Source organism: Argentina anserina, chromosome 3, assembly GCF_933775445.1.
Source record: "Argentina anserina chromosome 3, drPotAnse1.1, whole genome shotgun sequence".
NCBI classification, from domain to species: Eukaryota; Viridiplantae; Streptophyta; class Magnoliopsida; order Rosales; family Rosaceae; genus Argentina; species Argentina anserina.
Genome location: NC_065874.1, coordinates 30,401,883 through 30,472,292, shown reverse-complemented (window position 1 = coordinate 30,472,292; position 70,410 = coordinate 30,401,883). Strand labels below are relative to the sequence as shown.

At 37.5% G+C, this 70,410-nt stretch overlaps 9 protein-coding genes across 11 annotated transcripts; 3 read left to right on the top strand and 6 right to left on the bottom strand.

Annotated features, from left to right (window-relative positions):
- Positions 1-1,297: 1,297 nt before the first annotated feature.
- LOC126788025 (uncharacterized) lies at positions 1,298-3,027 on the top strand. The gene is made up of 3 exons (XM_050513977.1): positions 1,298-1,869; positions 2,199-2,468; positions 2,612-3,027. Exons 1-3 carry the CDS (start codon positions 1,546-1,548, stop codon positions 2,864-2,866), a joined length of 849 nt encoding a protein of 282 aa, XP_050369934.1. The 5' UTR covers positions 1,298-1,545; the 3' UTR covers positions 2,867-3,027.
- A 192-nt stretch (positions 3,028-3,219) lies between these two features.
- On the bottom strand, positions 3,220-5,563 carry LOC126788021 (uncharacterized). Of its 2 annotated transcripts, none has more exons than XM_050513973.1 (2): positions 5,400-5,563; positions 3,220-4,899 (listed from the first exon to the last, which is right to left on the bottom strand). In XM_050513973.1, the coding sequence occupies exon 2, from the start codon at positions 4,836-4,838 to the stop codon at positions 3,417-3,419; it is 1,422 nt and encodes a 473-aa protein (XP_050369930.1). In that variant the 5' UTR covers positions 4,839-4,899; positions 5,400-5,563; the 3' UTR covers positions 3,220-3,416. The 2 variants fall into 2 exon arrangements, with proteins under 2 accessions (XP_050369930.1, XP_050369928.1); XM_050513971.1 differs by having other exon boundaries at positions 3,220-4,844.
- A 10,252-nt stretch (positions 5,564-15,815) lies between these two features.
- LOC126788027 (probable NAD(P)H dehydrogenase (quinone) FQR1-like 3) lies at positions 15,816-17,933 on the top strand. Of its 2 annotated transcripts, XM_050513980.1 has the most exons (5): positions 15,816-15,940; positions 16,629-16,746; positions 16,891-16,984; positions 17,104-17,369; positions 17,600-17,927. In XM_050513980.1, the coding sequence occupies exons 2-5, from the start codon at positions 16,721-16,723 to the stop codon at positions 17,823-17,825; spliced, it is 612 nt and encodes a 203-aa protein (XP_050369937.1). In that variant the 5' UTR covers positions 15,816-15,940; positions 16,629-16,720; the 3' UTR covers positions 17,826-17,927. The 2 variants fall into 2 exon arrangements, with proteins under 2 accessions (XP_050369937.1, XP_050369938.1); XM_050513981.1 differs by lacking the exon at positions 15,816-15,940 and having other exon boundaries at positions 16,694-16,746; positions 17,094-17,369; positions 17,600-17,933.
- Positions 17,934-18,922: 989 nt separating this feature from the next.
- LOC126788015 (anthranilate synthase alpha subunit 2, chloroplastic) lies at positions 18,923-24,009 on the bottom strand. Its single transcript, XM_050513965.1, has 11 exons — positions 23,772-24,009; positions 23,361-23,545; positions 23,059-23,248; positions 22,594-22,745; positions 21,992-22,107; positions 21,100-21,346; positions 20,948-21,004; positions 20,618-20,770; positions 19,928-20,008; positions 19,630-19,716; positions 18,923-19,344 (listed from the first exon to the last, which is right to left on the bottom strand). Exons 1-11 carry the CDS (start codon positions 23,935-23,937, stop codon positions 19,021-19,023), a joined length of 1,758 nt encoding a protein of 585 aa, XP_050369922.1. The 5' UTR covers positions 23,938-24,009; the 3' UTR covers positions 18,923-19,020.
- A 268-nt stretch (positions 24,010-24,277) lies between these two features.
- Positions 24,278-28,543, bottom strand: LOC126788014 (cell division control protein 6 homolog B). The gene is given in 16 exon segments (XM_050513964.1): positions 24,278-24,524; positions 24,627-24,719; positions 24,819-24,914; positions 25,003-25,065; positions 25,348-25,437; positions 25,657-25,792; positions 26,141-26,190; positions 26,287-26,337; positions 26,658-26,731; positions 26,841-26,935; positions 26,937-27,092; positions 27,226-27,332; positions 27,407-27,481; positions 27,672-27,892; positions 27,983-28,067; positions 28,162-28,543. Coding segments are annotated over 16 exon segments (1,764 nt in total). The 5' UTR covers positions 28,501-28,543; the 3' UTR covers positions 24,278-24,491.
- A 22,427-nt stretch (positions 28,544-50,970) lies between these two features.
- Positions 50,971-54,074, top strand: LOC126788016 (uncharacterized). The gene is made up of 3 exons (XM_050513966.1): positions 50,971-51,145; positions 51,368-52,970; positions 53,387-54,074. Exons 2-3 carry the CDS (start codon positions 51,505-51,507, stop codon positions 53,628-53,630), a joined length of 1,710 nt encoding a protein of 569 aa, XP_050369923.1. The 5' UTR covers positions 50,971-51,145; positions 51,368-51,504; the 3' UTR covers positions 53,631-54,074.
- Positions 54,075-57,620: 3,546 nt separating this feature from the next.
- On the bottom strand, positions 57,621-59,759 carry LOC126787462 (transcription factor MYB64-like). The gene is made up of 3 exons (XM_050513345.1): positions 59,296-59,759; positions 59,060-59,186; positions 57,621-58,565 (listed from the first exon to the last, which is right to left on the bottom strand). Exons 1-3 carry the CDS (start codon positions 59,757-59,759, stop codon positions 57,621-57,623), a joined length of 1,536 nt encoding a protein of 511 aa, XP_050369302.1.
- A 2,043-nt stretch (positions 59,760-61,802) lies between these two features.
- On the bottom strand, positions 61,803-64,377 carry LOC126788022 (GDP-mannose transporter GONST2-like). The gene is made up of 9 exons (XM_050513974.1): positions 64,256-64,377; positions 63,585-63,798; positions 63,216-63,355; positions 62,856-62,985; positions 62,649-62,747; positions 62,409-62,563; positions 62,206-62,322; positions 62,010-62,107; positions 61,803-61,927 (listed from the first exon to the last, which is right to left on the bottom strand). The coding sequence occupies exons 1-9, from the start codon at positions 64,375-64,377 to the stop codon at positions 61,884-61,886; spliced, it is 1,119 nt and encodes a 372-aa protein (XP_050369931.1). The 3' UTR covers positions 61,803-61,883.
- Positions 64,378-66,110: 1,733 nt separating this feature from the next.
- On the bottom strand, positions 66,111-67,851 carry LOC126788023 (uncharacterized). Its single transcript, XM_050513975.1, has 3 exons — positions 66,575-67,851; positions 66,358-66,468; positions 66,111-66,197 (listed from the first exon to the last, which is right to left on the bottom strand). Exon 1 carries the CDS (start codon positions 67,687-67,689, stop codon positions 66,589-66,591), a length of 1,101 nt encoding a protein of 366 aa, XP_050369932.1. The 5' UTR covers positions 67,690-67,851; the 3' UTR covers positions 66,111-66,197; positions 66,358-66,468; positions 66,575-66,588.
- Positions 67,852-70,410: the final 2,559 nt, after the last annotated feature.

The window sequence follows — 70,410 nt, the reverse complement described above, 5'->3', positions numbered from 1 at the left end:
TTCGCAAGAAAGGAAGTTTGCAACAGAGCAGGCCCAATTGGCCCACACAACAAAACAATCTCGAGAAATAAGAATCTGCTCTCCCGCCCATCACACAACCCAATACTATTTTCTCGTCTTCTTCATTTCTTGTTCTCGATTCTCGAGCGACCTCACCTCTCCCATTCATTGATTCTTCATCTGCAACTCTCCTTGAAATGGTCGATTGAAAAGGTAAATCTAATGTTACTGTACCTGCTCTTTCTTTTTACTACTCGTTGTTGATGTTACATTGTCACTACTATTCTTTTTACTGTTCTTCCTGTTGATGTTATATCTTGAGCTTTGAAATCATCCCCAGATTGGGTCGTGATTAGTTCTTGAATTAGTCACTTAAAGATAATGACTTTTAGACTATTTTTTACAAGAACTTGGCTAAAATTTGTAAAGTGTTCTTCTTTGATTGTTTTTTTTATACAATTAATCAGCAATACTGCAATACACATTCATGTAATTAGTAAAGCAGTGAACTTTCCTAGCCTATACTGGATTTATTGAAATATTTGTTGGCTGCGATTATCGATGCATTTGTTCATTTTTTTTCTAAATTTGTGGTTCACAGTAGAAAGTTTAAAGAAAGACATTTAAGGCTTTTGGTATCTTCCCTGCATAATTGTGGTATCATCATGTCCTTCATCTTTGTAGAAGGATGATTCAGTTTCTTGGGTCGAATCGGCTTGACATTTCTTGTAAGTATACTTCATTGTCCGATTCCCTTTTATGATCCAGGAGAATGATTCTTGTGGCTCAGTTGTCCAACCAGGTGCTCTTAGTAATGATAAGAAACACATAATCATGGAGCCCGAGTGTGATTTACAAGCAATAAAAAGCTGTCCTGATCAAGGAGATTCTAGGGAGAGTATAATCATTGACAGATTTAGTGATCTCCCAGATGAAATTGCTCATCGTATTATTTCCTTCTTCTGTAGCTCTTTAGTGAAACTCATCCGAGTGGGCACAGTGTCCAAGAGATGCAGACAACTTTATCTATCACTTCCATGCTTGATCATTGCCCCAGGTCATGTTTCAAACTGCATCAGGTTGCGAGTAAGTTTCATGAACTATTGGGATAGGTACTTGCTTCATCGTGGTGATAGTAAGATACAGAACTTTGGGATTATCTGGTCTTTTAATCCCACCATCAATGCACAGACGAGTGATGAGTTTTTCCGAATTGTCACATGGATCCAAAATGCAGTAAGGTGTAATGTTGAAATGCTTCACCTTCAATTCACTCAGTTCTACTGTAATGCATCTTGCATCTTTCATTGTCAGTCTTTGACGGATCTCACTTTGGACTTGAGTGGGGGTGGTATTCAAACACCCTCCTTGTCTTTTTCAAGTAATCTCCAGCACTTGAAGTTGAAGGATGCTACAGTTAAAGATGACCAGTTTTTCAAATGGATCTCATCGTCCTGCAAACGCATCAAGGACTTATTTCTTGAAAACGTTAGTGGAATAAAAAATATCACAATTGAGAGCTCTTCTTTGGAGAGATTTATTTATATGTTTTCTTTGGACAATTATGAGCTCTTGAACATTGACATCTTGGGGGAGAAACTTGAAGAGATACATATACTCTGGCAATTTGATGCAAGTAATGATTCAAGACCTTGCATCAGATCACTAAATATTTTTGCCCCTAAGCTTAAAAAGATCAAGTGGTGTGGAACCTTTCTGGATCATCAGCATCTTGGGAACTCAATGTGCTTAGAAGAAGCTAGAATATATCTGTTTCCCGACTTTAATGAACTCATTGAGAACCCATTAGAGGTTCTATGCAGTATTCAGATGGTTAAAGCTCTTGAGCTAAACGAAGAGACTACAAAGGTAAAGAGACAATCCCCTAAGAGTATTAATCATTGTCACTGCATTTACTGTACGATGATGTTAGGCTTAATGTAGGCTTGTTTCCAGCATAGATGAGAAGTTCAATTTGAAACTTGAAAGTCTTATAGAGGTAGAAATCACTGGTTAGAATATTAAGCAGTAGCTTTGACAAATAAAAGGGAGATTACACATAGTATGGGCATGACTATCTCTCTAAATTCTGAAGAGTATGTAGTGCAAATGCTATATTACTATCTAATGTTTATTGTTTGACCAAAAAAAATATCTAATGTTTATTGAGCAGTAGCTTTGACCTTACACCACTGCAGGCTTTATTTTTGGAAGGTGCAACACCATTACCGTTCGATAATGTTCATGATTTGACTTTGCATGTTAGAAGTGTAACTGATGACTTCATCCCAGCAATGGTCAATCTTTTGAGAGGAATCACTACTTTGAATACTTTACGTATAACATCTGTCGTATATAATGAAGCAATTGAGGAAGCATATGATGGATTTGAGGAAGAGGACAATGAAACAGAGCAGGAAAATAGTGAGACTACAGAAGAGGATTGTACAAATGAGGAAGGGGATAATGTAAGTGATATTGCATATGATGCCCCTTGCATATCACATTGAATGTTCTTCCAGATAAATTTTTTAAATCATTGCTTATTACAATAACCTCTTGTTCTTGATAACCTCTTATTGTCAACTGACTTGCCCTGTGGCTTTTTCAGGCTCCCATATTTGATGTGGAATACTGGAAGTCCCAAAACCTTAATTTTACTTGTGAGCTTAAGGAGGTGAAACTGGACATCATGGAGAGTAATAGTAATGAACTGGATTTGGCAAAATACATTCTGGAGCGCGCTCAAAAGTTGGGGAAAATGGTGATTCTTCATTCACCTCAACATCCGGACTTTCTTGAACTGGTAAGAACAAGCAAGATGATTTCCGGTGCAACAGTGGTTCTAGAAGAAGTTATATTGTAATATTGAAATACTGTAACATTTGATGTCATGTGTGACACTTTATTTGGATGAAGAAATTCTATATTTACCGTCTAATGTAAGTACTTCCTAATGTTCCTATGCTGAATCGAGCAATATGCTTTTGAACCTTCAGCCTTCAGTTTATACCCAAGTACATCAAAACGTTTGTTTCCTTTGCGTGATCTCTTTAAGTTTCATCTTCTTCAAGTTTGGAAAGGTAAGATAATGGGAATCAGGAGAGAAATGCCCGTATAAGCACTTGTTGATCCCAAATATCTAAATTTATAAACACTGACACTACCCTAACATTCATTGGGAAAAACAACTTGCACATAAGTCTGGAATTCAAATCCTGAACTGAAATAGTATTTAGGCTCGCATTTATAAGATCATTGACTTGAAAATACAACCTAAAATACTTCAAATTAGGATAAAACAACATACACATAAGTCTGGCTGGCAACTAAAATGATATCAGGAAAAATCCATCGCACCAGAATAGCAAATTCCAGCCTTGTTTGTGAAAACAGCAAAAGCTAAAAATAAAATTCTACACATTTGCACCCCTAGTCGGCCGGCATACATGATTCCTTTTACGAGCATGATCTTCATTATGGTGCTGTGTTCGACATGCATATCCATACCAGCAATTCGCCCTTTGTGACGCATCTGGTGGAAGATGAGATGCAGAGACCGAAACCCGAAACCAGTACAAGAGGAATGAGATCAACTTCTCATAACAATCACTGCACGTATATGTCCCAGAAGTTATCAGCTCGGCATGCTTCAGTGGCATCCTGTTAGTTCGATCAATTGTCCTGTTATTGAACATTGTCATCCATTCTGCAATAACATCCTGCAACGTTCTCCCCATTTGTACAATACACCTCCTAGTGATTTCTTGTTCATGTCGATTGTTTTCATGTGCAGAAGTAGGAATTCTAGACATGGTGCGTTCAGAGATTGGTTTGAAAGTATCGGGACTGCATACGTGGTGAGAGGCACTTTGTGCAACTCCCTGAGCATGCCAATATGCACCACAAAATGACCTGTCACACCCTATACAGTGTTGAGGTACACTTATATTGGTTCGTGAAGGCATCATTCCTCCACATGCTTGACATTGCAGATGGGTAGTGCTTCGATCGCAGAGAAACCCACCAAATTGAGTACTGCATTGAGGGCATGGAAGCTCAACAGTTTCAGCTTCATCTCGCACTGCCGAACGAACCCTTTTCCCAAGCAGCCCCTTTCCCAACTTTATGACAAGATTTGACCGTACTGTTGCATAGGAATCTAAAACTGCAATGTCTTCGTTAGAGCGTCTCAGTGAAGAATCTGCATTAAGTATTTCATCAGCAATGTTATGCAGGAAATGGTTTCTTCCAACAAATTGCACAACTGCTCGACACTGGGGACAGAGAACACTTGCACGTTTCTCCTGCGATCTCTTTAACCACTCTGAGAAGCATCCGTTGCAGAAGTTATGGAAGCAAGGAGCGATGGTAACAGCATCATGCCATATATTTAAACAAATGCAGCACTTTGCGTGCTCGGCATCCACACTAATTTTCAGCATCTTCTGACAAGTTTCAGGACCAGGCAACACATTAAATCTGTAGCTTAAACACTCTTCTCCCTCGGGACCTGAAATTATTTCACTTCCAGATCTGATAACAGTACTCTCTTCAGATTGGATCACAGCTCCATCAACAAGTATTGCATTTGAACTCTTATTCTGCATGGTGGCAGAAGACTGATCAGGGTTCCTCGTAATTCTGCACCACTCGCATTTGTCAATAGGAGAGCAAATTAGACTCTCGTCCAAACCAATATCTTGACTCTGAAAGGTATCTTGAGTGAGAACAAAATCTCTGATCTCAACATCCGGAAATCTCGAATCTGAAGGAACAAGCTTCGCCCAGATTTCACCAGACAGCTTCGCACCAGAGCTTTCTCCAAGTTCTGCCATTCCCACCTTTATTCACAAAGGAATTAAATTTCACAATCATGAATCAATAATCCTCATCTACCTGTATAACATATCAAATTTCAATTTAACCAAACCAATCAATCCGATAATCACATAATGCTCCACAGCGGAGTTCTTAACTTATAACAAATTCGATACTCCACAAGTCCACATAGACAAACACTTTGTTCCACTCCAACAAATTGAAGCTGATCATTCACAAATTTTGAGCGATTAACCATAAAACTTCTTCACAAGAGTAATCTTCAAAGTACATCTAAACCCATCTCAGTATGAACTATTTCCATGAACAGGACTCCATTACAATCCTAAAAGTTCTAAACTTTTGCATGCTTCCCATTACCCAATTTCACTTCAATCTTTGAACTCTCTCCCTGCTGTAAAGAATCAACCCCTAATCAAACATCATTCTCCTAACACTCTAACAGATACCAAAACAATAAAGATTGCAACTTTCCCCAAATTCTGACACTTGGATCAGAAATTACTGATGATCCCAGTGATTACAATGAATTGGGTAGAAAGGAGAAAAGAAAATACCTTTATGACGGTTTTTCGGGATGAAAATGTTGAATTGGGTGAGAAAGTGGGAAGCAGGCTGTGACAGACTGAAGAGATGATCAAACTGACGGTGGGGGGGTTGAACTCCGTTGAAGGGTTTAAGTCTGTTACGGGGAGGCTTCTGTTGTAATCTTTATGTTCTTTTCCTGTTTGGGCCTAAAAGCTTCTCTTGTACTCCGTCTTCATAACTCAATTTTTTAACCCTTTTCTTTTATCTTGACTCTTCAGAATAATATTTCTATTTTTCTGACCCAGCATATGTCACAACTCACAAGGTGTGCTTGGCACGGCTGTGGTTTTGAGGGAAAAATAAATAAATCAAAATATACATTTTGCTTATGTGAGAACAATTGACTGAAAAATAAGGGCAGCTGAGTTTTTAATACTACATTATATTCTTCAGCTAGACACAACTTATTATTTGAGTCTAGGGTTCAAAATTTTTCTTCTCATCTAGCTGCGCTTGGGATCAGTATTGGATTTGCCTCACCGGTGAGGGGTTGATGTTGGCCGGGTGATGCGCTATTGCTCTTTGTTTTATAGATTTATTTTCGCTTGAGGTGTTGTCATTTTTAACGGCATCGTTTCTTCCGGAACATATTATCAAGTTTTTTATCTCTTCAATGAGATGGCAATACAGGTCGGATTGGATCGGATTGGATTGTGATCCTCTTCTTCCAAGATCCAACATGGCATCGAGTTTTGGGGCAACTAGGCAATAGAAGAATTGACAACTCTCTATCTCAAGTGAGCCTTAAGTTCAAAGTCGGCATATTCCCATGGTATAGTCTGGTGTACCACGAATTGATGGATCGTCGTAAGAGGAAGCGAAAAGATATATAATACCTTCATGACATGCTAGTTTATATCTTCTCTTAAAAAAGAGTCAAGGTACATTAATAAAAAAAAATCACCGGTGCATGTTAATTAAGAGATATTTTTATATACTACCATAATACGACGTGACAATGTTTAGTGGTCCTCTTTACCTGTTATATTTCGCCACGTAGATTTATTACACCAAAATTATAATTTAACATAATTTTATTATTTGTGAAATGACATTCATAGGTATTAATGATTTTTAACTAAGATTTCGGGTTTAGAGTTTAGAGTTTGGGGTTTAGGGTTTAGAGTTTAGGGTTTAGGGTGTAGGGTGTAGGGTTTTAAGATTTAAGGTTTAATGTATTAGAGTGTAGGATGTAGAGTTTTAGAAAGAAACTCAAAATAGTCTTGGCAAAATAGCTTAAATATAATTTTTTTAATTAAATCTTGAATGTCAAATTATGATTGAAATGGTAGACTACTATGTATTGTCACGTGGTGCTACGGTAGTATTGAAAAATTTCTCGTTAATTAATGCTAAATGAACCACCATTTAGTCAACCACTTAGAGACCACCTTAGATGGCAGCTGACATGGCATATCCACATCATCATAAACTAATCTATGAGATTTTTGTTTCTCTTATATTTCAGTTTTATTTTCCTTAATTTCAATATTTAAGCCATATCTTTTATATTTCTAAACTGATGCACAATTTCTCCATCTATTTTTCATCTTTTTGATCTTCTATCATGTTCACCATCTCCAAATTTTTCTCATCAATTTACAATGAAGATTCAAGGGCCTTTCCGGGAAGATAAATGGGGGGGGGGGGGGTGCTTAAGGATCCTAAGTTTTCTTTTAATTTAGAATTTTTATTATTTACAGTCTATTTGAGCCCTAAAATAACTTAAATGAAAAACACAATCATATGTACTGTTTAATCCTTGTAACTTGTCAAATGGGTAGCTCTCTTGTGAGGACCACTAGCTAGCTCTCTATATGAAGTGTACTCTTTTCCATTTTGGAGCATCAATGAAAACCCAACATCAGTATACTTCATTCTCTTTCCATTTATGCTATTTACAATTCCTGCAATCCTTTTGCTAAATTCCTACAATTCAAGTTTACTCCTATCAATTTGGTACTCAGAGCCTTCAAGATGACCATACGTGGGTTACAAAATCCCACTGCATCCCTCCCTCTTTCCAGTTCCTCCTTTCCTCCGCTGCCTCAAACCACCACCACCATAACTGATCCCCTACCACCACAGTTATTGATGGATATGCTTCAGGCCCAGCATGAAAATCTCATCCAGTCCCAGAGTGATTTCCAGATGCACATGAGTGCGAACTTCAAGGCACTGAAGAATATGGTCATCCAATGTTGGCTTACAAGCCCTCCTCCTCTGCAACACCCACGCCAGAGGTTGGTACACAGTCCATCCAACTCAGATCTCCTACACCCACCCTACCATCTTCTTCACTGGAAATGGATGAGCCCTCTTCATCCTACTCTCTTGTGTCTTGTTCTCCACCTGGATTTGGCTCCGGCCCCCTATACCACCACAACTCTGCTCGTTGCTCCCCTATGTCGCTCCCATCCTTCCCCACCGCTCTCCTTCCACATCTCTCCATTCATTCAACCCACAACCCTCAAATGGGTTACACCACCTTCCCATACATTTCAACCACACAACATCAGTTTTTCACCATCGGGCTTCTCTACTCAACCCATACAACACTTCCATCCATTTCTGACCCGGGCCAGTGCTCTTCTCTTATCCTCCACACTACATCCTCATCAAACAAAACTCATTCGCACCTCTACCTCAAGAACCATTATATCCCCCAAAGGTTGACATCCCTCGCTTCAATGGTGATGTCCTTATTGGATGGTTGGCCATGGCGGAGAGATAAATTCGCTCACATCGCACTCCATTTACTGAACGGATTGCAATTGTCGGATCTCATTTCGGCCCAGACGCATCGATTTAGAGAACTACTTTGAAAGCAAGAATCCATATGCCACATGGGATCAGTTTGTCACTGTGTTTCTTCAGCATTTTGGCGGTGGCAACACCATGGACTTCAAGGCAGCCTTATATCCCACCTGCAACAGACCGAAACAGTCAATGAATTCATTACTGAATTCACAAAACTATCTTGCATGACACTAGATTGGCCACATAGTGAGATATTACCCATGTTTATCGGCAGATTACACTCAGATATCTAGTTTGACGTTGATGCCCTCTGCCCACAAACTTTGTCTCTTGCTCAGCGTCTGGCACAATGTATAGAGGCAAAGATATTAAACATCAGGGTGACGCGTCAAAAACCCTCAACCTAGTCTACGACTACACGCTCCTCTGATGGTCCCTCGACAACCACTACCAGCCAGCCCACCCGCTCCATAATTCAAAACCAGCCACCAACCCGAACAACCCCTGCCAACAATCCCAGACCTCCATTTCGTCAATGGGCCCACCAAGAGCAACACGAGCATCCTGACAAAGGGTTGTGTTTTCACTACAATGCCACATGGCATGATAAGCATATATGCAGGAATCCGCTCCTAGCGGTTTTAGAGGGACCGAAACCCAAGCCCACAGTTGAGCCCACACCTGAGCCCAACACCTCTGAATCTACAGACCTTGAGCCCACTAAGGAAGAGTCATGTCTTTTGAACTCTATTACCACTACACAGTTGGGTGACATAATGAGATTTAAAGGACACATCAACGGCAAAGAAATCGCAGTGTTTGTGGACTATGGATCGGCAACAAATTTCTGGAACCCTGCAATAGCCCGAGAGCTAAAATTGTCTGTCACTTATGGCACTTCCTTGCGTTTCAAGTCCATTTCCAATCATCCTATTACACCGGCAGGTGAATCTGAGACTATCACGGTCCATATTCAAGATTATTGCTTCACCTCTTCATTCCTTCTAGTCCCAGTTGATGATTGTGACCTCTTATTGGGAGTACCATGGTTAGAATCGTTGGGATTTATCAGCGGGCACTTTGCCGATAAGGTTATGATGTTTCAGGATGTAACCAAGTTACAAATTCTATATGGGCTTTGCACAACCCCAGCCCACTACTCTTAAAGTGGACATACTGGGCCTTTTCTCCACTCAAATCTGGGACCCTTCCTCTAAACCCACCCAAACCCACAACACCCCAAACACATCAACATCGGTGCAACAATTGTTGACAGAATTTGCAACTTTGTTTGAACCCAGATTCGGCCTACCTCCGCAATGACCCACTGACCACCGTATCACATTGTTAGCTGGTACAAACCCTATCAATGTCCGCCCTTATCGCTATGCTCATTCCCAAAAGATATAGATTGAGGTCCAAGTCCAAGAAATGCTTAAGCAAGGCATAATTCGCCATAGTACTAGTCATTTCTCTTCACTGGTATTGTTGGCGTGTAAGAAAGAAGAGACTTGGCGCTTCTGTGTCGATTACCACGAGCTTAATTCCACAACGGTCAAGGACTTAAGGTCGGGGTATCATCAAATATGTATGCACCCAAGTGATGTGGCCAAGACCGCCTTCTAAACTTATGAAGGTCACTACGTGTTTCTCGTAATGCATTCGGTTTGTCTAATGCCCTTTCTACTTTTCAAGCATTGATGAACAATGTTTTTAAGCCATTGTTGAGGATATGTGTCTTGGTATTCTTTGATGATTTTAATCTATAATGCTGATATGGAGTCACATATTTCACATGTGCGGGAAGTGATTCACATTTTGTAGACCAACCAACTAAAGCTCAAGCATTCAAAGTGTGTTTTGATTCAAAACTCAATAAGTTACTTGGGCCATACTATTTCAGGTCAAGGTGTGGAAATGGACAAATCCAAAAGTGCAATGCCTATTGGATTGACCCAAACCAAAGAACCTCAAAGCTCTACAGGGATTCTTGGGATTTGCATGATACTACCGTCGGTTCATTCAACACTTCAACATTATCGCAAGGCCACTCAATGATATGCTTAAGAAGGAGAGTTTTTTATGGACTCCTCAGTCAAAGGATGCCTTTTGTGACTTAAAACACGCTATGACAATTGCCCCAGTCTTAGCCTAATTTCAACATGTCTTTCAATATTGCTGTTTATGCAAGTGGATTAGATATAGGTGCAGTCTTGTCTCAACTCAACTATCCCATTGCATACCTCAATAAGACGTTGTCACAGAGAAATCAATTGCTAGCCATATATGAGAAGGAAATGCTTGTCATTTTATATGTTATGGAGAAATGGCGCACTTATGTGCTTGGCGGACACTTTACCATGTAAAGCTATGTAGCACGGACACGGACACGAGTGTCCGTATTGGACACAATACGATACGCAAACACGGCAAATTAAAAAAAAATTGGACACGAATACGTGATGGACACGTTAATTAAATATTATTTTTAATATATATTTATTTTAAAAAATAATTTATAAATTTGAAAGTATTTGGATGTATATATATATATGACAAAGTGTGCATTAAAATGATGAAATAACTTGTTGGAATTGCTAAGGACTTGATAAGTACCTTGGATAACCAAGGTTTAAATCCCACCACAAGCATTCTTACTTTTATCACGAGTTTCTCTCCTTATATATATATATATATTAAAATGTGCGAAAATATAACAAAAACTAAATCTGTTGGAATGGTTGAGGAGTTGTTGGGTGCCTTAGATGACCAAGGTTCGAATCTCACCATAAGCACTTTCACTTTTATCATGAGTTGGTGCGTGTCCGCGTGTTCGATGCGGATACTCGAGATACAGAGGCCTCAACCATCAAGTTTGCCATTAAACAAGGTCAACCAACAAGGCGGAATTTCACTATGGTTGATAACAAATTGTATCACAAAGGCAAGACATTTGTCCCGGTAAGTTTGAAATGGAGAACCAAACTGTTGATAGAGTTTCACTCTTCTCTAACCGCATGCCACTCTGGCTTCATGCGCACATGTTGACAAGAAATATTGACTAACTGGAAATATCGTAGGTGATACTCGAAATCACTGATTGTGTATCTACGTCTCTCCTGCAATTTCTCTTGGTCAAGCATGAGAAAGGATGTAAAGAACTTTGTGGCATAGTGTGATTAATGTCAGCGGTAGACATAGGAAACAATTAGCCCACCAAGTCTATTGGACCCTCTGCCAATACCACATGACGTTTGGTTGGATATCGCACTTAATTTTGTAGATGGCCTACTTGATTCTAATGGGAAGAATTCCATAATGGTAGTGGTTGACCGCCTTACCAAATACAGTCACTTCATCGGAGTCACACATCCCTACACCGCCGCTTCCATTGCTGAGATTTTTTGCAAGGAGATCTTCAAACTCCATGGAATGCCGCGGACTATGGTGTCGAACTGAGACCCAATCTTTCTCAATAACTTTTGGAAAGCCTTCTTCAAGCTTCAAGGCACAACTCTTTGTCACTCCTCTGCATACCATCCCCAATCCAATGGCCAAACAGAAGTGGTAAACCGTTCCCTTGAGCACTACTTGCGATGCTTCGTCGCCTATAAATTAGATTCTTGGTCGGAATTGTTACATTGGGCTGACTGGTGGTTCAAGACAACCCATCACTCTACCATTTAAATGACCCCATTTGAGGCACTCTATAGGTACCCACCACCTACTGTGACTTCCTATTTGCCAGACTCAACCTCTGTTCAAGTTGTCGACTCTAAACTCCGGTCTCGAGATGAATTACTGAGTCATCTGAAAGCAAACATGAAATTGGCACAAAACAGGATGAGGCAACAGCCAACCTGCACATAGATGAACGCACTTTTGAAATTGGTGATTGGGTTTACCTTAAACTCCACCCATACATGCAGCAATTGATGGTGAAACGCCCGACTTATAAACTTGCACCAAGATATTATGGTCTATTCCAGGTGATAGCTTGCATTGGTATTGTTGCTTATCACCATGACCTTCCTCCCCAATCACGCATCCACCCTCTGTTCCACGTCTCTCTTGAAGAAACGTGTTGGCGATGCCACCAACATCTCACAAACTCTGCCACCATTTTCAACCAGTGGTGTGCTTTAGTTGGAACCAAAAGAGGTGTTTGATATGCGCGTGCTACGCGTCAAGAAAAAATCTCAGACTCAATGGCTCATTAAATGGATTGGGCTTCCAACTGAAGATGCTACATGGGAAACGACCCAACACATTGTGTCGACTTTTCCAAGATTTGGCAACTGAGGCCAGTTGCTAGTCAAGGGGGGAGGACTGATAGACACAATCTTATATATTGTTTAATCCTAGTAACTTGTCAAGTCGGTAGCTCTCTTGTGAGGACCACTAGCTAACTCTCTATATGAAGTGTACTCTTTTTCATTTTGGAGCATTAATGAAAAACCAATTCTGCATTCTCTTTTCATTTATGCTATTTACAATTCCTACAATCCTTTTGCTAAATTCCTGCAATTCAAGTTTACTCCTATCATTAATAAGAGAGAGATCGATAGGGTTGGGGTTTAAGACCTTGTGTTGGTTATAAACCATTATATTCAATACGACCTTTCTTTTGCATCAAATTGAAAAATCTCATCGATTATTGTGAGGTAGCTAGACAAGATCTAGAACTGAAAATTATTATTGTTCGTATTAATCATATGTTATGACATTAATTTACCACACCAATTCAGCAATTCTTTTGTGTATATGGATGATGAGATTCCATCTTAAATGCTAGATTATTTGGTATGAATATTGGCTATAGCTATATATTTTGAAAACATATCAATAAATCAGGAAGAAAAAAATTTAGGGTTTAACGCAATTTGTAATTAGCAAAACAATATAAAACAAAAATATAAAAGAGTCAAAAACCATGTTATGGTGATGTGCATATGTCATGTTATGCTTAGTTATCTCTCGTATCCTTTGTTTATATGTTTAGTTATTTATGATTGATACATGTTATTTTAGTGTGTTTATAGGTTTGTGCCAAAGAAAATGAGCTAACAAAGATCAAATGGTGATTATAAACTTCATTGTCAAAATCTGCCAGTGCAAAAGGTCCAACTTTGCCGAGCTACATGTGAGAGTTGCAAATCAAATCATACCATGATTCATATATCATTGAAAAGATACGAAAGTTTATTTTATGTAGGATTTTACGGATCTTGATTTAGATACTCTGAGAGGAAGTTATGATCATTTGAGTGACAAGATGTCAGACCTGAAATCTGCTCGGGTTTGTTAACATTCATGGAGAACTTAAGTTGTCTTGCCAAGTGCATTCAATTTCAATACATCAAGGTCAATGATTCAAATGAAGATGCAAAGAGTACATGGATTCCTACTTTTACAAAAGAAATTTCAAGGTTTTCTCATTTCATATCAAGTTATGAGTCTGAAACCAAGTCTTGCAAGGAAACTGAAGTCAAAGATGAGCAAGAATATTCCCTATATAAGGGAGCACGAATTTCATATGAAATGATGTCTCTGGAGCGCAATGTCGACGCCAAAGGAGCAAAGACCATTCATCCATCTTCATTATTTCATTCTCTTATGTTTTTGTTATGTTTTTCATAGTTGTAGTTTATTAAACCTTTTTTTAGGGTTAGGATGATGTCCTATCATGATTGTTTATGTAGTTTAATGTTTTATTAATTGATTTCTAGTTTATTTATGATGAATTCTTAGTCAATATTTGAATTGATGTTTTATGTTTAAGTTCTTTAATTGATCACCTTAGGGCTTGCATCTAGTAATTAGAAAATAAATTTGAGGTGTACCTGTAATATAATTCAACTTAGCTTCTTGTGATTAAGAGTTGTGAATTACATTATTGGCGTACCTGAAGTAATAGTTTGCATGATTCTCTTGTTTTTAAGAACGTAATGAGTCTTTCATGTTAAATTTATGTCGAACCTGGATAGACTGCATACTAGGATATACGACATTTTCCGTACCTGGAAAGTATCATGCACTTAAGGAAAACTATGGTCTAAGTGTCAAACTTGAACTTAGATATGAAAATTATCATCTAGAGAGACAAAATTATCCATTAGTTGCATCGATACATAAATAAGAATGTTAGTAGTTAATTCTGATACCCTACGTTTCATCTTTTTTATTTGTTATCTTATCTCAGTTATTATTTGAAAATCTTAAAACTATATTCTGATTGCTTTGTGTTTTTAGTTTAGATTAATTAAATTAAAATTTAGACCATTCTATATCCCTAGTTGGAACGACCTCATACTTACACATTATACTAACAACAATTTGTGTGCTTACGAGTTTTATTAAAATTTTACGATAGTCCGCTGTCACCTAAGGTGGTTTACTAAATAGTGGTCCATTTAGCATTACTCCTACTAAAATAGGTGGGACTATGTGACTAATTCTATAAAAAAGTTTCAACTTCCACCGGTTTGTGTCCAGCTGGTACGAGAGGCATCTGGGATTATGTGCATGTGCTAATTTTTTCAGTTTTATTTCAAGGATGTTTAGTGCACTATTTTCTCATGGAGATTTACGGTTTAAACTAATAAAAATAGTTGTGATTATAGAATCATAATATTTTCAACTTCCAACCGTTTATGGCCAGCAGGTACTAGAGACATTTGGGTTTACGTGATATGCTATTAGGCTCTTTATTTTAAGAGCTAACATTCATTTAGTCCATGTACTTTTGATCGATCGTCTATTTAGTTTTTATAGTTACATTTTTATTTATATAGTCCTCGAATTTATAATTTTTAGTCTAAAAGGTCCAATCCGTTAATTTAAATGTTAACATGATGAGGTGACAATTAAAGATCCTTCAAAAAAGTGTAAAATGGAAAAATACTCTTATATCAATATTTTCTTCAATTATCTAATAAATTTGTATTTTCATCTTAAGTTAAATTTATATGAAGACACAACAAATAATGAAAATGACTTTATCAAGTAAAGACATTCATATTATTGAAAACAATAAAAAAGAAATACTAAAGAAAATAAAAGAAAACATTGATATAAAGGTAATTACACATTGTTTTGGAGGATATCTAATGGTCATCTCATCTTGTTAACCGAGTAAACTTTCTAGATTAAAAGTTGTAAGTTCGAGAACTATATAGATAATATTGAAACTTTAAGGACGAAATGAATAACTAACCAAAAATACAAGGACTAAACACATGTTTGCCCTTATTTTAATTTTTTTGTTTCAGTGATATTTAGTTCATCATTTTCTCATGGAGATATGTGGTTTTCTGTTTATTTTGTTCAATTGTGAAAATGCAATGTAGTATATATAATACAAGCAAATAAGAGACGAACACAAATTCTCACCTGCTCAGAGTTTTTGTGCGTATTCAGCAATGTTGACATCATTGTCAGTTTGTCACTAATTAAATTCTAACTATTAGTGACATCCAACCGTCATCGTATTATGAACATGTCCGAATAGTGATACTATGAGCATGTAGAACGTTGCCAACAGTATTGAAGCAAAAGATAAAAAATCAGGATAAGACTTTGTCATGTTATAGTGATGATGGTAGTTGGGCAACACGTTTCTTTATTCTTCGCTCTCCATGTACAATTTGGCTCGTAACTAAAACTGGATCATCATCTTTATCATCGTTGGCTTTTCTTCTTCTTCTACCAACCTCAAGTGACTCTGAGTCTCTGACTCTGCGTTTTCAAGGTTATAATAACATCCTCTTAGCTCCTTTTCTTGTCCCTTAAATTGATCAAATTGCAGTTGTGTTTCTCTGTCTGACAGTTTGATGATCTGCGTTATGCTCTCAGCAGCTCTCATGTGGAAGCAATAGGCATTTTTATTGTTCTTGAGCTTTTCATATGATTTGGTCTTGTGGACTTAAGTTTTGATCTTGATATTTGCTAACTTTTGGGTATGTCATTGCATAATTGAATATTTGATCTCATATTAGCAGCAATCTTGCATTTTCTTAGTAATTTCCATATTCTAATGATCACTTGCGCACCTGCCTTGACTGCCTTTTAGTTTCCATATACTTCTTGTAATGTGGAGTCATGAGATGAGACTGGGATATTCTTGAATTTTGTAATCATACCGGTTATGAGAGAATTCACCAAACATTTGTATTTGTTGTATGTTTGTATTGTGCTGTTCTGGAATTCTTTCCCTCTCATAAACTTGAAGCGACCGAGTGTCCCCTGATCGAGAGCCTTCTCTAAGTAGTATTCCCCATTAGACCTTTATCGGCAAATTTTGTGCTGTGATGTTCCTTTGTTGTACCAATAAGCTTTATTGTTGGTTTTGAATCAGATCAGTATAGTTGATACACTTGCCAGATACCTCGTTCCTCATCGTTCTTCTTTATCTTCTTTGCTATTTGTCTGTGTATTAGCTTGTACAAATGTGCATAAGGGAAGAGATTGTACATGCATAAATAGTTGGATCCCAGAAACCAGGATCAAACTCTTACCTCGGTCTACAGCTATGGCTACTACCAAGATATACATAGTGTAAGTATTTCCATCTCCCTTTATTTATTGCAGAAATGCATCATTGTGAGTTTATGGTCCATTTCTACTTGTTTTCTTAAAATTTGAAAACTTGTAACTTGTACCAGCTGAACCGGCTTTGGATGTTGAATTTACTTTTTGCAGGTACTACTCTTTACATGGACATGTAGAGACTATGGCGCGTGAAGTACAGCGAGGAGTTAATACAGTTGAAGGTGTTGAAGGAACACTTTGGCAGGTAGTAACACTAAGCTCTTTGATTCTGATCACAATTAACAGCATAGTTGAATTTTTGGTCTGGTAGTCTCTTTTGATATTCTGAATTAAGCTTTGTTTGACTTGATTAGAATGGAGCAGGTCCCTGAGACACTTCCAGATGTAATATTGCAAAAGATGAAGGCCCTTCCTAAGCCAGATGATGTGCCAGTGATAAGGCCGGAACAACTTTTGGAAGCAGATGGTTTTCTCTTTGGATTTCCATCGCGTTTTGGTGTAATGTCAGCGCAATGCAAGGCCTTCTTTGACTCCACACATGAAATATGGGAAACACAAGCACTTGCCGGCAAACCTGCTGGAATTTTTTGGAGTACTGGATTTCACGGGGGAGGTCAGGAGCTTACTGCGTGAGTTTGCACTTCCCCTCAAACCGTTTCATTTCTACACCGATTCACTTGATTGGTCTTGGATGCTTGTTCATGTTGTTGACTCCATGAACTGTTATGCAAGAAACTTCTTCGATGATTATCAGCCTCTTTTCTACCTCAAAGGAGGAGATTTTCTACTTACACTTCTATAGTACAATTTGATTTCTTGTACATTCATTCATTTTCCATTCCATGGTATTCATCTACAGATTAACAGCAGTAACACAGTTGGCGCATCATGGCATGATATTTGTCCCTCTCGGTTATACATTTGGAAAGGACATGTATGAGATGAACGAGGTGAAGGGTGGCTCTTCTTACGGTGCCGGAACATTTGCAGCAGATGGATCTCGTGAACCAACAGAGTTGGAACTACAACAAGCCTTTTACCAGGGCAAATACTTGGCTGGATTTGCAAAGAAGCTTAAAAACTAACTTTCGGGTTTGGTTTCACCACAACATAAACATCTTCAACCTGGTGTATACAATTGTGCTCAAAGTATACTACGGCCCAATTTGGGATTGATGTGTTGTGAGAAGAATTGTTTTTGAGTTTGTTGTCGGGTGTAATTGCTTTTGGATTGCTGTGAAAGGAAACAATTAAGGTATTTAGTAAATTATTTTCAAATGTGCTGTGAATACTTAAAACAATTTTTAATATATAGTAAGTTGTAAGAAAAGTGTTATATATATATATATATATATATATATATATATTTGTTTTACATAAAGTTTAAACACGAACCAAAATAGCAAATTAAAAATGGAAAGTTGATCTCATTCATCCTTGAGTCACCACCGAGTTTTTTTTTTAATTTATATTTCGCTTTCTTTTTCTTCACTCCCAGAAATTATTAATATATGTTTTCTTTCGCTTATGATTATAAAACGCATTCAACACGTATCTACATATTTTAGACACTCATACAACTAGAGCATTAGCGGTCATCTAGTCATGCAAGATTTTTTTTCTTTTTATGGGAATTTTGAGACGGCTTTCAGGTTTCCAAATTGATGTTGATGAGCTTTAGAGGTGAGGGATATGGGTTTGAGTCTACTTTGCTGATCGACCTTGAAAGAGTGGGATTGTGGGTCAGTTGTTTTAACTCCTCAAAAAATCGGGGAATTTGCTCTCTGGAGAATTAATGGAGGTTGAATGACGCTCATCTCATGTATATTCTCAGACCCATCTGGGAATCGATGGTGAAAAGAAAAGATTGGGTTCAAGGTTCAGTGGAATTATTAGAAACAACTAAGGATAAATTAGGTACTAGAGCATGTTTGATTAAAACCTCAGAGTTTCTTACTCCTGAAAGCTAGGAATAGCTGCTTCTCAAAAACAACCGGTTGGGACAAGCGCTTCGGCCAAAATCAGTTTTATGGCGTTTCACCAAACACTTTAATTTAGACTCAAAAGCAAGAAGTCCAGTTCTTCGCATTATTTCTTTATCGCAAAGTTTTTCAGCTTTTTCCATGTAGTCAACATCAAGTGCATTCACAACATCTGAGACAATCCTAGCATCATATTTTTTCCCTCCAAACTTGCATTATAAATCCAGAATCCACTCAATTATTGTGAAAACTTGAAATTGCTTAAAATAACAGATTCTGTAAGCGAACATGAATACATTCAGTTATCAACAAACGATGACTCTGCAAGATCGATAGCCCGGGCAAGACCAGCAGCTTTGTTCTCACACTCTCTCTGCTCCTCAGCAGGAACACTGTCTGCCACAATTCCAGCTCCAGCTTGGAGGTGAGCTACCCACTCTCGCCGCTTACTTGCATCCTTGTATGAGTACATTGTATCAAATCGGAAGCTAGAAGGGAAAACAATAGTTCTCAGGGCAAGGGCGATGTCCATGTTTCCAGAAAATGAAATTCCTCCAAAACCACCGCTGTATGGACCACGTCTGGTCACTTCCAGCTCATCAATCAGCTCCATGGCTTTTACCTGCAGGAGCATAGTTGAGAATAAGGTCATATATATATATATATATATATATATATATATATATATATATCAGAACAAATCATAAGCAAGTCCATCTAAGATAGATCAGGAATCTTAACATCATGTTACAAAATATCTCATCCGCCAATATGAGCCCAAAATCTGTGACAATTCCACTGCTTCATTTATAGTGACAAGTCCAAGGTTCTGACTTCTCACAACATGGATGGCAAGCTAGAAACTCTGAAACATAATCAAAAGGTGGAAAAGGGCTCATGATCAAACCTTTGGTGCTCCACTGACAGTCCCAACTGGCAATGCAGTCCGTAGAACATCCCAGCAACTTAAATGATCAAGCAACTCTCCAGTGACCTGACACGCAATGTATAGGTTATTGTCCCCTTTATTCATTTCATTGCTGGGTTCAGTTGTGATATCAAACTGATGAAATACACTAGGAGTACATTTTTGATATCTCCAAGGATAACTTGAGCAAAACTACCGCATAAAGTCAGTCAATTATTTTAAATAGAATAAAGGCTACTGTTGATAATTATGTGTGTAACAAAGGAAGACTACTTACAGTAGAACTTATGTGCATCACATGGGAATAACGCTCAATGTTCATGAGCTTCTCAACCTTTACAGAACCAGGTTTCGAGACCTACAAGAAGTATTAAGCATATGATAATGGCTACAAAATACTCGATAGAGTAGCAAAATTCAAAAAAAAAATATATATATATATTTGAAAAGATACATCAGACTGAGAAATGAATTATATGCAAATCGAAAGGCACTCAATCTATGGTGCGTCTCTTTCTTACTATGGTTGGCCTAAAGTCAACAAAGAACTCCACCAAATGATCAATCTCCGATTTGATGCAAGATAATTACATTCTGAATCAGAAAATTGAAACCTAATATAATTGGGCAAAAAAAGTTGGCAATTACCGTACTCCTATCAAATCTTATTATAAAGTCAGTCTGTTGTTTTATATCCATGGAAAGGGGATACAAAAAGGACGTGGGTTTGTTTTTGTTACTTTATCAGCTTCAAGAACCAAAAACAGAGAAACAAAATCAACAGCATGCTTAACAGGAGCTCTAGAGCAAATGCAATTGTAAGCTAGAATCAATTATGCCATATAAAAAAGGATACACTACAACAACGCAATAGATGTTGTCTGATATAGAATTTCTATGAAACTGAAACCAACACGCCAATTTTACAGTCTGGAGAATAAATTAGGCAAAAGAGAAGAGTGGTAACCTTCCCAACATCATTCCTCCCCAAATCTACAAGCATAATGTGCTCCGCGCATTGCTTTTCATCATTCAAAAGCTGATTTTCCATACTTTTATCATCTTCGGGAGTTTTTCCTCTTCTAACAGTACCAGCAAGTGGTCGATTGGTGATTGTTCTCTATAAACCAAGAAAACAACCAAAGATAATGAGACTGAGAACAGAATACAAGAAAACAGAAGGAAAAGAAACATGACAATATGACTACACCATAAAAACCCACCTAGTAACAGCTCGCATAATAAGTTAAAAGACCAAAATTCAGATGACATAGGTTTAAGTATTTCAATGACTTACATCCTTAACACGTGTAAGAATTTCTGGACTTGAAGCAACCAAAATACAGCCTCTAGCCTGATCACGGGTAGTATTCAAATAACCTTAGAATTACACAGTAAACAAGAATTCTGCAAATAGTGGTTTAATTAAACCAAAAAAAAAAGGCAAACCTGTAAATAAGTCATGTACGGACTTGGATTAACTATTCTTAATGCTCGGTAAATTTCAAACGGGTCTGCAAATGTCCGCCTTTCAAAACGCTGACTTAATACTATCTGAAATATATCCCCAGCTAAGATGTGTTCTTTAGACTTCAAAACTGCTTGCTCATATTCCTCATTTGTCATGCTTGAGTTCTCCAATTTAGCACCAAAGAGACGAGTGTGTAACTCTATTGAACCTGCAGGCAGCCTCGGGCTGAAATTGAATTTTTAAATCTACCTCAAGATAGAAACAATCAAACAAACATGTAATGAAATGCATAAAATGGTAATCTTTCCCCCAGCCCTCAGGCAGCCTTGAGCCGAAAAGGACAATTAAAAATTATGCAACCTTAAAACAAGCTAAAACAAATTACTTGGTGAACGTAGTCTCTCAAGGCAGTTTGGGCTTTTCCTTTTATTTAATTCTTTTTATTTTTAAGCAATTAATTGTTTTCCCCATGTTTACATATGGTTTTACAGTTGAAATATTTTAATAAGGCAAGGGCCAAAACTGGGTTTAGAAAAGTGGTTTAATAAAAATAGATTAATTTACCCTTTATTATTAAAAAGTACCTCCAAACTTTTATGATCCAAACTTCTTTATTTTCTGATGACATGTCAACCACAAAATGCTGTCATGTCCTCAATTATGACCTTTAAACACATGCTGTGGCATAACTCTAATGCTGTCCAGCCATCCAGGCCACCATAGTGACATACTTTTTTAAGTCTATTTTTTATTAATTTATTTTATGCTACATAGTTGTCCTTTATACGGAGAGGCTGGCTCGAATAAATTGTAAAACAGAAGCAGAAACACCCAAAAATAGAAAGAAACAGGAAGAATTTGATTACTCGCCTGACAATGTCATGCACTCTAGATAGCAGTGTTTCCAATCTATTTATCCCATCATTGAAGGCATCCTCAACAGAAGAATACTGATCTAATTGCACCCAGTGAATTACATGTGCTTTCTATAGTCACAAGGTTAACAAATAAAATGGTTACACTCACAGAAGATAGCAGCCAATATATTCAAATCCAAATACAATCAAAGAATGGAATCAAAAAATTGGTTTCAACATGGAGTTTATACTTCTTCTTTTTCAACGGAAAAGAATAAATAAAAAGGATCTTAAAATACAAAGAATATACGGATAAGAGTAACGGAAAAAAAAGCTCATTTTAATGGGCACATAAGTTACTGAATGCATTTAAAATTTTAAATTCAGGTATGGTTATCAAATTATTCAGTCTTCATTTCACTATGTTTCAGTGAGTTGATTGGAAGAAGGTATTGAACTTTAGCATGAAAAACCCAGGTACACAGAAAACAAGGCAGCTAGTACCACTAATGTAGCAATTTATTTTTCATGACGAGAAACAAAAAAAGTATAACTATAAACAGAGTGAAAACTTGTGTTTGAAGGAAAAATAATAATAGTTATAGATCAAAGTACCTTTTCAACATGATCAAATACTATCACATTATCATACAAGCCAAGATGAAGATCAGGAAGATTTCTATCATCTGGCGGTGCACCACTGAATGACAGCTTTTTCTTCTCCACATAACGCACTGTATCGTAAGAGAAGTAGCCCACCCATCCACCTGATCAAAGAGTTTAACACAATAGTCATTTCAAAAGCCACTTTGTTTTATAATTGAACTAAACAACGGAAATAATTGACTTCTGTAAGAATTCACGACATCAAATACTATTTAAAACTAGACAAAAGAAAAAAGACTAAGCAGAACTTTTATCTGCGTATTTTCGAACCTAGACTCAAACTTAGAGGAAACGGGCAAGCAACAATATGTGTTCTTCTAAGATATTCATCACCATGTTTAAAAGCAGTAGTTATGATGGGGGCATGAGTACAACGAGTAAAATCAAACTTTGTTATCTGTACACTTCTCTTACCGCAAAATGCTTCTGGCAGCTCATCAAGACGTTGCGGTATCCATCCCTCTGTGATTTTCTGAGGAACAGTCATTGGATCCTCCACAATCTCCTCAGTCCTACGCCCTTCTCTATGGTCCATAATCGTAACCATGTTCTCTTTCGCTACAATCTCAATAGACGGTTGTGCTCCAATAACACTGTACCTCCCCTAACAAATATTCACAGGTTTTTAAACACATGATCCAGGTAACTCTTTAAGCTGAGAGCCAGGCCACTTCGGAAAAAAAAACACAAATGTGCAAAAGACTGGAGAATCTTACAACATTAGAGTCCTTGGAACCCGGCTCAACAGACTCAAAAAGAAAACTCGGCGCGTCTCTATCATCCTCCTTAACCAGACACCGGTAAGCAAGCACCGGAGTTAAGTGATCGGAGAACACACTCCGGTATAGAGGAATCAAATTCCCATTCTTCGAAGCCTCAAAAAACTTCTCTGATTGCTCAGCTGGAGCACCATTCCAAAGAAAAACCTCACATTACTATCGTGACAAACATATATGTCAACTTTAACAAAGCTATAACCAAATATCACACAAGAACTCCATACATTTTTTCTTACAATTCTCAATTCTGAACTATGCTTAATATTTCAATAACAATTTTCGGTAGCGAAACGTGCATTTCTAGTGTGAATCAAAACGTGAGTGGAGAAATTGGAGAGAGCATTGTACCTAATGAGGGAGAAGAGAGGACGGAGCATCTGAGAGTACGGACACGCGCGGTGGATCGAAGCAGAGGTAGAGAGCTGGATACTCGGCCGTTGAAATTAACGGCGACGGTGGACGGAAATGCGAGAGCTGACGTCAGCTGACGGGAGCTGACGGCTAGGGTTTCCATGGCGGGGCGGCGGAGGAGGTGGAGGCAGCTCGACTGATTTGAAATTTCAGTTTTTAGTCGGTTGAGTGGGGTGTCGACTTGTCTGCTGGCTCTGAGAAGAGATACGGTCTAGTGGGCTATATATTTGGGCCCACTGTTGTGGATAAATTCTTAAATTACTAACATAGAAATGTTTCCTGAAATTTTATTAGAAAAATAAAAAGGAAAAGCATCTTGAATAACATAAAAATAAGTTAAATAACTAAAAATAATATGATGATTTCCAAGCCATTCTTTCTACCAACCCAATTAGCAATGAAATGTTGGATATCAATTGCCATAAATAAATAGTCCATAAACTGATATGATTCTATTGGCACAATTATTCTGCTTCATTTGGTACAAATGTATAAATAATCAGGAATGTACTACAACAACAGCTAGTACAAACAATCACAAAGATACATCTCCTGTGTATAACCTATACTACATTTTTTTTCTTTGTTATTCTTCTCTCATCTCTTCTAAATGCTTAATCTCAAAATTGGGAGTACTTGGCTCTAAACGGGAGATAATTACTGAAGACACATTCGAAAAAATCGGATTCCCTGTCAAGAAAGGAAGGTAAATGTCAACAAGCAAACATAGAGTATGAAAAATGCCACAAATGAAATGCGGACGATCTTAGAGGCTGAGAGGTGTGTCCTCACCTGCAATGCAAATGTGATGTCCCCTTCATCCACATTCAATGTCACCCTCTTGGATTTTATATCTCGAGACTGACCACTGAGTTTGAGAAGCCCCTGCAAATAGATAATGCCTCAGTAACCAACATGTTTCCCATATTGTGAGTTTGTATGTACTATCAAGAGGAGTTGTGTTAACGAAACATCTGTTCGTACCTGGTCATTAAGCACCTTACACATGCTTGAAAATTCAAAACTTCCGACTGGTGGAATTGCTGTCGATTTACAGATGTCCAAGTAAGATTTATTTAACTGCATAAGTTGAAAAGTTAAAAGATCAGTAACACATTTTATACATCTTTCCATTACATTTATGGTCAATATTATCCAGAAAACACACCTCTCCTATAGTTGTGTCTTTCTTCACACCACGAAAATGTTTTGCAGCAGAGCACATTATAATCTGTGGTCAAAGCAGATGAGGAAACATATTAACACTAGTTGAACACAAGTATAAGATCTTCTATAATTTATGAAAACAAACCTAGCTTGACAAAAAGCCAAGGAATGTTAGCTAGCAGTTAATATAGCGGCAACTTGCTGCCTGGGCTTAATCAATGACCAATAGTTTATATCTTGCTAATATGTTCCATTGGTGGCTTGAAACTAGTGTTACTAGCAAAAGGGGTTGAAATACTCCTGTCATACAATAGTAAATTGAATGATATACTCGCAAGAGGATTACCTGTTGATGTTGAGGAAGACATTGTATGGTGTCTACTACTGGTGACCTGAATGTCTTTGACAAGGCAACAGCCATGTGATCAAGTCTCACCTGCAACCAGTCCCAAAACTCATTAGCAATCTAAGATTCATGATGACAAGGGTGTATGCATTATCCAACTTCTGACACTTTAAGTCTCTTAGTACTAATAATAGCCTGGAGTTAGAGTGAAGCAAATATAGCCCTATAGGTATGAGATTTTGCAAACCAATCTCAAAACTTATCGGAATTTTACAATGGATAAGCATAGTGACAATAGTGAGTACTTACAACATCAGTCTCCTGTTTTTTCACCAGAGCAAGAGCTGGAACTGTCTGTTGCTCAGATAATGGATTTTCTACTGTTGATGAGTTTATGTTGTCAGTAGATTCTGTCAACTCTGCTTCAAGCATCTCAATTGCGCTCCTGGAAAAAAGATATTTAGGTTAGGCTTCTGCCCAACAGAGAGCTTAAAGATAGCAGTAAGTGTTTTTTTATTTTTGTCAACATTATGAAAAATGCTACCCCATGCTATTCAGTAAATGAGATAGGAGTGGTCATTTCAACTATACCGGAGGTTTCAAGGACTAATCAGAACTATGTTACAACAACCCTAAACCGCCTTCAAGTAATCTTGTTTTGCATATTACACTTTTTTAGCAAAAGACAAGCTATATTTTCTAAGTTGCTTTTGATAACACAAGTAAGAGTTTCATATTAGTTAAATGAATGATGTTGAGTGTGAAGCTTTTGAATGACTAGGCTTTCACTAACCTGGATATACAAAGAGCTTTCCTCATATCTCCAGATGCAGCAGCAACTTTCTGCCATTTTCATACAGTTAGTACACCTCATTTGAAAATGACATTGATAAATCCAAAGAAAGGTCTCTAAAATATAATAAATCATGGTAAACTCACTCTGGCACAAAGTTCCAATGCATGTGGTTGAAAAATAGTGTACGGTAGTGCCTGTGGAAACACATTTAGACACACAGTTAATGCTAAGTAATACTAGTAAGCTACAACTATAAGTACCTTCTACTCATTTACAGCTATGACAGATTATTAATCTAATTAGATTAAACTACTCTTTTCCTTTGGCAGAATTGCTGAATCCACATTTATCCAGATGTTCCACTCGAAGGGAAAAGCAGACAATCTTTTAATCAAGTTCTGTATGAGAACTATTTGAAGATTTTTGCATACACTAATGAAGTAATGAGTTGAACAAATAAAGAAACTCTACATGTTTAGCAGGAACTAGGAAGTCAAAAGTAGCACAAACTCACCAAAAGTCTCTCTTGGAGAATCTTGAGAATCTGATCCTTAGAGTATGCCCGAAATGTTATAACCATAGGCTTACCTATAAGAATATATAAGAACAAGCGCCAGTAAATACCACTTAGAGATTACAGGTCTGCCAAACTTGTATGCAGAGAAGTCGGAAAACATAATTAGGTAAATGAACTCACAATTTAATGACTGTAGTTTGGGGACAAAACGATCAGCTAGGTCAATTGCATTTGCTACTCCTGCAATTGAAATATAACATGAGCACTTCACATAGAAATGTGCCAGACAAATTGAAATGGATTTGGTTATCACTACAGTTTGTACCTAAAAGTATACATCTCGAGAATGGGTATGTTGTGAGCATGAAAAGGTCATGGAGCACTGCCCGGTCTTTAGTAATCAAGTAATCCAACTCATCGGCTATTATCAACCTGATAAAACAAAAACCACTTGCAATCAGACTCTTGGTCGCATAAAAATTGTAAAGAAAAGAAAAGAAGCATCATGAGTTCATTTTTGAAATGCAATAGAGTAAAGCTTTGCAGATGGACATAATTTGCTTACATCATCTTAGTACTATCTGACTGAGGCTTCTGAGAATATAGTTTCTGAAGGAGTTGCAGGGAGGTAGCGCCTTTAGCTTTCTTTTGAGGTTGGTGTTTAGCAAGTATCTGCCAGGTAAAATTGGATAAGCACATCTGCCACATTAATTAACAATGTAGTCTTTACTCTAGAATTGAAGTACCTTGGTGAAAATATCAGAAGTTTTTGTTAACGATGTGCAGTTAAGTTCCAACACATCCGGTTCCTGAAATCCACCCTGGTAATCAAAACAATCCAATGTCAAACACTTCTTACTTGACGCAATGAAGCCATCTAGAAGTGATTTATGATATTACATCAACATAAACATAATGACAGTGATAACACATTTTAGGTAAAATAAATCAAACATATCCTAGGCAACTGTACAAAATGAGCACATAAACTATAGAAGGCAATTATCTCACCTCTCCTGCCCAATTCACCAAAAGCTGTTTCACTTTCTCCATGGACAAGGATTTTCCAGTCCCCGGACACCCGCACACATATAAACTCCCAGCCTTCCCTTGCTCTATACATGACTTGCAGAACTCCAAAACCCTCTTCTGCTCGACATCGCGGCACGCAACTGTAGAGGGAACCGTAGACAAGTGCAATGCCTCCTTCACTATCCTCATTTGCTCCTTATCTACAAATTCAACACAATTCGCTAATTTAAAACCAATGTAATCACATATTCACCAAAAATTTAATCTAACTTTGCTTAAACAACTCTTGCCTCTAGGATTCCAGATCGGCTTAGCAACGACCGGCGGTTTGCAAAAGGCCTGAGGCTTTTTCTGACTGAAATAGTTCTCAATTCCCTGCAAATAACCAGAAATGAAGCTAAAGTTAAGTACTCTCCATTTGCCCAATCGTTAATTGAACTCAAACCTGACTATCTAATCCAAATCTCACATTTACAGTAGTGGTGGTGCAAGAACTGAGTCGCCGGCGGGCCGATTTGCACTTCATCGGAGACGATACCGGCCTCGGCTTCATCGGCGACGACGAATCCGACCTCAACTTTCTTTTCTGAGGAGTCAAATCACCGCTGCTTCCTCCGACCTCCTCCTCGACGCTTCTCTCCGATTCGTCTTCAGAGTCGCGCAACGGAGCAATCACGGCGCGCTTGCACTTCATCGGGCTGAGCTTCATCGGCGAGGAGTTGGATCTCAGCCTCCGTCTCGGAGGCGTAGTATCTCCGGCGGCGGTGCATTCGAGGTGTTCGACGGTGCCGTCGGCGATGGAAGGCATTGTGAATCGGCGATGAAAACTAGGGTAAGAGATTAGATCTGGAGGGAAATAAGAGGGTTGATTAATCTCTGAGAGCGCGAAAGAGTGTGGGGGGTATAAAGAGGAGATGGAGATTTGAGTGAGAAATTGAAAAGGGGAAATAGGGATTTGGGTGGCTCAGTTTTTAGCGGGAAATTAAAATCCTATTGGCGCGCGTAGGGCGTGAGTTGTCATTTTGGCGCTATGGGCTGGTGTCTAGTTTTGTTTGGGCTTCAAAAGTAAATAGGCCGATGCCGTTTCGTGAAACCAAAGCCCATCCACAGAAACATCTTCAATAAGACAACCTGTTTTGTGGTTGTGTCGAGAAATGGAAAAGAACCCGGAATAGAAACCGGAACCCAGATGGATTTTAGGACGGACAGAGTAAACACTTAATGACTTGAATCATCCGTAATGAATTCTCACGTCATCTGATTCATTAATGCGCACGGATGAATCTTGTTCATAAAAAGTTATTACAAAACTCACTGATGAAATTTGGGTTCTATGTGTGCTTACTCTTAACTAGTCTGTTTGAATATTTGAGTTATACGGGTTAATAATGCTAACAAGTGACATTAGACTATAAAGTGTAAAAAGGAGATCGTGCGTCTTGACTTGTCACATCCCCATTTTTGTTAAATCAATTTTTTAGGGGCAACTCATATTTCATTACGAAATGAATTTTCATAATAGAACATGAAAGAAATTGGAATAGAGAACACATATACACAAAACTGAAATTTATTTTTGATTACATAAGGTAGTAGTACAAACATTATAAAGTTGACTATTTAAAATCAAGTCTTATTTTATGAAAGTAGAACAACACACACGTTATATAATAACTTATTCTTAACAAAAATTTCAACTTTAAGTATCTTATTCCTCACGTGCACAATAGTTTAAAGGGGTGAGCATAATAATACAGTAGGAGGCAAATCCTATTTAAATAAAACAGATCATATCCAACACTAAAAACTATATGAATGCATTTTTATCTACTCCACATAGTTCATATAGCCGAATACAACTAAGCATACATGTCACATACCATTAATTTTGCCACAAGAGTGACTTGGAGTATCCATTTACATGAACTACCTCCCATTTCTCATGACCCATTTTGCTAGTCATCTTGTCAATTCCACATTCACTAGTCCTGAATTCCCTTTCACATCCTATACTAATTGCGCAAGAACCATGGACATACATGGGTGCATGGTACCTGCTGAGGTTATAGACTCAACTACGCAAGAAGTTTAATCCTAACTTCTTCACTCCAAGTGTCATATGCATAGCACAAACCATCCCCACAAACCTATATGTTAACATAAACATTATCAGACCAACATATAAGTACAATTCACTATAACATAGAAACAGTCATGTAATACAAGCATATAACACACAAATAACAACCGTTCAAACATAGAAGTTCCCTTATGTTCCCCTACATTTGCTGATTTCCACCTCAAGTCTCAAGCTCCTAATACAAAGTGTAAAATACAAGCACAACCTTTGTTTCACTAGAAGTCAATTTTTAAACAACACAAAACCAACATTTTAGTCTTCTGACCTCAACACCTTCACACTGAAACCTGTACTAATCTTTTAGGATTTTGACCTCAAATTCTTCTAAAAATTTGTAGCTAACACTCTAAAAAAAACTCGGAGACTTGAAATCATTTTAAAATAAATTTCATATAAGAATTTGAGGTCAAAATTTGATAGCATATATTTAGATATGTTCTCTGAATTTTTTCTAAAAGTTCAATATCATATTATTCAGTTAGCACATGAAGATTTTGTGTTGTTTAAAGTTTCTAAACATTTGAGAAATGTATAATTCTGTCCCACTTCACACGCTATCCAACTTATTAGATAACATATAATCATTTATATGTTGTAGCATATAATATGAACAGGTTGGGATTTTTTTGCCAAGTGTGATCAATATGTTGTAGAATCATGAATTATGTATAATCTTTTTCCAGGTATCCATCTTACAATGTGGTTTGCATATATTTCTTATTCAAAAACGGAATTTATTCTAGATCATAAACATATGGTAGAACGCGATGATGATTTATGCCATTTGGATAACATATCTTGACTCTCCATTACTATAGTGACACTATCAAATTAATAATCTTTAGCGTAGTGTAATATTATGTGGTTCTAAATTGAAATTGAGTTGATGGCAAAGTAGCAATCTAATTACTCCTGCCCACTCAAACTAATGTTCAACAATATATAATATTTTCATATACTAATTTCTTAACTGCTGAAGCACATTTTTCTCTCTTGCGGCGGTCTTCTGCTAGGGTTTTTCTAGCGGCGGATCTGATCGTGTTTGAATGGCAACGGTGACGTTGGAGCATGTGACTCGGATTGGGGGCTGCATATCAGCAGAGACTATTTTTTGTACCTTTGTGGTCGTTTATGTTGAAGACACTATTCTAGTTTGGTCATGCTTTTATGTTTTTCTTGGAAACATGTTCCTTGCTTTACTGCCTTAATCTCGGCAACAATTGTTCAAATAGTTGGTAGTTCTTTCTCTTTGTTCAAATATATATATATTCTTGTTGTATACACCAATTGTAACTAATCCGAGAATATCAATCAAGAGACAACTCTCAAACTCTTTGTGTTCTTGTTCATAAATTTCTTCATGGTATCAGAGCAGGTCGATTAGTCATCTGCTTCTGCATATTTCATCTTATTGTTCTTTTGAAACCACTCATTCAATTTTCATCATGGGATTCATGGATAATTTCGATTTTTCATATGTGAACAACCAATCTAGATCCGCCGCTGCTAATTTCGATTCTGATGTCAACACCAGCCAACGCCTGACTGTTACCTTGCTCAATGAGGTTAACTATCACTCATGGTCAAGGGATATCATTCTTGCACTGGGAGGCAATTTTAGACTTGGGTATATCAATGGATCTATATCCATGCCTGAGCCACTTGCTAATGGTTATGATATATGGCTAGCAAGAGATCATCAAGTCATTAACTGGTTGTGCAATTCAATGGAACCCCATATTGCTCAGATCTTTAATTACTCAGAATCTGCTGCTATTCCCTGGAAGGCTCTGAAAGAAATGTATGCAAATGTAAATAACGCAACTAGGGTGTTCCAACTGAAGAATGATATTTTTGATACTCAGCAAGATAAGAACTCATTTTCAAAGCACTTGGGAGCTCTCACCATCTTGTGGAATGAACTGAACCAATTAAGGCCTCACACAGTTTTTCCACTATCCTTCACAAGCGTGCTGATGAAGACAATGTGTTTCAGCTCCTAGCAAGCTTGATATCAAATTATGAAGACTTGAGAAGTATCATTCTCATGAGCTCTGATCTTCCATCATTCATAAGTGTATGTGCTACGATTCACATGAAATAAGTAAGAAGGAAGGTTATGAACTCATAAGCTAAAGCTACCAATCCGGAAGTTAGAGCCTGTGTTTCTACTCATCAAGTCCCTGAACCTAAAGTGTTTAAGAGAAAGAAGCATTGTTGTGTGATCACTGTGGGTCAACCACTCATGCCATTGAAACTTGTTAGATTCTTCATCCAGAACTAAAAGTCAAGTTCAAAAGAGAAAGGGAGATGAAGAACAAGGCCAAGGTATCATCTAGTGATGGTTTTCAAGGCAAAGGTGGCTACTGCGTCTACTATCAATGAGATGATGATAGAGCATTAATTAAAACGTCTATAATAAATCCTGTAAAATTATTAGTATAGAATAAGCATGGATTGTTCAGTCTGGAGAATTGAAGGGAACTCTAAACTTTTAGTGTTAACAAATAATGGGGGATTTGAGATTGGTTATTAACTACTAAAATAAATCTTAAATTACTATTTACATGATCGACTTCTTTTTAACAAACTCAAACCAAATTTACCATTACACAACATAATTACAAGTTCGAACCTATCATGCATTCTAATTCGACCAATTACATACTTTTTAGACACCAATACAATTAGAGCCTTAGTGGATCATCTAATCATGCAAGATTTCAATTAACATTTAGATTGACTTAGGGCATAATCTAAATTTGCATACAATCAAATTCAATAACACTTAGAGTATAAATCAAACTAGATTACATTTAAGCACCAAATCTTTGTTAGAGACATGTTTTATGTATAACGTCACTCACCATGGTTTCACATGCAAATTTCCAGTATTTTTACCACTTTAATCAACACAAACCGAACCTACTTAAAGCATGATTCGATTTATGTCAATATGGTTGATGAATCTAGCACTCAAACACAATCTTAGGAACTGCATCCAAGCACTAAATTCATATGCACATATCTGAAAATTATCTAAAAGTATGAGAAAGATGATTAGAACACAATAATAGAAATACAAACTCAATAATTATAGGAAACCATCAATTCAGCAAAGAACCAAAAATCCAATAGATTAATCTAAAAATTTCGATTCTTAATACAAAACAATATTCTCACACAAACATCATACTACAATCTTCATAGACAAAGTATTGTAGAAAATAAAAAACTAACAAATCCATGGAGATGAGTTGCGAGAATCACACGTTATAGGAACCTTGGAGGTGTGTCTTCAATGGTGATTTCAGTGGAGATGGAATTGGTATAGGGGGAAGAACGACTTGCTGTTTTGGTGAATGATGTTTGAGGTAGTATTTTGGCAAAGGTTTGGCTCTTGAATGCAAAGGAGAAGTGATATTATTTGAGATGTGAAGCCATGTATATATAGAGAAAAGAGGGAGGGTAGGCTTGCATGGTTTGAACTTTGATGTTGCCTCTTTCTTCCTATTATAATTCCATGTTTTAATCCCTTAAATCATGTCATGTTTTATTCTCTAAATCATGTCATGTTTTATTCTTTTAATGATCATATTCTAGCTTTTAGGTTGCATATGCATGACTCTATCTCTCTTTTTTCACTTAATTAATCTTCACATTTATTTCTTCCTTCTTCTTTTCTTCTTCCCACGGCAAGGACTCAATCTCTTAATTATCTCCACTTTTTTATCTCTTCTATTTAATTGTTGTATAACTTGTTGATGATAGGACTCCATGTGCATGGCTTCTCTTTGTTTTCCTCTAGTATTATTTTTTAAATCCAATCTGAAAATAAGAAAATAAAATCATAATTGGTTTCGAAGCCTAACAAGGATTCCTAGTGCCAGAAGGACTCTCAAAATATCGCCAATGCAACCAAAACTTAGAAAGATGAAAACTCCTAATCTAACTAGGTTTTCTAGTCCTACAAGGATTCATACTCAAACTAGGACTCTAGACCAATTCTGCGTTTTTAACTCATGTAAGCACAAAAATGCATCTAATACTGCCCAAGACTCTTATTACGACTCAATGACTCAATAGTACAACAATAAGGGCTAAACAAAGTACAAATGGAGATAAAAACATGTTAAGAACGTCGCACAAAGTGCTCCTATCAGATGATTGAATTCACCACCAATCATACTGCTCTTCTCAATGACTTTGTCATGTATATACAACAAAAGAACCAAAATGGTGAGACTGCAACTTCTTCTAGTCAGCACACTACATTACTTGGTCATTTTGCTGGTTTCTTAGCTGATTCAGATCATGATGGTGCAAGTAATACTTCAAGTATTCTACAAGTTTTTTCCACTACTTTGGATATGAGTGATAAGTATAATTGTTGGATTGTTGATTATGGGGACACTGATCATATGACTAACCAATTAGACAAACTTTAGAATTTTGAAAAAAATTCTTCTAGTGTCTCAGTTGCAATTGGAAAAGGTGCAATTGTTTGTGGGAAGGGAAAAATCAAAGTCTTGTCTAAATCCATTAAGTCAGATGCTCAATTTGTGTCATCCTTTCCTTTCAAATTGTTCTCAGTTGGGAAAATCACTAGTTTGTTACATTGCTTTGTCATTTTCACTCCAGACAGGATGTTCTTTCATGACATTATCACCAAGAAGATGATTGGTGAAAGAGTTTTTAGGAATGGTCTCTATTACTTCTTAATGGAGATTTATGCATCTAAGGCTCTTCAAGTTAGTTCAAGTTCTGCTTCAAACTTCCCTCTGTGGCACAAGAGGCTAGCCCATCCATCTGACAAGATCTTGTCAATTTTGTTTCCTAATTCATGTAATGATCATACTCAATGTGATGTATGTCAGTACTATAAGTTCACTGGGTTACCTTTTGTTCAATCCTTGTCAAGAGCCAGTTATCCGTTTGAAATCGTTCACTCAGACATTTGGGGTCTAGTTTTGAAATATGTTAATGGTTTCAAATATTTGTAACATTTGTTGATGATTTTAAAAGGATTACTTGGTTGTATGTTCTAAAAGCTAAGAGTGAAGTGTTTAAGATGTTATGTGATTTTAACAATTTGGTCAAGAATCAATATTCGTCTAAAATTCTGGTTTTAAGATCAGATAATAGTGCTGAGTATTTGTCCAACAAAATGCAAAGTTTCTTAAGCTCAAATGACATTATGCATCAGACTAGTTGGGTTGGAACTCCTCAGTAGAATGGGGTTGCAGAAAGAAAAAATCGTGATATTTTGGAAAAAACTAGGGCAATCATGTTTCACATGAATATTCCTAAAAGATTTTGGTCTTATGGTGTTCTTACTGCCACTTACTTGACTAATCGACTTCCAAGTCGAGTACTGGGATTTAAATCACCTATGGAAGTGGTGAAAGACATGAAAATTGATTTATCTTATATTAGAACTTTTGGTTGTGTGTGCTTTGTGCATATTCAGTCTAATAAGAGAGATAAGTTAGATCCAATGGCTATCAAATGTGTTTTTTTGGCTTATGCTTCTACTCAAAAATGTTACAGATGCTATGATCATGTAACAAAAAGTTTCATCATTTATAGAGATGTCAGATTTGAAGAATAAATTTCATATTTCAGTACTCAAATCGATAAAGATGGTAAGGGGGAGTAGTATGAATATTTAACTCCAATGATTATGTTTTACCATTTCTCTGTTGATAAGATGCCTTCCGCCACTGTTCATGTAACTCAGCCTGGCACTATCACTGATCAAATCCTTGAGTAACCAGTTCAAGAGTCTCCTTCTAAATTACTTAAGGATGATTTTGAAGCTAATGATCTTCGAGAACCACATATTTTTGAAGAAGATGTTGATGCAAGTAGATCCTGCAGACAATGTCGATGTTCAAAATGTTGTTCCTAGAAGGAACTCCTCTCGGATTATGAGAAGACCTGCAAGGTTCAATGATTTTGTTCTTATGACATCTAAGCATTTCATGGTCAATTTATGCTCAAATAAAAAAATTCCAATTATCATATTGCTTCTCTAAACAGTCTAGATAATATTGTAGAGCCTCAATCCTTTGAGGAAGCCAATTTACACTCTGATTGGAGGTATGCGATGACAGATGAATTATTTGTCTTTCATAGCAACAATACATGGTCAGTTGTGGAGTTACCACATGGAAAAAAAGATGTGAATTGTAGATGGATTATAAGACAAAATTTCATGATGACGGAAGAATCGAAAGAAAAAAGGCTAGATTGGTGGCACGAGGGTTTACTCAGACCTATGGCGTTGACTATAAGGAGACTTTTGCTCTTGTAGCCAAAATGATTATTGTTTGGGTTCTTCTATCTGTTGCAGTTAACAAGGCTTGGAGCTTACATCAAATTGATGTAAAAAATGCTTTCTTACATAAAGATTTGGAAGAAGAAGTGTATATGAAGCTGCCTCCTGGTCATGTTGATTCTACAAATCTAAACCTTGTATGCAGACTTCACAAGACCATTTATGGTTTGAACCAATCCCCTCGAGCTTGATATGCAAAATTAAGCTTAGTATTGGAAGAAATTGGTTTCTTAAGATACAATGCCGATTCTTCTTCTTTGTTTGTGAGAAATAGAGCCGAGGGAAAATTGGTTGTGCTCATTTATGTAGACGATTTGATCATAACTGGAGATAATCCTTCAGAAATTGCAGATTTAAAGCTTGCTCTCAACAAAAAGTTTGTCATCAAAGATCTTGGCCATCTCAAGTATTTTCTTGGCATAGAAATGACTTCTTCTCATAAAAGGTTGTTTCTCAATCAAAAAATATATATTCTTGATTGCTCAGGAACTTTGTTATCTGATATCAGTTACTATCAAAAGTTGGTTGAGAAATTAATTTATCTCACCATTACTAGATCGAATATTGCTTACAATGTTAGTATTATGAGTCAATTCATGCATGCTCCTACTACTGCTCATTTAAGTATTATAAAAATAATTTTGAGGTACTTAAAGGGTTCAGTTGGTAAAGGCTTGTTACTCAAGAACAATGGCAATACTAATAATGTTGGCTTTGTTGATGCTGATTGGGCTGGTAATGTGTTAGATAAGAAGAGTACAACTGGCTTCTACAGTTTTGTTGGCGGTGACATGGATACATGAAAGAGTAAGAAACAATCAGTGGTGGCTAGGTCCAGTGCAGAAGTTGAATATCGTGTCATGGCTGCAGCTGATTGGGAGTTAATTTGGCTTAAAGGCCTTCTTGCTGATCTTGGTTTTCCAGTTTCTCAGTCTCTTGCTTTTCACTGTGACAACCAAGCTGCTATGCACATTGCCTCTAATCCAGTGTTTCATGAGAGAACAAAGCACATTGAGGTAGATTGTCACTACATTCGCAATCAAGTTAAAAGCAAGGTGATTGACACTATCTACACTCTCAGCCATGATCAGTTAGTTGACATTTTCACAAAATCATTATCTACTGTTAGATTCTTGAGTATTTTATCCAAGCTTGGTTCCATTAATCTTCAGGAATCAGCTTGAGGGGGAGTGTTCTTGTTCATAAATTTCTTCATAAACTCTTTGTGTTCTTGTTCATAAATTTATTCAGTTTCCTCTCTTTGAAGAAACCGGTGGTGATTCTGGTGCTCACTGCTGCGGTCTCCATGCTATGGGGTCTCACAGAGAAGCTTTTGATTCGAAAGGAGGAGGAAGAAATTTTCATCTTTCAATTCAAAGATGAGAAGATAAGAGACAACGTCCCTGAAGGAAGGCCATGGTACTTTAGCAATTCCATGTTGTTGATTGCAAAGTATGATGGCATTGAGCCTTTGGAGGCAGTGTCTTTGAATTTCTTGGAGCTATAGATTGCAATCAAGGGTTTGAGATTCGGCATGAGGACTGATGAAACTCTAAAGTTTATTGGGAATAAGCTGGGCTCTTTTGTTCGTTCTGATCTGACAGTTTTACTATGCAAGGACTCTATCCAACAAATCCGTGTGATTCATGACTTGTGATGGAGGATTGCGGCAACTTCTTGCGTTGATTTTTCGTCGGAGATTTCAATGATGTTGAATTTTCGGTATGAGCGATGTCATCGCATCTACCAAGACTGTGGCTTAGAGGTGGCAAATGGGCCCAAAAGCCCGAGCCCGGCCCGAACCTGGCACGTTAATAATCCGTCCGGCACGACCCGAACCCGTTATTCTAATGGGCCGGGCCGAGATATTTTGGCCCATGGGCCCGGCAAGGCCCGAGCTCGTTTTTAGCCCGACACGACCCGAGCACGATAAATTCATGGGTCGGCCCGTTAAACACATAATTGTATATTATTTATATCAATATTTAAACAATTATCATTATAAAACTTGAATATTATACTTTTTAAATTAAAATCTATTGATTATTTCATTATTTTAACTATAATATTTCACAAATCTTATTAAAATAGTGAATAAAACGTCATTATTTTGAAATACGTGACGTTTTAAAAATAAGATTATGAAATGTGTTGTAGTATTTTATTTATTTTACTACTCTAAATAGTTATATAAAATAAATATTCAAAATACATAATATATTTTTTAAATTGTGTCATATAATGCTAATGGGCCGGGCCGACATGGGTTTGGCCTTTGGACCGGATCGGGTTTAATATTTAAGCAAATGACCCGGTACGATGTCTGAATACGGTTTTAACCCGTTTAAAATGAACTGGACCGGGCCGGCCCGACCCATTTGCCACCTCTATTCTGGTTTGTTCGGCCATGGAGGTATAGACTGTGACAGAGGACTTGTTGTAGGGTCGGAGGGGATGGAAAAATCTGTGGGTGGTGAAGGGCAGCCGGATTTTTCGGCGGAGGATGGGTTGCTGGTGCAAAAGCCAGGGATGCCGAAGAAGAGATCTCTTGGGGCGATGCAATCTCCCGGGAAAGTGTGTCAGAAGGAGGCAGAGCTGGTGTCGGCGGTGGAGGTAGAGGTGGAACCGGAAGGAGGCGCGCGGGGGGCTGAAAACTGTGAAAATTTCGGCGGGAGAAGCTAGGTCAAAGATGGGTTTAACTGGGGCTACTGAGTTGATTAAGGCTGCGGTTTTGACTGGGCCATCTGTTGGGCCTGGGTTTGCAAAAGCAGCAATGGTGTGAGAGGTCGGTGGGAGTGAAGGTTGGACTGAAAAAAAAAACATCCACCGGTCTTTGATTACTGGGTTAGTAGTGGGCTCCACATGGGACCCAGATAACCGGGTTAAGGGATGTGATCCTTAGCCGTCCAATTAGCCCGGGGTAAGAAATTGTGGGGCCTAATTGTCATCCCATGTGCAACATTTGAAATTTTTCAACGGGAGAAATTCCACTTTAGAACCTAATGGGCTTTAAATAAAGGCTATTAATCAAGATTAAAAGGCTGTGATTTACCGTTGCTTGTAATGATATATTTCAAACTAATGTTCATGGAACTAATACCAATGAAAATATTCTGAAAATTGAAAAACAATTGGCGTACAAATAATTAATTTAAAATTTAGTAATAAAGAATAGGATGATAATTGTTTCTCATAAAAATAATTTTTTTATCATATTGTGAATAGTAATTGGTCATTGGATTAGTATCATTGGTGTATTTTCAAAAATAAGACTAAGGGGGTGTATTCAACTTTGATTTCAAATGATTTTGATTGATTTATTATAATCAATAGATTCTGAAAATCCATAGATTATTTCAACTCCACATAGATTCAGCCAGATTTCATTGTATTGTATTTACCAGATTTGTCTTGATTTGCTTGGATTTCACAACTGCATGTATGATTTTTTTATTATTATTAAATAATAAAATATAGAACATGGAGAATTAATAAGTTGGTTTTCTTTTTTAACAAATTACAAAATAATAATGTATTTTATAAAGTAATAAAAATATAAAAACAACCAAATATTATATAGTGAAAATTGCAAAGATAATTAGAAAAGTACATTAAGAGGTTTCATACTCATCCATTCCGACCTCATTGTTATCATAGTCTTCATGATCTCTCTCATTCGCATTGTCCTCATTATTTTCATTCACATTGTCATCAATATCATTGTTATCTTCTTGACTTTCATTATCACCATTCTGTGGTCTATTTTCCAACATAGCTTCAGCAATATTAAGTTTCCAAGCATTAGCCTCTGCTATTTGTTGTAGTTGACTTTGAGAAAGTAGTTCAAGATTTTCGTCTTCCATATTAAGTTTTTCATCATTTTCTATTTCAAGAGAAAATTCATCGGAACAACATTCTTTATTGCAACTATTTTAGTACAATTATAAAAACAACCATCATTTCTTTTTTGCCTACAACAATTATACCAAATCACAAGAAAAACCCATAAAATTGATTTGAGCAATTAAAATAAAACACATGAGTAAGAACATAAAAATTTTCGATCTTATTGAGAGAGAAAGAGAGAGAATACATCAAAATCTTATGTCTAGATGTTTGATTTCTAACAAGCATGATATAGTGTAAAAATACTTCAAAATCCAACAAAATCAACTAATAAATGAAATCATTCAAAATCAATCGATTTTTGAATACCACCAGAATTCATAGGAGTTTTTGAAATCTTAATTGAATACCTTGAGATTTCAATGGATTATTTAAAATCTTAATTGAATACCACAAGATTTCAAAAGATTCTTCAAATACAAGAAAATCCTAGTTGAATACACCCCCTAAGATTGATTTAGCTGAATTGTGGATTAACTCAGTCCGAAGATTAGTCTAACCCACTCAAAATGGGTTCATTTGGTCTAATGGAGCTGCAACTTCTTTTGGACCGAATCATGGGACTGAGCATATTATTTAGTCTTTTAGTAGGCTTTTGCAATCCTTTGGAGGAGTACCATCTTCCCTGAGTCTGAAGGGGGTGCGGCCGCCCTCACCACTTGTGAAGAGTCCAAGAACAGATAAGCTAGGGCATCCTCCTGTCAGTCAAAATAAAAAGTCTAAAACTGAGAAGAAGAAGTTTGTGCATTCAGAGTTGAGCTATTAGGTGTCAATGAGGACTCCAAGCCCTAGCTCTAAGGGGCAAGGAAAAAGTCTAGTTTTGTCTAGTTTTTCATCCGCTTAATCCTTTTGTTTGAGTTGTAGATAGTCTTTTATTTTGTTTTGATGTTTAGTTTTTTCGTTTTGTCGGTTTGTCTGCCTTGTTAGTCTCATTCCTTGTTGAGGTTGGCTTTTTTCATTTTCCTTGCATCGATCCTCACCTTTTAGATAGATGGTCTATCATATATATCATTATGGTGTTTACACCTGTCTATCATGTAAAGGTGAAAACGAGTGAATATTTAATGACTATTTTGATATGTGTGTCATCCTTAAAAAAAATGTTCATGCATTTGACCTTTTTTTTTTCCTTTTTTGAAAATAGAAAAAAGTGGAACTCTTCAAGAAAGGAAATTGAACCCAAAGATCTATGCATTACCCTACCAGCCTACCTAAATGAACGAGCATACTAATATACTGACTACACTCGAAAACAAAATAGTCAGTTTACGACGTTCACGCTATATATATTCCTGTTGAATGTACTTGCTGATTCAGGGAGAGATATTTAGTCATGTAGACCTTTCTCTCGATCACCCTCTTAGTATGTTAGTATTGTTTATGTGTGGTAGGAAGCTCGATCTGTTCATGCAATCAGACCCATATATAATCTGGACAAACACCTACATGCATATATATATAAGCTTCGAATTCTGCACGTTGAATTCCATGAAAATCACAAGTTAATGGAGCCAGAAGGGCCAGAATGATTCCATTTTCAGAAACTGAACATCATTGTGCTTGACCTTATTCGCAAAACAATACTGTTCAATCCACCGGCCTCTTCGGATTTCAATTAATTCATGAGGTAGACGACGACCTATAGTATTTCAATGTCCAATCACAACCAAAGAAAACTACGAATGAAAGCCTTTATGTGATATATAATTAACGTAAGTATCCTTCTGTAGGCCACATTATAATTACATATACATGCTGATATATCATATATCTGCTTAATTACTTGACCCGAGCTGGGTTTGCGATCCGTAATTTGTATGGACCTGAATGGCAGCTGGCCAGTGTTCAAGGCGTGGAATCGATGGTGTACAATTAATCACTAGTCTAAATTAGAAAGAACAATGGGGTCTCGTAGCTAGGCTGTGGAGTGATATAGAGAATCGTTGAAAGCGATCTCTTGCATTTGTCGAAAGGGACCAGCTAGCTAAGCTATGACCACTTAGATATTTTTGTTCATGCACGATACTACTGGAATATCCTCCTCCCTTCACAGAGGAATTAGACCTGGAATATTGGTTGGATTAGACAACAGAAGAATCACTAAGCAAACCCTAATTAATAAGTAAATGCATGTATGTTAAAGTCATGGGTAGAAAGTTTTTTTACAAATTAACTAAAGAGAGTTACTCATACGATATCGATCTCACAATTTATAGATTGAGCTATGTCGGAATTATTTTCAAGCGTTCGTTGATTTTGTATGTGATGCCTGTAATTAATTAATTATTGAGAGGCGTTGGTTGCTTAGTCTGATTAATATTTTCTAATCACATGTTAGGTATATATGGATTTCAGTATTTCAATTCATTTTCAAATAAGTCTAGCGAACCCTATCGCGATATATATTTCTGGATGCCTTGGAATCACATTGGATGAATATGGAAACACGGAATCCTTTGCAGTTATATGGCGCGCAATATCGGCTTCAAATTTAGGAACATATATGCACCAGCTAGCTAGCAGTGGCGCTGCGATGTTTCTGCACTGCATATTATTACCAGTTACATGAACTCTTGCAATAATCGGCATGCAAATAAATTAACCCAGGAGTGTGAGACATCCGGCCATAAGTTTAATCACAAATGATCACAGAAGCAACGTGAATCATATAGTTATCTACAGGGTTGATCAGTATATTATGTATTTATGTTGCTTCTTTGCAGTTATATGGCGCGCAATATCGGCTTCAAATTTAGGAACATATATGCACCAGCTAGCTAGCAGTGGCGCTGCGATGTTTCTGCACTGCATATTATTACCAGTTACATGAACTCTTGCAATAATCGGCATGCAAATAAATTAACCCAGGAGTGTGAGACATCCGGCCATAAGTTTAATCACAAATGATCACAGAAGCAACGTGAATCATATAGTTATCTACAGGGTTGATCAGTATATTATGTATTTATGTTGCTTCTTTCGTGAAGGTAATTCAGTCAATTGGTTATCGCAATATATCGAACCAAAGTCTATGAGAGTGAGAGATGGAACTATCAGGAGCTTTATTTTCGGTAGGGGAGGAGAGGAGAGGAAACAATATACAGTAGATCAGAAGATAAGAAGATTGGCGTGCCATTGGCGTCTACATGTCTTTGTCAAGTTAGAGAATGGAAAATCCATATGCATGTGGGATATTAAAAAATAAATCAAAACTGAACGAGTCTCGACAAACTCTCATATCGATCTCTGTAATTTTTCTTGCTTCAAAACTTGGAAAATTAGACATACCGAAAGGGTTTCAATCATGCACCAGTTTGCACGTTTATGCAACGATGATTTTTCATGCTTACTTCTAAACATACAAATGATCAGATGCTTATTGATTATGATATGCCAATTTTTCGACCACTAGATCGTTCATAGTTAGGTCCACCTTAACTTCATGTCTTAAAAGTTTGAATGCAGTTGTAAGCATTTACTTGGCTTTACATTACACATGCATGCATAAACAATTTAATTATTTCTTGTTTTTCTATTAATTAAGATGTACGTACTTGATCGACCAGAGTTTCATATTAGAAGAAAAATATATTATGAATTTCAGTAACGTATATCGTTCTTCACTAACATCGATCAGAAACTGCAAATATTCTGTAATTGAATTATATTTCAATTATTTATGGCCTTTATCTTTTGCGTCGCTTACTCGGGTTCAAATCTATCGAATAATGAATAAAATCCAATTAAAGAGCAACTTAAACCAGGGATTGGGACGGATATGGTGACTCTGCATCCTCTTCGTAAAACCATGCATGCCAATTAATTAATTACTTTGTTAAGGCTGTCGTTTATAGGGTGGTTCTGAGTTTTAGCTGCAGTTGGTATTTGAGAACATGCAACGTACTCCTAGAACTAATAAGCTACGTTGTACCAACAGAAAATACAACATATTCCTACAACTACGGAAATCATAACCAATCAAACAATCAGACATCGACATATGAACTGATGAACCATGTGGAGTACTAATTACTATCCTTTCCTGGCCTAAACCAAAACACATCTAGGTCTGTATCAAACTCATTACCAGAACAAACTACATCGATCGTATTTGTGTTTAGGTATAATTGTATAAAGGACAATCCGTCCCCCATCTCGTTACCCTGATAAAGTGATAAGTTCAAAGAAGATCCCCGACATATCTTGTGCCACCAAACGAACAGAGAGAGAGTTCTTAGACGTCATTAGGTATTGTTTTAGTCAATTTTTTTTGAATTAGAGAAATAGAAGCTACGTATTTTATCAAATGATAACATTAATAAGTAGATGATATCTGACACTAACTTAATATCTGCCGTATTCTTGATTTTTCTCAATCTAACTGCATGTAAAATAGAAATTATAACTTCTAAGTTTCTTTAGGCTATGTTTACTTAACAGCAATGGGAATGGAAATTTGGGGAATCATTCTCATTCTCTAGTAAATGTGCGTTTATTAACCCTCAATCATTCCTCTTTCGTTCCGGTAAAGGGGATTGGTATTCTTTTTTTATTCAACAATGAATTATATTTTAATTCCAAAACCGACCTTATATTTTTAAGACAATCCAAAATTGTCCATCCTAAATTCATTCTAATTGGCCCTCTTATTTACCCATTTCAAATTCATTCAAATTAGACCTCATTTTTGGAAATCAATCTCATTCCTATTTCTCATTCTAAACAACAAGTGAATGAAATTGATTCATTCTCTCTCCCGTTCCTTCTCATTCTCATTCTTTCTCTTTCCCATTCATCCTCAAATCCATTCAAGTTTAGTAAATGTCCCCTTAGTCTTAACGACAGATTCTGATGCACTAGCTCGATCGATCAACTTTCTTCTGCTACCTGCGGCAACATTTGAGTCGAAATAATTTCTTTGCCAAACTCACGTACTTGACGAATGGGATCTTGACAGCATATATATGGAGGCCTAATATTGCACACAATTAATGCTAAAAAGCACTCTTCATGTGACAACTGACAACTAAATCTTGCACTTGAAGTGTCTGTGATGAGTGAAAATTATTGCTATCATACCACCATGTTCTTTCGTTGCAAACGTGATGGGGGGAGCAATATTATGGAATATGGCATGGTCCATAGGAAGGTGTCAGGTTAGGTCAGAAAGTTCTAAAATTCAGTACTAGCTGGGAATGGCTTTTAATTTCGTTTTTTTTTGTAAGGGAAATGCAGGTTACAATTGGACGTTCCTCAATATCCCAGAAGTCAATTTCTGTTCAAATTACATAAAAAGAGCAAAATTTGGGGTATGCATCCACAGACGTACTGGTTTAGTATGGTCCTGTCTTCCGAAAGCGTTGTTCAATTCCATGTATGTATGCGGGTTTTTGTTTTTCCAGTTTCTTATCAATAATGACGGGTGTAAGCTTGTAAAAAATTACATGACGTTAAAAAGTTATGGTTTTGCACGCTTTGCCTGATATGTAATTCTTTTGCTGGTTTCTAACAGCCGACTGATTGGAATCCATATATATGAAGTTACCCAAGTAATTAAGCTAACTAATGAACTACTACGGCTTAATATTTTCAGTTGTGTATCCATAGTCTCATAAATTTACACCAGCAATTTCATGTTGTTGCTTGTGTGATACGTACACAGGCATACTATTCTACTGAGTATAATTAGAGGTAAATTTCATTACCGATGAACAGTAACTACGTACAAAACTACAAAGTAGCCTCTACGTTAGATTTCGTGTATAAATCGTGATGCTTCATGCTTGCTATCAGGTGCATTTATTTAGTATCTGATGGGTTAGTAATATTTGTGATAATACCAACTGCATTAAGAAGCAGATCGAGTATATAGATAAGCTACGGATTGGACCTTCTGCAAACTTCTGTCCGCAAGAGTTCACATATGATGCTATTGTCGAAGAAAGGAAGTTTTTGACGAACTTTTCACCATGGCCTATCTTAATACTGGCAATGTGTTCGTATGGGACATTCCACCGTCCCACCGAAAACCCACATGACATATATACATGATTTACCCACTAACGAACTATAGTTAATTAAGCTAAAGAGACCGCTGATATCGATTGACATTATATATAGTCCTTATCTATCGTCTAGCAATAGAACTCAGATCAATTAATTAATGTGCTGGTTCTTCCATCAATTTGCCAGCTAATTGAGATAGTTAATTCATTCATGTTGGTTTTTTCTCTATATCATGTTTCAATTAAGAATCAATAAGTTGGCATTTTCTTTTTGTATTTGTAATGCAGTCGATTTGTTTGGCTTCATGCTTTGTGTCTTGATTCCAGACCTTGTGATCGTGCTTCACTTTTCATTGACAAAGATTGAGAAATCCTTTCTCACTAGTCACTAGTCGTGCTATATTTTTAGGTCCGCCGAAACGATCCAGTTGCAATCGAGCGAGCTGTCTAAAGATGGCTAGTAGTGCTTTTTACCGATCTGGTGCCCAAGTGCCGTCATTTGGTGTAATTTGTATTGAATTTTTTAGGGTGTAGACGTATTAATTAAGATGTATTAGAAATATCTATAACGCGCGTATTGGTTAATATCTTCCTAGCCAATAGGTGCCCTGAAAAGGAAAGATGATTGTACGCAGCGTGGTGCATGTAACATTGATAGTTGAAAATATGGATATGGATATATACAGAGGCAGATCATGATTGAAAAATATGGCAGACTAATTCGTGCAAGTTTGGCGAAGTCAAAATTTTTTTTCCTAACATCTATGCAAAGTATAAGTGATAGCTCAACAAGTTAAATTTAGCGGATAATAATTGTTATTAAATAAAAGAGTGAGTTAAAACTAAGGATATACACTGCTAGAAAGAATTAGATGAAAAGAAAAAAGAAAACAAAGAAAAAATTGTTGAAGAAAAAGGTAAGAAAAGAAGAAAAAAATGAGGACAAGGATTCGAACTCATGAAAGGTAGGTTGTACCTCAACAAACTTACCAGCTGAACTACCATACACCATTTGTACAAAACACATAAAAATTTAAAAATAGGGAAGTTGAATTAAACGACCCTTAACATGGGTCCGCCCGTGGATATATATGAACTTCGAATTCTGAATTGCTAACAGCCAGAACAAGAAAAAGGAAAAAGCTACGATGCTTGTTTGACTTTCCATCTTCAGGTGGTCATTGATTCACTGTACGTTAAAAATGGAAAACTGATTGAGCTAGCTAGCCCTTAGTTTCAAAATTTCTAAAATTAAACTTAAACAACGAACAGAGATAGATAGAAATAAAATTATCACGAAAGTGAGGTCGATATTGGAAACTGGATGTCTGAAAAGCATGCTGTAAATTAAAAGACTAGCCGGTGCTTAGAGATTTACAGCACATATCATACAGCAGCTATAACCCTTTTGGGTTCCAACGTCTGTGCATGCATGCAGGCTGCAGCACCAATAAGCTGCAACTTCCATTACTTGTTGCTGTTGCTCATTAGGAATTAGGTAGGGCTAAGCGCACCAGCGTTGAGTGGTATGTGCATAGCCTTTCTTAAGCTCTCATACAAGTTTCATTTTATTAATGAGCAACAGCAACAAGTAATGAACGGCTCACGGCTGGTATCGATCTGAGCAGCTGTGATGGGTTGTGACTTGTGAGCGTGATCCCAAAACAATGAAAGCAGAACTGTTCCTGAAACAGTGCGACTTATTAATGAAAGACTGAAAGTGACCAATTCTTGGTTGCTAGCTAGCTAGTTGTTGATTTGCATTCTGTGAATTTCGACATCGTGTTGTGTTTGATGATAGGTAGCTAGCTGTTGATTTGCACACTATTTTTGATAGAGTTGTGCTTGGTTAAAGGTGGTTGTATTTACCGTGACAAGGTCTCCAGGTACAATTCAATTTTCAACATACTACCAGCAATGCATGATGTGGTGATGCAACCAACTTAAGATGGAGCCTTAGTGTTTAAGCTGAATGGCATGTTGTGACCAAACTATTCACAAAACATGCCAATTAATCAACAAAATTGCTGGGTATGATTAAAACATAGCCAAGTACACATAAGACCAAATATCTGTTATTTGAATGAATACTGGCATATATAATATCCCCGCATCAATTTTAACATTAGTCTTAAACAGAGTTCACGATCGATCTTTGGATCTCAGTCTGTGAGAATAGTTGTCACGTTGAAACTAGAGATCGAGTTGTATCAGATCACCTGCTAGAACACTAAATATTAACTTATCGCATGAGTTGAATTGGACGTACATTTGAGCACATGATGACAAGGTTTGTTACGAATATCACAAAAATAATTTGGTTCGTACATAATTTCATCATTGAATTATCTTCTTTGGAAATGTTTTCTTCGTTATCATCAAGCTTTTATCTTATGACTTGTTTTTTTTTTAAACTTATACGAGTAACTAATTATCTTCAAATGATCCCTTTTTTTTTCAAATTATTTAGTGTTGATTTAGTGAGTAAATGCACTATATAACTCACGCACGTACATTTTATCATGGTTTTTCCGTTCATTTGGAAAATCTAGTTTTATAATGACCATCGTACAAAAGAATGCAAGTTCCGCTGATTAATTTTCTTTCACTTAAGAACATAGTTCAAGAGGTTTATGAAGGTCTATGGGGATCGCTTCCTCAAGTTATATGTGTATATCTTACATTTTCGGCTTCTTAATTTCAACACAAAGAGGTTATTTTCCGTCTAATCATACGTATGTTTTGTTTAAAGCAAATTTTAATTGCTTGTATTTTGTGGCTTTATAACGATAATATAAGAATTTAAGAACATCGATGCCCATGTGACATTGTACTGGCTACTACGAACAAGAACTGATCGGGGACTCAGAAAATGAAAGACACCAAAATTGACGTACGTACGTAAGAGCAAACAACCGTCGTCAGATAGATCTGTAAGCTTCAATTCCCGCCGTTGAAGCATATGGTGGTGTCGCATCGGCCATTTGCGATCAGCTGATCATTGTCCTCTTTCTCCTGACGTAAACATAAATATAGAGCAACTTGCTTACTTATTTTCTTCAGTGCTTTCGTTTTGGACCGCTTGTCTAGATATTTATTTTGTTATCACTTCATTCTGTCACTAAAATGGCCCAAATAGTTAGTAATTTTATAAGTGAACAAGGAGGACAATATCACCTAGAAAATAGAAAAAGGGGAGCAAAATCGTAATAGAATAGTTGCTATAGTAACCAATTAACAATTGAATACGTCCTCGCATATTTTTTTTGGGTAATGTTAATTTAAGTTTTTTTGTTCTGATACGATCGAATGGATCGATTATGTTAATGCAAGTTGAACAATGATAGTTGAACACTCAAATTTCAGTAGTAATCACCTCATACAAACCGGCGGACCTACACTGCCCACACTCATTTGTTTTACCTTCAGCAGATTTTCTAGTATACAAACAACCTATTTTAGCCATTTTTTCTTCAAAATCTACTATTTTTACCCCTAATTATAGTAGTTACGTGGTTCATATAAGTAATATGCTCCCACTCATACATGATTATGGCCCAGCCCCTGACCTCATAGCGATTGTTACTAAAAAATAAGAAGAAAAGAGATAACGAGTTGGTGGGTGGGCTTGAATTAGTTTGATTTGTTAAATCTAAGCTTATGTTGTAAATATATATATATATATATATACACACACATATGATACAATAGATATGTAAGCTAATTTCGCTTGGTAATGGGTGCTTGTTATTCATGTTTTACGATGTTATTAGTTTAATGATGATCATTAGAATGTATTGATCAAAAGAAAAAAGGATCAAATAATTTTGATTATGATACTGCAATATGCCAGTGAAGGAAAATAAAATGATGGATTGAGTGAAAAAGAGACGTTGCTAGGTTTAGAGGTGCAGCAACAATATCTATTATAGTAGAACCACCCCAACTTGGGGTGATAGCCTCGAATCTCGATGGAGGGTATCCTTTTCATGAGATGGAGAACGCATTTGCTTGTTGATTAATCTAGTAACAAAGAAGAGCTAGCTAGCTAGCTAGGGTTGGTTTAGCTTCTTCATCGAAGACGAAGTCACGAAAATAGTATAAATTGTTGCATGAAAAGGTCTTCAACGATGATCATCGCGCGATCAATCAATTATTTTTCACATAATTGTTAGGGAGAAATTTATTATCATTAACTTCATTAATTGAGCTATAGTTTGTCCATAACATTCACAAGGTTCAAAGGATTTGTTTTGAGCTAATTAATCTATATCATCAAATGTAATCAAAGTTAAGTTGATCATGAAACTCATACTCAATCACTTTTAAATGTAAGAAGAATATTTTTAAAAATATATTATTTTGTTCTCAATTGTTAGATGTAATTTAAACGATAATTGAACGTGAACTTCTTAATTACTAATATTGAAGAGAGTATGTTTAGCCTCGCTCTATAAAATTATATGATTTTCCTTTAAAAGGTTACGAACTAAATAAATTTGAATACAACATACAGAATTACCTAAAAGCCCAATCACACAGGAGGGCGGTAGTCACGGTTCCCTATAAACAGAGGCGGTGGTCGGTTCAACACGTGGTATTTCACCACGAGCCAGAGCAGATCAACATGGTCCGCGTAGCTCGCCGCGGGATCAAACTCTTCTTGAAGTTTCCTTTTTTTTTTTGAGTAATACTTCTTGAAGTTTCCTGGTAAAGACCCTTTTTGGGTGCAACAACTCGCCAGTTTTGCCGGGACTCAACTCCGATATTAAACCCCCATCCCATGCCCTTATTCGTAACTTTGCTAAATATCTCAGTAACTCAACCGCCTCACCGAGCCTTCCGTAAACATACGACACTCCCCGATTATTTATACTTCCTCCCAAACCAAATTTACATTTTGCACCCCCGAGATTTTTTTCATGTGAACCGTCCAAAGTGGTCGTCATTCGTGCGTGTATATATAAAACTCCAAAGAGTTAGAGCTCACTTATTGTACTTCACACGGGAAATCTCCAGAGCTTGATCGGAAAACTCACCGGAGTTCGTGGATCAATAAAAAGTGAGTTGGCTTTCTTATTCAAATATGCTTCGGGATCCAATGTTTCCATGGTTTTCGTGTAGACGTGTTTGAGTGGCATCGGGTTTTGTTTCTTCTTCCGATCCGATTTTTCTGCTAAAAATGAAATGAGTTCGCCATGATACTCCTCCTGTGTGCTTGAAATAGGCTTTTCCGGGAAAACTGGCACGTGCTTTTCTGATCGCAATTTGTTTTCTTTTTCAGGTTTGGGGGAGTGAATCTGAAGCCAACGACTTTTAGCAGATCCGATTTTGCGTTTTATAGAAAGAGAAGAGAGGAAGATTCAGTCTTTTCCTTTTTCATCAATTTTGGGATTTCTGAAAGCTTTTTGGATCTGAGAAATGGTGGTGAAAGTAGCTTCGACCTGTTTGCAATGGTCGCAGCCCATTGTTCCCCACTCTACACCTTCCTCTCAGACCCGAGCCTCGGCCATTTCGACTCCGTCATCTAATAGGCGGAGCCGCGGCGGTGGCGACGGCGGAGCTTTGTTGTGTATGTACTTTCAGAAGCTAAACCGGTCGGCTCTGTTCGGGACGCCGTCGACTAGGCTACGCCGGTCGCAGTCTTGTGAGTCTCCGAAGCCACCGAGGAGTCGAGCCATCCGCCGCGGCTTCAGTGCCAGCCTGGACGCCTTTTCCGACGAGGAATTCTCTAGGAAGATTCAGGAATTGGCTCTCAGGTTCCAGCTCTCCGACGACGACGGTAACGCCGTTAGTTCTGACTCATCCGAAGCCGCTTCAGAAACTCACGGCGTTAGAGACGGGGAGGATTTCGGTGTTTTGAGCGAGGAGTCGTCTAGGATGAGGTTTCTACAGAGCAACAGTCGGTTCCCGCACGATTTGGAGCCTCCGTGGCCGTCGGATTGGCACGAGATTGTCCCCGAGGCGAGCATCGAACGAAAGGCCAACAGCGTCGACCTCCCTCTGTCGCTTCGAATGATTAAGAGGAAGCTGCAATGGCAGCAGGATGTCTACTTCAGAGACGTCGGCGAATCGGCCTACTGCTCTATGAGGAGGGCCTTTTCTTCCATGGTGTTCATCATCCGAGAGCTCCACAGCTCCTGTCTACAGATGCGAGAGGCCTTGTTTTACGAAGATTTACGGGGAATTCTGGGCCGAGTTCAGAAAGAGATGCAGGCTTCTTTCGTGTGGCTGTTTCAGCAAGTCTTCTCTCAAACGCCCACGCTAATGGTTTACGTGATGATCTTACTCGCGAATTTCACCGTCTACTCGGTAGGCCACAACGCCGCCATTGCAGCCCCTCCGCCTGCTTACGCAGCCGCGACAGAAGCAGTTTCCATGTCGACGGATGTTCAAGATGACCAAAGCACCACCCAATTTGATTCCTCGACGAGTAAATCTTACAGAGTTTCTTCATCCTCCGGTGGGAAGACGACTTCCATTGGAGGAGGCAGCGGCGGAGGGGGGAATGTCCGCCCCGTAGGGAGCGGCACTGAAGGGGACGGAGGGTTTGACGGTTCTGATCAGTACCGAACAATTGTCCCCGACGGTGCTTACCATTTGTCTATGGGGACAACAGGGCAAGAGAGCAGAGAAGAGGAGATGGCTCTGTGGAATTCAGTAGTGGAAGAAGCACATCAAATGCAAGGAAGAGATGAGTCTCTAGACCAAGAAACGATCCAGAGATTCGTATCACCCGTCAACGTAGAAATGGAAAGTGATGATTACGCAGAGTACTTGAGAACGGAGATGTTCTACCAATCGGAATTGTCCAAAGAACCCAGCAATTCTCTCCTCCTCTCCAACTACGCTCAGTTCCTCCACCAAGTTGCTCATGACAATGATAGGTATACTTCATTTCACACTCTTTTTGCATCAAATTACCATTCTGTTATACATTTTTAGCATCAAATATCAATCTTTTAGTTTCTAGTTTAAAAAATTCTTGGGTTGTTAGTTATCTGGGACTAGTAGTAGAACTTCATCGTAGTCCTTTGTTTGGTGTCAATGAACAAGAAAATAAAGGGACCAAAAGTAAAATCTTTGGGTTTTAGTGTCTATTCGTGTTTGTTGTCATGGTGCTCAAATTTTTTTGGCAAGACATGGTGGTCAAATTTGGTGATAGAGTGATAGGTGCGTGTGTGGTCGTTTTTCTATCAAGGGCAAACTGGCTAACGCGGCTTGAGAGACTTGACTTTTATTTGTGTAGTTGATAAACTGAGATTATGCCTTTCACTAATGGTGGATTTGTTTAATGTTACAGAGCTGAAGTGTACTTCAAGAGGGCAGTAGGGGTGGAGCCGGCGGACGCGGAGGCCTACAATAAGTACGCCACCTTCCTATGGAGGGCGAGAAACGACTTGTGGGCGGCGGAGGAGACCTACTTGGAAGCCATTAACGCCGATCCCAGCAACTGTTACTATGCAGCTAATTACGCTCATTTCCTCTGGAACACGGGCGGCGAGGACACGTGTTTCCCTCTCGGCGACGCCACGGAAGAAGCTTAGCTGAATAAAATGCACGCGGAAAATGAAAGATATAATAAACCTAATAGACTAGGGAACAAGCCACCGTCTTCCCTTTGCTTTCCCATCTCCCTGGAATTGGGTTTGTATATTCTCAAAAAACAAATATATAAAAAATAAAAGGAGAGAAATAGAAGGGTCATTTAGTATTTTCATCCTGAAATCATGGGCGGCGGAAGTGGTGGCGTTGGGAAGCTAGCGGAGGAGGATGCACGTGACAGAGAATGGGACGTATGGAGATGGTTTTGGCTTCTGAGAGACTGTCGTTATTAATTATTATTTTTGGTTTACAGAAAAACACATGGCAAAGTGTAATTAGCTGCTGTAATTATGTGCCCATCTTTAAATTAGTACAAAAACAATCGAAAAGATTTAATATAAAATTTTCTCATAAAGCACGTGTTTCTCGTGCATTTTTGCTTTCTATCTATCTGGGTCATTTTCCCTCGTAATCTTTGGCTATGGATATGCTCTGGAAATGTCTGGTGTCTATCGCGGAGTAATGAACCTTTGCTTATTGCTTGTGGAGAAAAAATCGGAATCATTTTGTGACTTTTTTGTATGAAGGAACAATGATTACCCCAATTCTTTGATGAATGGTGATTGTTCGTGGGGTGGCTAAAACAAGTTTTGAAATCCCTTGGTCACTTGGTGGTGACTTGCCTAGCCTTTTGGTTGCAATGAGTGGGTTCTGTTTTTGGTGAAGCTCAATCAAAGGATTCATCATTCATGGCTTCATGGTTCAGATCATGCAACACTAACTTGATATAAGTTGGTTCGAGATGCTAGAGCTCAAGCATGCAGGGGATACGCAGGGTCGGCCCCTGAAAAATTTGAGGCCCAGTGCAAAGAAAAAAAAAGGGTCTTTCTCCACACAAAAAAACAAACAGAAAACAAAAATTGGCCCTTATATTGAAAAAAAAAAACAAACAAAGAGAAAAAAAAATTTTGGAACTTGGCCCAGTGCGGTAGCACTGCCTGCCCCCCCCTCAGGGCCGGCCCTGGGGATACGTACTAGTGTACTATCAAGTTAATCAAGCTTTTTTCAACTCATTACCAAAAAAATCATATTTAACCCAACTACTCAAGTTAGGATCCATGATCATCTTGCCACTTTAATAAACTAAGAAAACACATAAGATACGATCCGTTCTTCAATAATGAAAACATGAGAATCCTTTTATATAGTTGTGCTATAAAAAACATGTGTTCTCCCAGTTTCCCAGTTTTGAGATCGATTCGGAGACAATATTCTTCTGCATCCTTCCATGGTATTCAGCAAAGTAACCCGAAGTTTGTCCCTTCAAACTTCGCAGTTTGGGAAAGGCAGAAACCTTAATGCCTGGTGGAATTTTTCCACTGTTATTACAAGATTTAAAAACCAAGTGACTAGACATGGCATTTTGATCTATCTTGAATAATAGTAAGTATACAGTCAAATTCAAATGGAAGCATCTACTGAAATGGGATCCTCAGGATTAGGTTAGCGGCCAAGCAGAATATGACGGTTTCTTCACGTGAAAATGGAAGGTGGTTGTGACTTGTGATTAGTTAAGGAGACCAAGCCAGATTGCTCCCACCTCTACTAGTCCTTCTATAATGTCTAAGTTCATCTCCTCCCCATTCCTTGCCTCCCCCATACCTTCTTCACATTGTTTTCATGAATTCTTCTCCATTCTCCATACCTATTTCTCACTCTTATTCATCGAATACCGTTCTGAATTAAAGCTAAACCTGCAGGGTTATATGACTTATATCGATGTGCATGGACAATGCATAGTAAGAAGTTTCAAGTTACTACTCCCTATCTGTAAAGTTATTAAAGAATCACTTGGGATTGTAACTAACGCTTAATCACCAGACATGAGTCACGATATAAATCAATCGTAGGAGCACTTTATGGCGTGTTTGGACAATTGACTAGTTGTAGAAGTTTCTGAGTTGTGAGGAGGAAGTTTTCACGGTTCAAAGTTAGTCAATTCTTAGTGTTTTATTTCCTCAAGAAAAATTGTGACTACCAAATAGTTCCTCACAAAGTAGTGCTAGCCTTTGTGCCTTTAGATGCATGCATGTAACTAATTTAGTAACCTATGAATTGTCAATGCTTTCAGGCAATCGTGAGACTATTATCACGAGGATATGCCGAGGTGAAAAAAATTGAAGCAGGGAAATTCTCGTTTTCTACTTCTAATCTTTTACAATCACATATTCACTTTCCTTTTACTTTGCATATTGTATCAGATTATCAGTCTACTCTCATTAATAGTCGCATACTGCTAACATTTGATTTAGTCAGCAAGCTATAGGTCCTTACCCAAATGTAGGCAAGGTAACAATCAATACAGATCCAAAGTCCAGTTTCACTATTTTACTATCACGTACAGTATATTTCCCTCATTTTCTCATGGAAGACCTCTAAAATAACAAGCTAATGACAACTTTGAACTTTTTTTGTGTCATTGTTTGTACTAAAAAGGGTTAATTCCTCTTATGGTACCTAAAGTATGGCTACTTGGACATTTAGTATATGATGTATGAAAATGGACAATTTGGTACCTTAAGTTTTCATTTGTAAGCCATTTTGGTACCTCTATTAATTTTGATCATATTTTTAGGGTTATTTTCGTCATTCTAGCCCTAAACTCGTTAAATTCACATTTTTCTTCATTTATTCCTATAATTACCTTTCTTTAGAGATAATTAAATTGATATATCTACTCCACTCAGCATCTACTTCGCATATATCGAAAATACATTTCTTTTTTAATATACTTATTGTATCCTAATTATTTTCTGCAAATGAAATAAATTGCCTTTATGCAATTATAATTTGTTATTAAAATATATATTTAAATTACTTATAATTAAAATTAATTTAGATTGATAGCTACATTATGAAAACTTATATACGTAAATCATTACAGATACTAAGTGGATGAGTTATCAAATTTTTAGTGATAATTTAGAGGCAATTTGGAGGTATTATGAAAAAATGAAATAAAATAGAGATAGAATGACAGAAATAACCCTGAAAATATGGTCCAAATTGACATAAGTACCAAAGTGGCCTAAATTTGAGAACTTTAGGTACCAAATTGTCAGTTTTCATACATTAGATACCAAATTGTCCAAATAGCCAAACGTCAAGTACAATAGGAGAAATTTAACCTACCAAAACTAGCCATTATATAGCACAATTTGGGTCAAGTAACGAAAATGAGTCATTTTGGGAAACCCAACAACGGGCCCAAAGGGTCTTAATAGTTTTCTTTCATTTTGGACGTCATTTTCCCATGCATGCATGATATTCTACGTTCTTCCCTAATTTCGTACGTAGTTGGTTTCTTTCTTACAAACTTGCTAGCTCTCTTCTTACTTCGAGCCTCCGATCAGTGAAGGGAAGAAACCATAACTAGTAACTACTATCCGGCCTATAATGACATATGACTAATATAAGAGAGCAAACGCAAGTGAGAGAGATCGCGCGAGATTGCTCAAAAGAATTAAGATCAGTCGGTATGCATGTGTAGTGTAGCATATAACTCTGTTTAGAGAACAAACTGCAATGAATATAGAGTTCAGGTTGGGACGAATATTCCTCCGACCTCTTCAACATGTCCACCAAAAGCCATCGTCAACAAATTGTAATGAAGCATAGGCCGTTATGAAAAGTAAGAAGATGACACAACAAACAGACCTGAGGAAAGTAGCACACCCAGAAAATAATAATGATTGCAACAGAAGTTCAACAACAAAACGAAAACCACACACCATTTGTTCACAGTCACAACTGACTCAGGAGAAAACAAGAAACAAAGCTAAAACTGAACCACATTGGTATTTTTCTGCATGCCCAAACAGAAAACGAAAAAAGCTCCAGCCTTCAAATTTCCAAGGTGACCCCATTATAAATGACGGTTTCCGAGCTAGCTAGCTACTGGCCAATTGAGAACTTTGGATCGTTCTTGGCGATCAATAGAAGCTTGGGGTCTTGGTACCTTGAGCAAACTGAGAAGATGACGAAAAGGAAACCATCTCAATCAGATCCATCTCTGTCCTTTCAGTTGCAGAAGCTGCTTGATGTTGATGAGCCACCAAATCAATGTCCATATTACTGTAATTACCCAAGTGATGATCTTGATTCGCTGAATATGACGATGAACTGGCTCCTCCATTTAAGAGGTAAGAGAGGTAATGATCAGATCTGATATGGGTAGTAAGGGGATTAATGAATCGCGAGTCTTCTGTAAAATTCCCCATGTGAGATTCTATAGTTTGAACTGCTGCGTGGAAGTCGTTGTTGGTGGACATATTTGGTTTTGGAGTTGAAGTGGAAAACCAATCAGTAGTATCCATTGGACTTGCAGTTCGGCCATTATTGTGATTGTCAATGAGTAATGGCTGTTGCTGCTGCAGAATGGGAACAATATTGTTGTTGTTGAAGAAGTTTTGCATGAAGATAAGTTCCTCATCATTGCAGGAAATTGCAATGTTCAACGGAGAGTGGTCACAACTAGATAAGTCCGATGGGTCTGAGAGCATATTGAAGGGAATTTTTGAAGGTTCTTCCTGGGTGAGAGTGGAGGAGCTGGTAGGGGTAGTGGTGCTCATATTGCTTGGGGTAGGGGTTACATTGGAAGAAGAGTTGTTAGGTTTGTCATTGAAATTCTTGCTTCTTATGTAGTTCTGAAGTATGGAAGGTTGAGGAGGCTTATTTGATGATGATGGTTCATTTTTCATATCTGTCTGTTTGTTCTTTCTCCTTGAATTCTGCCTCCTTTTTGTAGCATTCCAATGATTCTTGATAGCATTTTCGGTTCTTCCGGGAATGCGTTTGGCAATCTCTGCCCAACGGTTGCCAACCTCAGCATGAGCTTCCACTAATATCTTCTCTTCCTCTTCAGTCCAGCTATCTTTCTGAGAACAAGAAAACAACCAAGAAGAAATTGGCATATGTTTAATTAATTAATCGCACTCTACACTGGAGCTAAGTGAAACCCAAATATGTAGCGTTCAAACTGAAATACAAAACCCTTGGAAAATTGAATTACAAATAGTATGAAAGTTAGACAATATATGAGGAAATGATCGAACAAGAGAAACCCTAGATTGCTTTACATTATGATATTTAACTTACCTGAATGGAAAGAGAGAAAATTGTCTTTAGATCTAAACATAGATCCTTAAAATCTTCACAATCTATATTTGAACAGTTGACTTCGCGGACTTGGAGCATAGATTTATCTTAATCGACTATGAACTAGCTAATAATTAATTGAATATACCAAGAATCTAACCAAACAAAAACACTACAATCTAAGAACTAATCCCAAAGGTTTTAGTTCTAGATTTTAGGAAAACAATTGTTAGAATGAAATTTATATCAACATTATATAAGATTAAGAACAAACCTTGATATCAGGGCGCAAATGATTATGCCACCTTTCTCTACATTGCTTCCCGGCTCTACCTACAAGCTTCTCAGCTATCTGTGCCCATTTCCTCACTCCATATTGCTTCACCAACCTAATCAGCTTTCTGTGATATTTGAAACAAGAACAAACAAGAATTATTTTACATCACTAGCTATATATTTACACATAAACAACATAAATGGGTGAGACATGCATTTGTAAATGCAATTTACCTGTCTTCATCATATGTCCACTGTCCTTTGATTAAAGGCACAGATGAACCCTTTTTGGTTCTCTTTCCAACCCCTTTAGATCCCACCTTCACCTGATCATCTTTGAACCCCATGTTAGGGTTTTGAATTTTCTCTGGAGGCCAAGTCATGGCCTCACTAGGATCATAAAAGAGTTCTTCCAAGCTAGTCTCTCCGAGACTACTCGGGGGCCAATTCGAACAAGCCTGTAGATCATCCATTGCACAACCAAATGAGGAAACCCCATTTGAGGACATGAGTCTCTCTTTGTTTTTTGCATTGTTCTGAGACCACAGGAACCTGTCTATGGCCGTCAACGGAGGACCAGGCTTGAAGAGCTGGTGCTGACGCTGATGAGGAGTTTGTATGTGATTGTTTCTAAATCCATATACACTGTGATGATGGTGAAGATTTTGATCAGAAGCAGCACTATCTTCTCCTTCCATGTTTGGACTGGAAGGTTCAGGGAAATTAAGAAGAGGGAAAAGGGACTAATTCAGGCTTGAATTATTCCAGGGGAGGGTTTTGTGGGTTTGTTTGTTCTTTCTCTGTTTGTGAGAGAAAGAGAGAGATGAGAGGGAAGAGAGAATGAGACACGTACACACCATAATAGAGCTGGGGGAAAAGCTTGAACTAAGCCTTGTAATCAGCCACATCGAATAATAGCCGTCGATCTAAATGTTGATCCATCGGTTGGGAATTGGTTGTCGCTGTAACTCCTGAGCTTCCTCTATCGTACAAAAGTAGGAAGAGCTAGAGGAGCGATTAGTGGGTTCGTTATTAAACACACAATTATAAATTAAATCAATTCTATTACCATAAATTAATTTGAAATTTGGATAAAATTAAGAATGGTAATTTTGGTAGCACAATGCTGGAATGACAGATATATCCCTTGATACAGTGAACACAAAATATAGAAGAAAAAGATATATTAACAAGAAAAAATGACAGCTAAATGATCGATGAAATTTGTGCAACCTCCTAATGGGCATGTACATGAGGGGTATACTTGACTATTGAGACTATGACTGGAAACTACATACTGGATAGACAGTACAAAACTGTTGTACTATTGAGTCAATTATGAGATAAAATACATATTTTTTTTTAAAGGAGATTAATTATGACTTATTAGGAAGCTGAATTTTGGCAAAATAATATGCCTTTGATCGCCTGTGTATGGCTACTAAATGCAATTGTTGAGGTTCTATGCTTGGAAACCTATACCATTATTCTTTCAATTTGAGCTACCTCTTTGTGGTTTAGCTTTGTTTTTCCCCATTAACTTTAGTTCTTGGGTTTTATTGGAGATGGGAAAGAAATATGTGGCTTGCATACGGCCTCAAAATAACCATTATTCTGAGAATGCAGGTTTGGCAATTCGTAATTTAATCTATTTAGGACATTATTCTCAAGTCAAGAGACTGCAGTAAATATTTACATGGACGTTACTTGTAGTAGATGAAGAGATTTTAATTAAGAAATTAATACAGTAATAGTGTTAATATCCAGCTGAATGATTACTCAGAAATTTGAAAAAGGAAATTTAGAGCTGTATAGTCTAAATTTATATTTGTTGTCCGATCCCTAATGTTATATTGGTTTGGTTTGAGGATTGAAATATCCGTAGGAATCAGAAATTGTGATTCCCAGAACACTTTCGATAACAATGGGAAACTAATAAAAATGGAACGAGTAGAGACCAAATTGATATCTGTAACTGCCAATAAGAAAAGTTTTTTTTTTTATAAAATGTCGTTTTGATCAAGCAGAGTGTTCTGAGGTGAGGACAAAGAAAGCAAAAAATTCGTTCCAATTGTCCCATGAATGAAATAACCATTCCTCCTTTCAATTGTGTCTTTTGATAGGAAAATGTTGGTGTAGCTAAAAATCAGAAAATCATTGGCAAATGGCAATCATCTCTATGCTTGCTAGCCAGTTTCTCCCGGAAATGGCTCCTTTATTTGACATACGTCATACGTGCCCTCAAATTCATTTCTTGAAGATTTCAGTTCTTCATTTTAAGGCCTGCATTTAGGTAAAATGTATAATTTGTAAGGTATTACTTCATAGTATCAGCTACTGCATTGTTGGAGTTCTTCCATTTTTGGTTTTCAAACGAGATCAAGGACGATCTTGATGTGGCTTTGCTCGGTAAGCTGGTTTCGTTCTGAATGAAATTAGGGGAAGGATGATCATCTGATCAGAAATGACTGATACTGTTTAAATAACAAAATTTAGCTACAAGTATAACATGTTTGTTAAAAATAAGAAGTTGGACATGAATTGTTTCTCTCTTGCACTATCTGTATATTGAACGAGTAAGCAACATTCACTGTAACCGTATAGAGCTGCAATTTTCTAATCCTGTGACTCATTGATGACTTGAAGCCATGATCGCAGAGGAATAAAACTTTTGGCCTTCTTCAACCAAAAGCTTACTTAACAGAGTTTTCAGTTCCTGAAAACTGTTTTATGCAGCCATTCTGAATTAGCATGAGACGATATATCACTCGCCAACTAAGGAAGTGATTCCTCCATCTTTATCCTAATAAATTCATTCTGAATTAAGACATTTTGGCCCTGGCGAAGAATATTCCAGCGAATAAACCTGTAAAAAATTGTCATCACTATGTGAGTAATGATATCCCTACAATAGTATTTACGACCTAAGAGTTGAATATGTTGAGTACCAAATAGTATGCTGAAGAGGTTCGGTAGACTGAGAGGCACCCTGAACAAGACTAAACCAGCAAGAGAAATGGGAATTTTGTTTAAGGAACCCACCAGACTGTAAAGCAGAAGCACATCAGAAATAAGTTCTTATATATCTACTCCTGACTCGTAAGAAGTTAAGTTTTGAACTTGATCAATTACTGAGTATATTACCTATAGGTGGTTGGCCCAGTTTGATGCAGAAACCACATGGAAGTGAAGCTAATGGCAAGTCCAAGCAACCCGCTAGCTGTTGCAATAATCCAAAACATTGGCAACTTAACTACATCCCTGCATTTTGAAACCAAAAGTTTTTGTAATGATGAGCTAATTGTGCTTTTGAAAAACATATAAAGAACATCTCAACTTATGCTTACGCGTTAATCACATATTCCCATTCCCCAAACAGAACAATCAAGAAGGCAGCAAAAGGTAGAGATAGCAAGTTATTCAACAAGACCATTGAAACTTCATTCAGAGATCCAGATCTTGTATGCTTTTTGGCTTCATCCATGACTCGCCGTAGAGTAAGCTATCACAAAAAGAAAAGTCTTGCTTACAGAAATAAAAATCACAGTAAAACTAAATTGATCCCCAGAACTTATAATTACGCTTACTGAGTAGCTTGCTGTTAGTATGCAATTTGAAAATTGCCAAGCATAACCTACACCATCAAAGGAGATATCTGTAATGCCACTGCTGATAGCTGAGATAATCTGAAATACATAAGGAAAATCATCAGAACTTGACTAAGAATATATAAGCATACACATTTCATCTAAATGGAAGAATGTATATGATCGTAGCTGATCTTGGAGATTTACCATCAGAAACATCGCAGTCCACACTTTCTGATTCTGGTGTTTCCGGAACATGTATAATTCTCCCAGAGCTGTTAAAATATTTGTCACATTCTTCAGAATGGTCACCATTGCAATATTTACGTATTTCAAACTGAAAGGAAAAAGGTGAACCACAATGGTAAGCTTTACATGTACGTTAGAATATCTGACTGTTAAAAGGATATATATACAACATCAAAATTGAACATAACTGGGATCATATCAGCAATATTCTCTTCAGAATTAGTCTTTTTTTAATTTCTTTTCCTTACAGGCCTGGATTGAGATTATACGCCCCAAATAAAATAGATAACCCAAAATGCAAAAATGAAGCATACCTACCTATACATGCCTGATACAAGCATGCCGATGAAGATTACATTAACAGGGATCCAGACCTTAACCAGTTTCCAATTGAGCTTTTCCACAGTAACAAATCCAGAGAAGTCCAACAATACAACAATTACAGTACTTATCAAGTTCTGCAGAAATGACATGGAATCAGATCCCATTATGGCTGGCTAAATTTATGCTTTGCATTATGATCATAAAAGGAGATATCACTCAACTATCAGCCTACCTAGACAATACACAACAGAAGAATGCATGAAGCAGATGATTCTTGATACTAGAACTGATAATAAAAAATATTTCTCATGATTCATTGTGGCCAAAAAGGAATCAAGTAAGAGGTAATGCAAAATGACATACTTGATAGAACATCAACGATACTCCTGCATTGAAGTTGTAACCGGATAGAACAATTTTATTGAGCAAAATCATGCTACACGATGAGAGGCAATATGCTGTCCCAGACAGCAAAGGTTCAGATTTCTTGGCTGACCCATGTCCATGCTTTTCATTTCCGTCACTGGAATTAACAGAGACGGTGTCACCATGCCCTGCTCGATTCCCTCTGAACAACCTGCTTGAAGAACAAACCACAAAGCTTGCATATCATGCCCCTTTCACAAAATCACAATGTACATACTTAATCCTATATTTAAATAATCTCCTTATTCGAATATAGTAGAGCTTATGAATCCACTGTAGACAACAATCTTTAAGAGCCACAAAGCTTGCCAATTGATATTGCCCTTTCACTCTATTAAGTATATAATTACATTCACAGTGAAAATTTCTATTAACTAAACCACATGAGTAAGCAATCCTGATTTTTATCAGGCTTCAACTTATAGAACGAAAGGTAGCAGCTAGCAACTTGATCACAATACGGCTTACAAATGAAAATTTTATGAACTTGATGTGAACAATTCACATCGGACAATATGTTTAGTTGAATTACATGACAAAAGATAGCCTCAGTTTGCTGGAACTTATAAAAAGATACAGAATGAACAAATAGCTGATGATGACTTTACCTGTCACTGAGAGTCATATTTCTCCGTTCTGCAAGAATACTATGAACTCCATTTGGTGAACCAACTTCTGGGTCCTCAATTTCATGGCCTTTAACTCCCTCTAACTTGTAGTCAGACGACATGTCACCAAACCTGCAAAACCATACACCCAGTTTCAAAAACGAAACTCAAATTTCCCTCCTCCATCAAATCTAAACTCTTACCAATCAAAATCGTTGCACGCTTACTACTTCAGTTTGCAGAGAAACACAACTAACATAACTCGAATACGAAAAGCCGGAACCCGAAAAGAGCTTATAATCAAAATGGAAAAGGGGATATCAAACGCGGCTAGAAGGATGTCGAAATTCATGCAGAAAACGTGAGTAGGGTAAGGTTGTATCTTTTGCAAAAGCACGCAAAGGGGTAAAGAGTAGTAAGCTGAAGAAGAATGAGAAGAGGAAGAATGAGTGGATCTGAGGCATGTGAGAAGGAGAGTGGGAATCAAGAAAGGAGGGACCTGATGGTAGAGAGGGCGTGAGATGAGGTGACAGAACACCGCCATGGAAATTGAATATTGGAGGAGCAACACTTCCCGAGGACTCCAAAGTCAAACCCCGCATGGCCGCAACGATCTGTCTCTGTTGCCTTGTTAGCTGAATTGAATATCACTCAAGAACGATCAGTGTTCGATTTTGCCTTTTGGGGATTTCAAACGGTTTGCTTTTTGCGCGGAAATTATGGGGATCATTTGGGCTTGGGCACGTTTGGGCTTTATTTGTTAGCCCAATTAATGAGCCTACAATCATCGGCGAGCATTCCCGTACTTGAGATTTCGCAGGAACATCAATCATTTTTAAGGGAAGAAGAAACCACTGATTCGTAGTCGCCCGAGCAGCAAATTAAATTATTCTCACTACTGGTACTTATGCCAAGACTTGCTACATGAACATCCTACGTATAATGCATATCTATCTTTCGTGCATTCCAGCATTTTTTGTATACGCCGATGTGTTATTGTTTTTGGTTTTGCACTGGACTTTTTGGTTAACTTAACTACATTGTGAAGGGGTCGATCTATTAACTTCTCAGTAGTTCTTTTCAGGCTGACGGTGCCATCTGTCTAAAGTTCACTTTCTCGTATATTGTCTGCTTTACTTTAGTCTTTGTATTCTGTCTTTGATTTCTCTATTGTTCTAAAGAGGGCTCAAATATGATGTTAAGGCTGGTTGTGAGTACGGAGGAGTCCTTGTGTTATGTATTTGTCTGTTTCATCCTAATTTTCTGTTAAACATACATTTTTATTTAATCAATTTCGCACGGTTTTCTTAACCGCGTTTAAGGTCCAAAGACTAATATTATGACCACCAAGAATAGGTTGAGATTTAATTCTGATAAATATTAAGAGAAATTGAACCTGAGTATAGAAGTTCCACATATAGAACCTGGGTATAGAATGTTTACTAATTCAACCACTTGTAGTGGTTGCAACGTACTCTTAATTTGTCATTTTATTATATTCACCGTTACGGTGTAACTCTCAGTGTAATCCAAATTAAAAGCATTCAACATGAAAATTAGAAAATTTAAGCATGGATCGAGTTTAAAAAACACCCGAAACATTGAAATAAAGATATTTACTACAAAAATCGGGTGGAATGATCTAATCCTTTTGCCACTCCTCGTTTAGAGGAATTTAGCCAAATATACGATATCGTTGGATACAACTCATACAAGCACTCGTTATTCAGCAAAGATAGTTTTCCCATCTAATAACAATATCGTCATGCGAGAGTAGAATCTCTGTTCTCAATTGATAAAATCATCAACTAATAGGAATCAGCCAAAATTGTAGAAGAAAATAACCAGTTTCCAATATTCACAAAGAGGAAGAGCATCATTTCACATAATGCACTATATTGACTGAAATACGATCATCAATCAAAAATTCAACTCTATATATGGGCTTGTCTACTGTGCAGCAAAATATGCTATACACACACAATTGTGTGGTGAAAAATAGGTATCATAAAATGCATAATGTAGGTGTAGGGGTTTGTTTATAGAGAAAAAATCTTGTTGCATACCATGTAGCAGCGTATAATATAATTTTTCCTATATATCGACATATTACTATTTCAAACTACATGACATGGAATAATCAATTACTATTCCGTTAAACATGCACTAAATTCTCATAGATCGAAATCCATGTGCCCTCCCCAATCGAAAACCTGTTCAAATCACCATCACAGCCACTAATCACAAAAATTCACATTCTTTAACACAATTTAATCAGGAAAAACCAAATTGGCAAATTCCATATTATCAAACCCTCACACTGTAATTTATTCTCAAACTGTATACACAATCACAAAGCAGGGGAGCACAGCCCGCGGGTTAAACACCAGGAGCTCCTCCTCATCTACCCTAATCTGGGTCCCACTCCCATTCCTCCCCACCACCGAGTCAAACCCGCCACCCTCCTTGTCCACGTCAACATCCGAGTCGCACCCGACCCGACCCGCCACTACGCGGCAGACCAGCATGGCCCTCTTCACGTTCATGAACTTGAACTCCTCCTCGATCTCCTCCGGTATCGCCACGTGCGCCCTGGAACTGCTAGACAGCGTGGAGATTCCGTCCAACTTGGCTGAGAACCCTGACTTGATGATCCCGCAAACGCTACAGTACTGCTGGTTGCATATGCCTGAGCTCCCGCCGGTTCCTAAGTCGCAGAGAAAAGTCGAGCAGTGAAATCTCAGCAGCTCATTCCCGTCGGCCACGCACCTCTCGTCTCTTCTCATGGCGCTGTTTCTGGCAGCTTTGGACTTCACTAACTCTCTGTACTCTTCAAACCTAGCAAGTATCTTGACGCTGTTGTGGATCTTCAGAATGCGGTGGATCACTGGGGTCTTCTTGGCGTCGGTCCATCCTGTATTGAATATGATCTGGACTATGTTCTTACCGGTGTCGCCGTTGAGGAGCTCCGACACGGAGTGCTTGACTGCTTGGTGGTGGTCGAGAGCTTGAGGCTTATGGAATATCTCGCCGCAAGTTGTGCAGGGGAAGATGTCGTTTCGGAGAGGGAAAAAGTGGTCATCTCCGGAGAATATGTCCGAGTCATCGGAGATTTTCGAAGGAGGGTCAGCTTTGATTTGAGGTGGAGAGACGAGAGAGACGAGTGAGTGGCTGGAGGAGCGAGGCGGCGTGGAGAGGTGGTGGGTTTGTGTTTTGGAGGACTTGAAGAGTTTCTTGAGATAGGACCAAGAGGAGGAAAGGGCCTTTTGGGGTTTTAGAGAGGGTTTGGAGATGAGTGAAGAGAGTCTGCGTTTATGGCGGTCGGGATTGGTAGTGGAGGCGGCGGCGGCGGGGGTGATAGTGAAGCAGCTGAGGTGGACGAGGAGGAGGAAGAAAGAGAGGAACCTGTTGAAGAATGATGACATGGTCGCCATTACTAGCTAGTGCATGAGGGAGAGAGCTACTCAAGCTAGGTAGTTAGACATGAAGGAGATCGACGAAGTGATTGAGAGAGAGCGATTGGGGAAATAGGAAATGATAGAATTGATGAAGAAAGCTGGATGGGACATGGAAGAAGAAGAATAAAGGTGAAAGAGGGTTAAGACTTAAAAAGAGTAGGTGGAACTTGGAAGGCAATTTCATGGTATCTCTTTGTCTGCGATCCATCTCTCCTCTGCGTATAATTGTGATTCTCGCTTCTAGAGGAGGAAGAGATATAATTAATTGTAGAGTTCCGCGATATTTTGGAATGGATAATATTTAGAAATGTGACACAATATTCTATTATATATATTCATATAATTCAGAATGATACTGCTAATAGAGATTACATACTGAGTTTTGTAGCGCAAACTTACTATAAAGCTTCAAACTTTATTACGTGGTGATCGAATTACTAGAAATGACAGATTCATTGAGCATTTCTCATTTTATTTTGGGTTCATTAATTTGTGAATGATATATTATGAAACATTATCAATGTTTGATGACATTTGCCATTTGGTAACAGTTTTATATGATATCTAGTTGATTAATACAATACTATAAGTGTTGCATTGCCTACTCTGCATTGAATTTTGCGGTCGAACTTCCTTCTACTAAACAAGAACATATATTTAGGCAGCTTCTATGAAACATAGTACCGTTACTCGGACGTGATGATAATATAATGACGTTTGGCTGTCATTAGTATATATATTTCTATTCAACGGTTGAGAATATGATGTCAAAATGGTAGCTGCATATCAATTTGAGAATGAAAGAATATATATACCGAGAATCGATAGAGATTTGATCCAATTTTTGGTTGGTTTTGGTGATTATATAGATGGGAACAAAATTAATACCGTAGTTATGTACATGCGCAGAGTACTCTTTGTTTTACTGTCACACGTCCTTAGGCACTTCTCATGAGTCATGACTAGAAGTGTGAAGCAAAAGATTCAAAACTATATGTATATGATATCAATGGACAACCCGAAATCCTTCATTAGGGCAACTGAGATTGGCATGTGGGGTTCCTCATGAAGCCATAAGCTGATGATGATAATCATGATCTGAATGCATGATCGAAGTACCACTGGAATCCCTGATCAAATTATATTAATTATATGGAAATTAAAGAATGAATTAACTTCAAAACAGTACTGCTAAATCGATGTTGTTCCACACGTGAAAGGTTCCCTCATTAAGCGGCCAAATCCATTTCATTAGCTATTTTTTTTTTCAGAATTTCGATTCAGATAAAACCAATATCCCAAGCCTTTTCTTAATTAGTTTATGAACTGATTCAACCGTTCAAGCTAGGGTTTCATAGTTAACAATATTTAACATGCATGCATTGCCTGGTCTCGAGCAGAATCCAAAGCCCTCTATTAACTTATCTATTTTGTCTGAAAAGATATGAAACAAATTCAGATCACGTCCATACCGTATTTGTCTAACTGCAGATATAGTTATATATGTAACCAAATTTTAATTGATGAGAAGCCATGACAAAATTCCACATATTGCTATCTTGCTATATCCACATATATATAAGTGAAACCAAGTTCGAGGGGAATTGGATTTAGCGCTTCACAGAATCCAATCAATCCATTGTTGCTAGTGGCAGTGCATTTTTGGAGACAGCTAGCTAGCTTTGCCTGTGAATGCGATTTCTTCCAGAATCCTGACCTTTTTTTTTTCGTTTTCGTCTTAAGGAATCAGATTCTACCTCCATGTTAACAAAGACTGAATTGTTTGCTGCTCATGTGATGTTGTCATCAACATATCCCCTCTTTTATACATCGATTTGGTACTCTTTCAATCAATAGCAAATGGGGCTAGTAATAAAACTTACCAACGGTGTTCATGTCATAGTTTAATTAAGTAATAGAACTTAGTAACGTGTTTAGGAATCATTAGGAAGGCTCATGAGCTAGCTCGTGGGTTCAACATCTTGTTTGAAATTGGGTCCCTCGTGAAGCTAACCAGCTGGCGGATGCAGCGCCATGGTGAGGTTGAGCTCTTCGGAATGGGCCAATAGGCCTCCTACCTCCCTCCTCAATGTTCTAAGAAGTGACGGCCTCCCTGGTCCTCCCTAGGTTTCCTTTCGTTCTTGCTTTTGAGCTTTGCCCTGTTTCGACAGAGCTCCTTTTGTTCTTGCTTTCTTTCTGCTTTCTGTTTGTAGTTGCTTTGGCCTTGGGCCGTTTCTTTGAATGAATTCAGTTTCCGACAAAAAAAAAGTGTTTAGGAATCATTCACATACGTTCTTCATTTGTTTTGTCTTTGATTTATGAAATCTATAATTCTAGTTGTCTCTGATTCATTATACTCCTTGCAATTAAGTAAATGTGCCATCGTGAGGTATTTAAAAGAAAAATAAAATGTTTCCAATTCACATGCCATTTTGTAGTTTCTTTCTGATAGTGGTAAACGGGTGAGCTAGCTGCAACTCTTGGCCAGTTGCAACTCGTGTATGACACATTCCCAAAGGTCCAGTCATCATCTGCCTCACTTACAGTTTAACACATACATGTCTTTCTTATCTATTTTATTTATTTATTATTCATATGTAGTTTAAAATATGAATTTATATTAAAATTACTATCGAGGCCTAGGGTGTCAATGCACTATGTTCTATATCTCGAATGAATGTTTATGTGCTTTGTGTT

Bases quoted from the DNA above. Each gene is read 5' to 3' on its own strand.
- LOC126788025 (XM_050513977.1), top strand. From the start codon at position 1,546: ATGTTTTCTTTGGACAATTATGAGCTCTTGAACATTGACATCTTGGGG. The intron at 1,870-2,198 runs GTAAAGAGACAA...ACACCACTGCAG, and splicing joins TAAACGAAGAGACTACAAAG to GCTTTATTTTTGGAAGGTGC. The intron at 2,469-2,611 runs GTAAGTGATATT...TGGCTTTTTCAG, and splicing joins CAAATGAGGAAGGGGATAAT to GCTCCCATATTTGATGTGGA.
- LOC126788021 (XM_050513973.1), bottom strand. From the start codon at position 4,838: ATGGCAGAACTTGGAGAAAGCTCTGGTGCGAAGCTGTCTGGTGAAATC.
- LOC126788027 (XM_050513980.1), top strand. From the start codon at position 16,721: ATGGCTACTACCAAGATATACATAGT. The intron at 16,747-16,890 runs GTAAGTATTTCC...TACTTTTTGCAG, and splicing joins ACTACCAAGATATACATAGT to GTACTACTCTTTACATGGAC. The intron at 16,985-17,103 runs GTAGTAACACTA...AGAATGGAGCAG, and splicing joins TTGAAGGAACACTTTGGCAG to GTCCCTGAGACACTTCCAGA.
- LOC126788015 (XM_050513965.1), bottom strand. From the start codon at position 23,937: ATGGAAACCCTAGCCGTCAGCTCCCGTCAGCTGACGTCAGCTCTCGCA. The intron at 23,546-23,771 runs GTACAATGCTCT...ATGGTGCTCCAG, and splicing joins CCTCTCTTCTCCCTCATTAG to CTGAGCAATCAGAGAAGTTT. The intron at 19,345-19,629 runs GTTTGATCATGA...ATGCTCCTGCAG, and splicing joins CTGTCAGTGGAGCACCAAAG to GTAAAAGCCATGGAGCTGAT.
- LOC126788016 (XM_050513966.1), top strand. From the start codon at position 51,505: ATGGTGGTGAAAGTAGCTTCGACCTGTTTGCAATGGTCGCAGCCCATT. The intron at 52,971-53,386 runs GTATACTTCATT...TTAATGTTACAG, and splicing joins GTTGCTCATGACAATGATAG to AGCTGAAGTGTACTTCAAGA.
- LOC126787462 (XM_050513345.1), bottom strand. From the start codon at position 59,759: ATGGAAGGAGAAGATAGTGCTGCTTCTGATCAAAATCTTCACCATCAT. The intron at 59,187-59,295 runs GTAAATTGCATT...CAAATATCACAG, and splicing joins TGGACATATGATGAAGACAG to AAAGCTGATTAGGTTGGTGA. The intron at 58,566-59,059 runs GTTTGTTCTTAA...TCTTGTTCTCAG, and splicing joins ATTTGCGCCCTGATATCAAG to AAAGATAGCTGGACTGAAGA.
- LOC126788022 (XM_050513974.1), bottom strand. From the start codon at position 64,377: ATGTCGTCTGACTACAAGTTAGAGGGAGTTAAAGGCCATGAAATTGAG. The intron at 62,748-62,855 runs GTAAATCTCCAA...TATGTATTTCAG, and splicing joins GGACTGCGATGTTTCTGATG to ATTATCTCAGCTATCAGCAG. The intron at 62,323-62,408 runs GTAAGCATAAGT...TTCAAAATGCAG, and splicing joins TGGGAATATGTGATTAACGC to GGATGTAGTTAAGTTGCCAA.
- LOC126788023 (XM_050513975.1), bottom strand. From the start codon at position 67,689: ATGGCGACCATGTCATCATTCTTCAACAGGTTCCTCTCTTTCTTCCTC.